Source organism: Felis catus, chromosome X, assembly GCF_018350175.1.
Source record: "Felis catus isolate Fca126 chromosome X, F.catus_Fca126_mat1.0, whole genome shotgun sequence".
NCBI classification, from domain to species: Eukaryota; Metazoa; Chordata; class Mammalia; order Carnivora; family Felidae; genus Felis; species Felis catus.
This window is the reverse complement of record NC_058386.1, coordinates 83,916,588-83,983,493: the sequence shown is the minus strand read 5'-3', so window position 1 is coordinate 83,983,493 and position 66,906 is coordinate 83,916,588. Positions and strand designations below refer to the sequence as shown.

The 66,906-nt window shown below is 37.8% G+C and overlaps 1 protein-coding gene across 2 annotated transcripts; it reads right to left on the bottom strand.

The window, feature by feature from the left end:
• Positions 1-29,246: 29,246 nt before the first annotated feature.
• On the bottom strand, positions 29,247-63,919 carry FAM199X (family with sequence similarity 199, X-linked). Of its 2 annotated transcripts, none has more exons than XM_045050615.1 (6): positions 63,396-63,919; positions 49,486-49,705; positions 39,847-39,996; positions 39,294-39,455; positions 36,848-36,985; positions 29,247-35,436 (listed from the first exon to the last, which is right to left on the bottom strand). In XM_045050615.1, the coding sequence occupies exons 1-6, from the start codon at positions 63,590-63,592 to the stop codon at positions 35,266-35,268; spliced, it is 1,038 nt and encodes a 345-aa protein (XP_044906550.1). In that variant the 5' UTR covers positions 63,593-63,919; the 3' UTR covers positions 29,247-35,265. The 2 variants fall into 2 exon arrangements, with proteins under 2 accessions (XP_044906550.1, XP_004000798.1); XM_004000749.6 differs by having other exon boundaries at positions 36,719-36,985; positions 63,396-63,918.
• Positions 63,920-66,906: the final 2,987 nt, after the last annotated feature.

Genomic DNA, 66,906 nt, shown 5'->3' with positions numbered 1-66,906 from the left:
TTACCTCTTGTGCCTCTGCCATGGCCAGGAGAACAGCCTGCCCTGGGTATCCAGTACACCCCGAATGAAAACACTTGGACCAGTTAAGAGTCAACCAGCAGCAATGAGCCAACCCCAGTCAGACCTATGGCTTGAGGCATAGCCTCCTAACCCATCTGCCCAGATTAGACAACCCCTAATTGACATATAAGAAATAAATACTTATTATTGTGCCCCACTGAAATTTTGGGCTTATTGTTACTCAGCAAATAGGTGACATTACTAATTACACTTAGTAACATCTTTCTTTACCTCCTACCTCCTTTCTGCCTCCAAAAATAAAACAGGTACATACCCTCTACCCTTAGAATATTTTCTGACAGCTCTCTAGGTACTTTTCAAATTATCTCACCCCACACTTATTACTACATTGCTACTACTTCCTTTTAAGAAGTTCCTGAAGAATAAAACTAATTCGATAATAGAAAATTTTAAGTCATATGAATATACAGTAGTATTCTATCTTCATGTAATACTGTTAGTACTTAATTATGTCTTCTTTATACCCACTCACCCTTGTGACTGAGCACTCCTACTCCACCAAAAAGAAAAACAAATTGTCCCAGCTGAGAACAATGTCACTTTTCTTCCTTTGCTCCTTACTACTAAGTGTTCCGTGATGTTTTCACCAATCCAGGAAACTACAAACAGTTAAAAATTTTGAATATGACTTTCATATCCAGTAATACTGGGTATTTATAGCAAGTCGTTGCCAAATATCCTCCCCTTGGAACATTCACTGAGTAAACAGGAGACCTGAGGAGAGGGATGGACAATAATAAGAGATGCAAGCCAGGTAAATTTAAAAAATAAGTTCACCAATGAAATCTTTTTCAGTGGAAGGAGCCACTCTAAAGCCATCTTTACTGCTAGCTTTACTTGTTAGCCTAAAATTGAGGCCCGACAAACTATGAAAAAGAGGAGCCATTAAATAGAGTGGGCAAACTGACATCAGCTACTATACAGCAGGACACCTACTACATAAAGTAAACTTTCTAAGAGCAGCCAATCTGACATGTCTATCACTTTGTCACCTCTTCAGCTAAGAGCTGGATGTTACCTACAAGCACAGGATAGAGCAAATAAATAAATTGCAATGTTATCTCCTTAGATACTCAGATGGTAAATGGAGATGGTACTTAGAATTTACTAGTGGATTAGTTTACTAAAATAATTTCCTTTGGTCCTAAGATCACCTGCCTCCTGTAGCAGACAAATAAAGCGACTAACACAAAACAGGCATGACAGTATCACTCTTGCAATAGAATTAACAAAATAGAAGTACAATAAACACACATTACAAGATATACGATAAACAGTTCCACAAAACACTTATGTTTTTATACTGCCCCAAATCCTGTTAGCTTTTCAGTCTATTAATACCAGGAATGCTACTCTTTAAAAATAATCACCACAGGGGTGCCTGGGTAGCTCAATCAGTTAAGCATCCAACTTGATTTCAGCCCAGGTCATGATCTCAAGGCTCATGGGATGGAGCCTCACATCGGGCTCTGTGCTGACAGTGAGGAGTCTGCTTGGGATTCTCCCTCTCCACCTCTCTCTGCTCCTTCCCTGCTTGTGTGAGTTCTCTCTCTCTCTCTCAAACTAAATAAACTTAAGAAAAAAACAATCACCACCAATAACAGAACAAACAAAAAAATCTGTAACTTTTGAGATGATCTCAGCAAATAAGTTAGGTCCAGAGCAAGGCCATTGTCTCTTTTGGAATCTTTCAAGAGTTTCTGAAACACAAAGTTTAAGCATTCAAAAATCAGTGTAATTACCATATTAACAGACTAAAGAAGAAAAATCATTCTATCATTTCAATAGATACAGCAAAAGCATTTGACAAAACTCAACCTCCATTTCTGAATTAAAAAAAAAACTCTTAGTAATCTAGGAATAGAAATTTAATTAATCTATGGAGCACCTGTGTGTTCAGCTTCAGCTCAGATCATGATTCTGTGGTCGGCTGTCCATGGGTTCAAGCCCTGTGTCTGACTCTGAGCTGACAGCTCAGAGCCTGGAGCTTGCTTCTCATTCTGTGTCTCCCTCTCTCTCTGCCACTCTCCTACTCATGCTCTGTCTATCTCTCTCTCTTAAAAATAAACATTAAAAAATTTTTCATTAATCTTTTAAAGAATAGCCATGAAAAATCTGCAGCTAATATCACAATGGTAATAAACTGAATGCCTTCCACTTAAGAATGGGAACAAGGTGGGGTGCCTGGCTGGCTCAATTGGTAAAGCAAGTGACGCTTGATCTTAGGGTTGTGAGTTCAAGCCCCATGTTGAGTGTAGAGATTAGTTAAAAATAAAAAAAAAAAAAGCTAAATGAAAAAAAAAAAAAGAATGGGAACAAGGCAAGAAGGAAGTTGAGGGAGTTGGACATATTGTCTCAGTTTTTTCTGTGAAGGAGGTAATGTTCTCTGCCTATGCCCAGTCTTCTCAGCCTATCACTCCGATATTGTTCAGGGATATTGAAGAATTAAAAAAGAAGGAAAAGAAAACCTGGATTTGGACCAGTAATGTAAAAGCCAATCACGTATTAGCATTGCTTAGTCTGTAATAATTCATTCAGCATCACTGTGCCAAGCACTACACATAACATGATATGTACCTTAAGGATTTTGCTGTAGTGAGGCAATAGTTTTGAAACTTTGGTATGCATGCAAGTCACCTGGGAGCTTATTAAAGTGCATCCTTAGGCCCCATCTCCAAAAATTCTAATTCAGTAGATATGGAGTGGAGCCTTCGAGTCAGAGAATCCATGTTTTGAAAAAAATTTTCCCCAACCTCTGATACTGACACCGGTGGTTCCTAGATTCCATTGGATAAATACTGCAGTAAGGGTTATAAGACATCATGAGTGTGGCAACCTAATTTTGCTGTAAGGTCATTGGATGACTATGCTGTCTCCTAGTGCTTCAGCTTCAGGGTCATTTGTTTATAACATCCTGGGCCACAAAGACACACTGTTCAAACTGTCTCTGCCCCCGCCTCAAAGACAACACTCTATTCTATGCTTCCTCCCCTTTATCTGGCTGCCCACTTGACAATTTTGATAAGGACTTGTTTTCTATTGAGACCTGTGAAATTCCCAGAGGAAAAGACATTTTGTGGATCACTCCCTGCTGAAATCTTTTTGCTTCTGCTTCACTTTCTTGGCCTGTACCTCCTCTCCTCAACTTCTGAAGGAGTCTGACAGAGTGGGACCTACTGTTGGGATCATCTTCTTTCTTTCTTTTTTTTTTTTTTCCAGCAGGGCAATCTGTGTAGAAAACCATAGACCACGTTATACATGTAATTAATATCATTTCAGTCAAAAGCAATTCTATGCAGTGAAAAGATACAATGGCAAATTGTCCTAAATTGCAATTGTTTCTATCCACATTGATTTGCTGTGTACACTGCAAAGTGCAGTTGACAGAGCAGCATGTCTGACAGGCCCTGAAAAGTGGCACTTGCTGGAAGTAATTTAAATTGAGCGTTATTGGGGCACCTGGGTGGTTCAGTTGGTTAAGCATCCGACCTCAGCTCGGGTCATGATCTCACGGTTCGTGAGTTCGAGCCCTGCATCGGGCTTTGTGCTGACAGCTCAGAGACTGGAGCCTGCTTTGGATTCTGTGTCTCCCCTTCTCCCTGCCTCTCCCTTGCTCTCTCGCTCTCTCGCTCTCTCGCTCTCTCTCTCTCAAAAATAAATGAACATTTAAAATATATTTAAGAAAATAAAAAATAGGGGCACCTGGGTGGCTCAGTTGGTTGAGCGTCTGACTTAGGCTCAGGTCACGGTCTCACAGCTCTGTGAGTTTGAGCCCCGCATCGGGCTCTGTGCTGATGGCTCAGAGCCTGGAGCCTGCTTCGGATTCTATGTCTCCCTCTCTCTCTGCTCCTACCCCACTCACACTCTGTCTCTGTCTCTCTCAAAAATAAATAAACATTTAAAAAATTTTTTAAAAATAAGTAAACATTAAAAAAGTTTAAAAAAATTAATTGGGCACTATTATCATTTATAGATTTATTCTGCTTGGAATCAATAAGAAGGAAAGGCCTCAAAGCTTTAAGCTGATGCTAACCACTTTTGGTTCATTAATTCCTTATAGTTAAGTTATATATTTTTCCCTTGTATGTTAGTCACTGTACCTTTTCAGGCAACTAAATATTTAAATGATCTTTAAATAGTCCACAAGTTCTCCCTTCCTTCCCCTCCCTTTCATCAAATTTAGAATCTATAAATTTATCATGATAGAAAACTTTGTAAAGAGTTGATCACAAGTTCAAGGGGGAGAAAAGCAGCTAATAGAAACAGATCTCAAGAACAAAATAGGACTGGTACCTAAGGTAATTTTATTATGTCCTATTGATGTAGAGCATACTATGTCTCTACTATAAACACAGACCTTAGAATGAATATTGACCTTGGAAGGACACTTAAGGATCATCTGGTTCAATCTCCCCTTTTCAGGTAGGAAAATTGAAGCCAAAAAGGCAAGTCGCTTCCCCAGGTGCCAAAGATTCAAGCCTTGCCTTTCTTCTTCCTTCTCTTCCTCTTCCCACTGGACTTCACTTGCCTCTGGGCCAGCCTGGACTCTAAGGTTAGCCATTTAAGTCATGTTATGTCTACAACCTCGAAACCCTGACCCATTTGACCTGCTTTATCAGTCCCTAAAACTGGGGAACTCCACTTGTTTGCATTCACTGAATCATACTTGACTCATTCTCCAGCACTTGCACCAACCTACGGCCAAATCTAGTAGTTCTACTTCAGCAGTATTTCCCAAACTGAACACATGCTTTCCTAATTCCTACTGCCACCAATCAAGCTCAGGTGCTCACTGCCTGTCACCTGAATTATTGACACAAGCCTCCCAAGTCTGGTAGTTTTTCTGTCTCCACCCTCATCCCCTCTCCAACCTCCACTCCATTCCATATAGCTGAAGGCTAACATTCCTAAAACCAAGTCATCTTATTACATCTTTGCTTGAAACCTGTCAATGGCTCCCTAGAATTAACAACATAGAGTCCCAACTCCTTGGCCCAGGACAAGGCCTATTAGAATTGGTCTTCACTTAATTATTCAGCCACTTCTACTCTCCTTGCTGTTATCATAGTCCCCAAACTAGACAACTAGCCTTCTTCCAAATGTACCCATGTTTTCCCTTTTTCTCACCTCACTACTAACCCTTCTCAGGACCAGTTTAAATGTTCCCCTTGCTACAGAACACACTAGAAAGTCTCCATTCTCTTTCATAGCAATTAATTACAATATACTTTTAGAAAGAAATATTTGATTCTTACATCCTTCTTACTCAAACTGCAAGCTTCTTGCCAGTGGTAAACATCGTCTTAATCTCTGGTTCAAGCAAAAGACATGGTTAAGAATGCAGCCACCAGAGCAGGTCTTTGCAATGAAAATACAATGTGAACCTCATGTATGATTTTTATTCTCTAAGAGCCATATTTAAAAAGTAAAAAACACAAGTAAAATTAATTATAATCATATAGTTTAATTCATATCAAAATATTAGCATTTCAACATGTAACAATATAGAAATATTGAGATATTTTATATTCTTCTTTCATGCTAACTCTTTGAAACCAGGTGTGTATTTTTTTTAATTTTATTTATTTACTTTTGAGAGAGAGAGAGAGAGACAGAGAATGATTGGGGAGGGGCAGAGACAGAATCTGAAGCAGGCTCCAGGCTCTGAGCTGTCAGCACAGAGCCCGACATGGGGCTCAAACCTATGAACCTTGAGATCATGACCTGAGCTGAAATCAAGAGTCAGATGCCTAACCGACTAAGCCACCCAGGCGCCCCAAGGTAAGTACTATTAATACCCCCTTTTAGAGATGAATAAATACAGTTTTGGAGAAGAGATTACATAATTAGCCCAAGTTGAAACTCAGATCTTGTCCAGAGTTCTATTAACCACCATCTGTAACATAGCGGTTTTAAGGATAAAAAAATTCCATGTGTATACTTATTGGGAAAAGAAACCCCCTTAAAAAAGCAGAATAATATTAGAATAAGACCTTTTTGGACACCAAACCCTGAAATGACAATGCTGTATTTATACTCTGCTCTGACAGGAGGTAATCTACATGGTTATGAAGTACTGTGTACTCTAAATGTATTATGAGGTACATCACAAATGTGATATAGTGTTAAAAGCAAGGGCTTTGAAACTTGGGGACACCTAAATTTGAATCACAGCTTGACTACTTCCGAAGGGTGTGATCCTGAACAGGTTACTGAGCCCCTCTGAGCCTCAGCTGCCTCATATATAAGATGGGGATGATACTAGTACTGAGGTCATGGGGATGTGGTAAAGATTAAGTAAGCTAACACAGGTGATCTGGCAGTGCAGAAAACAGAAGCACCAGCTTTAGAATAAGATAGATCTGGGTCCAAACCTAGTCCATCAATCTAGTAACTGTGTGATCTTGGGCAGAATACTTCACCTTTATGAGTACTGGTTTCCATGTGTGTACAATGAAAAAGATATTTACAACTCATTCTTCCAACAAATATGTATTAAATGCCTGTGGTACTAGGCGCTCTACTCAGTTTGGAGATAAAAAGATGAATAATCTTTGCCCTTAAGAGATTTACAACTTCATAATAGGAGACAACAAACACATAAGAATAATATATTATTACAAGCATTATGTTACAGTATGGACCCAAAGAAAAGAGTCTACAATTCTATGTGGAGGGGTTAGGAAACGCTTCATAGAGGAGCTAAGCAAGTACAGAGATCTGAATTGGATATGTTCTAGAGTGTCAAAAAGAATAGTGAGTGAAAGATTAGAAATGGAAAATGATGTATAGAGATTTAATTTCATTATAAAGTATAACACAGAAACACACACAGGGAGTAAATGTACAACTCAATGTAATTTCACAAAGTCACTATAAATGTATAACTACCACCGAAGTGAAGAAATAGCATTTCACCAGCACTCAGTTGCTCCTCTATGCCCACTCCCTATTATTATTTTCTTCTTCTCCAAAGGCTACCAACACTTTCACTTTAAAAAAAATTAATGTTTATTTTTTCTTGAGAGACAGAGAGACCCAGCGCGAACAGCAGAGAGGCAGAGAGAGAGGCAGACATAGAATCCGAAGCAGGCTCCAGACGCCGAGCTGTCAACACAGAGCCTGACACGGGGCTCAAACCCATGAACCCTGAGATCATGACCCGTGCCTAAGTCGGACAACCAACTGAGCCACCTAGGCGCCCCCACCACCTTCACTTTTAACACCAGAGATTAGTTTTGCCTGTTTTTGAACTTCATGTTAAGGGAACCATACAATAAAGTGCTCTTGTGTTTGATTCTTTTCTTCCACATCGTAAATGTGAGATTGATCCATGTAGCTGTGTACATACTGCATGGTATAGTATATTATTATTTGAAGAGAACACATTTTTAATTTTTCCATTATGCCATTAATGGAGATTTGGACTGTGTCCAATTGGGGATGTTGCAAATAATGTGGTTCTGAAGATTCTTGGTACACATATGCATACATATCTGTTGGTATATACCCACAGGTAAAGTTGTTGTGTCACAGGGCATGTATGTTTTCACCCTTAGTAGATAATGCCAAGCTCTTCTCTAAAATGGTTGCGCAAAATACAGTTTCACAAACAGCGTGTGGGAGTTCTTATTGCTCCACATCCTTCACCAATACTTGGTATTAGCAGTTTTTTACTTTATTATTTAATTTATTTATTTATTTATTTATTTATTTATTTAGATAAATTGGGGGAGGGACAGAGAGAGAGAGAGAATCCTGGGCAGGCTCCTCAATGTCAGCACAGAGCCCAAAACCTGAGATCATGACCTGAGCTGAAATCAAGAGTCAGACGCTTGGATAAATACCTAGTAGTGCAATTACTGGGTTGTAGGGTAGTTCTATTTTTAATTTTTTGAGGAACCTCCATATTGTTTTCCATACTGGCTGCGTCAGTTTGCATTCCCACCAGCAGTCCAAAAGAGATCCTCTTTCTCAGCATCCTTGCCAACATCTGTTGTTGCCTGAGTTGTTAATTTTAGCCATTGAGACAGGTGTGAGGTGGTATCTCATTGTAGTTCTGATTTGTATTTCCCTGATGATGAGTGATGTTGAGCATTTTTTTCATGTGTCGGTTGGCCATCTGGATGTCTTCTTTGGAGAAGTGTCTATTCATGTCTTTTGCCCATTTATTCACTGGATTATTTTTGTTTTTGGGTGTTGAGTTTGATAAGTTCTTTATACATTTTGGATACTAACCTTTTATCTGATATGTCCTTTGAAAATATCTTCTCCTATTCCATCAGTTGCCTTTTAGTTTTGCTGATTGTTTCCTTCACTGTGCAGAAGATTTTATTTTGATGAGGTCCCAGTAGTACATTTTTGCTTTTGTTTGCCTTGCCTCCAGAGACGTGTTGAGTAAGAAGTTGCTGTGGCCAAGATCAAAGATGTCGTTGCCTGTTTTCTCCTCCAGGATTTTGATGGCTTCCTGTCTTACATTGAGGTCTTTCATCCATTTTGAGTTTATTTTTGTGTATGGTGTAAGAAAGTGGTCCAGGTTCATTTTTCTGCATGTCACTGTCCAGTTTTCCCAGCACCACTTGCTAAAGAGACTGTCTTTATTCCACTGAATATTCTTTCCTGCTTTGTCAAAGATTAGTTGGCCATACGTTTGTGCATCCATTTCTGGGTTCTCTATTCTTTTCCATTGATCTGAGTGTCTGTTCTTGTGCCAGTACCATACTGTCTTGATGATTACAGCTTTGTAACACAGCTTGAAGTCTGCGATTGTGATACCTCCAGCTTTGGTTTTCTTTTTCAAGATTGCTTTGGCTATTCGGGGTCTTTTCCGGTTCCATACAAATTTTAGGATTGTTTGTTCTAGCTCTGTAAAGAATGCTGGTGTTATTTTGATAGAGATTGCATTGAATATGTAGATTGCTTTGGGTAGTACTGACATTTTAACAATATTTGTTCTTCCTATCCAAGAGAATGGAATCTTTTTCCATATTTTGTGTCTTCTTCAATTTCTTTCATAAGCTTTCTATAGTTTTCAGTGTATAGATTTTTCACCTCTTTGGTTAGGTTTATTCCTAGGTATTTTATGGTTTGTGATGCAATTGTAAATGAGATTGATTCCTTCATTTCTCTTTCTGTTGTTTCATTGTTGGCGTATAGGAATGCAACCGATTTCTGTGCATTGATTTTATATCCTGCAACTTTGCTGAATTCATGGATAAGTTCTAGTATTTTTTTGGTGGAGTTTTTTGGGTTTTCCATATAGAGTATCATGTCATTTGCGAAGAGTGAAAGTTTGACCTCCTCCCAGCTGATCTGGATGCCTTTTATTTCTTTGTGTTGTCTGATTGCTGAGGCTGAAACTTCCAATGCTATGTTGAATAACAGTGGCGGGAGTGGACATCCCTGTCTTGTTCCTGACCTTAGGGGGAAAGCTCTAAGTTTTTCCCCATTGAGGATGATATTAACATTGGGTCTTTCATATATGACTTTTATGATCTTGAGGTATGATCCTTCTATCCCTACTTTCTTGAGGGCTTTTTATCAAGAAAGGATGCTGTATTTTGTCAAATGCTTTCTCTGCATCTATTGACAGGATCATATGGTTCTTGTTCTTTCTTTTATTTCAACGTTTATTTATTTTTGGGACAGAGAGAGACAGAGCATCAACGGGGGAGGGGCAGAGAGAGAGGGAGACACAGAATCGGAAACAGGCTCCAGGCTCTGAGCCATCAGCCCAGAGCCCGACGCGGGGCTCGAACTCACGGACCACGAGATCGTGACCTGGCTGAAGTCGGACGCTTAACCGACTGCGCCACCCAGGCGCCCCATGTTCTTTCTTTTATTGATGTGATGAATCACATTGATTGTTTTGTGGATATTGAACCAGTCCTGCATCCCAGGTATAAATCCCACTTGTTTGTGGTGAATAATTTTTTTAATGTATTGTTGGATCCGGTTGTTGAGGATTTTTGCATCCATGTTCATCAGGGAAATTGGTCTATAGTTCTCCTTTTTAGTGGGGTCTTTGTATGGTTTTGGAATCAAAGTAATGCTGGCTTCATAGAAAGAGTTTGGAAGTTTTCCTTCCATTTCTATTTTTGGAACACCTTCAAAAGAATAGGTGTTAACTCTTCCTTAAATGTTTGGGAAAATTCCCCTGGAAAGCCATCTGGCCCTAGGTATTTATCCAAGGGATACAGGTATGCTCTCTTGAAGGGGCACATGCACCCCAACGTTTATAGCAGCACTATCAGCTTTCCAAAGTATGGTAAGAGCCCAAATGTCCATCAATGGATGAATGAATAAAGAAGATGTGGTACATATATACAATGGAGTATTAGTTGGCAATCAAAAAGAATGAAATCTTGCCATTTGCAACTATGTGGATGGAACTAGAGGGTGTTGTGCTAACTGAAATTAGTCGGAGAAACGCAAATATATGACTTCACTCATATGAGGACATATGGGGGGACAAAACACAAGAGACTCTTAAATATGGAGAACAAACTGAGGGTTACTGGAGGGGTTGTGGGAGGGGTGATGGGCTAAATGGGTAAATTCCATCAAGGAATCTACCCCTGAAATCATTCTTGAATGTTACATTCACTAACTTGAACGTAAATTTAAAAAATAAATAAATAAAAACTAAAAAAGAGTCAGATGCTTAAGCCACTGAGCCACCCAGGTGCCTCTGTCAGTCTTTTTAATTTTACCTATTTGGAAGAGTACATAGTAGTATCTCATCATTTTAATTTACATTTTCCTATTTACAAATGATGTAGAGCACCTTTTTATATGCTCACTGGCCATGTGGAGATCTTGTGAAGCACCTGTTCAAGAGTCTTGCTCAATTCCAAGTCTTTTTTCTAAATTCTGAATCTTGCCATGTATCTTCTTTAACATATTAAGGATAGTTATTTTTTAAAGATTTTATTTTTATGTAATCTTTATACCCAACATAGGGCTTGAACTTACAACTCCTAGATCAAGAGTCACATGCTCCACTGATTGAGCTAGCCAGGTGCCCCAAGGATAGTTATTGCAAAATCTTTGCTTGTTAACTCCATTATATGAAATATACATATATGGAATGTTTCTGTTTCTCTCCTCTGTTGTTTTCTTGGTTTTTGTTCACATTTCATTTTCTCTTATACATGGTTATTTTTGAATGAATGGTAAACACTGTACATGAACAAATACAAAAGATAATTTGAGGCCTAGAATGAAGTTGCTCAGCCAAGAGAGCCTTCTTGCAAGTGGCTAGAGTCCCTAGCCATCTAGTATTATCTTAATCCAACTTCAGAGACTGAGATTTTTGGAAGCTGGGCTTCAAATCTTGTAAACATCAGTCTATTTCCAGTTTTCCATTATTACTATGATGTAGCCTTTTTGAAGTGCCACCTAAGAGTTTTGGGTGGACTTTCCAGGCCCTCTTCTCCTTGGCGATCTGTAGTCTGCAGATTTTGTACTCCCTTGTCCCTTGAAGCTATTAAAGCACTGCTTGGCTTCTCAGTCATTCAGCAGTATATTCTGGAATCAACAAAAGCCTTATAGGAAAAGTTGCCTCCAAATGCCCTACTTACCTTTCTGAGTTTCTGCCTTTTCCTGGCTCTTTGGATCTTGACATCCAAAACTCTTGATTGCTTTGAAGCAATGAATAATTACACACACATACACACACACACACACACACACACACACATACACACACACACTTTTCATAATTTTCCTCAATGGGAAGATTGTTCTAATTCACCATTGCCAGAGTGGAAATCCTGCTTGAAACATTTTTTTTAATATTACCTCAAATATTCCTCACAATAATCCAGATGGCTTTCTCAGCATCACACAGCTAAAAATTAGGAGAGATAACAATGGTAGCCCAGCCTCTCTGATTCCAACCTATAAGTAACAAGACAAAGGGCAATATAGCAGCCTGCATGGCACGGGATTAGAGCTAATTATTTTTATTAATCATTCCATCTCTAAACATTTAGTGCTAATTCAAGTATTATAGGAAAAGACAAAAATCTCTTTGAGTTATACATTTCAGAAAGAAATATATCAAGATAAGGGTGGCTAATACATATAAACTTCTGAAGAAATAAGCTGAGGTAAAAATTCTACACAGTGAGGAATGCATTTGCCTCCCACTTTCCATTCTCATTACCATTACCTTAGTTGAGACTAATTGTCTCTCATCTGGATCTCTCCCTGTAATTTCTACTCTGCAGCGGAAGATAAGGAGGATCAGTCTTCCTAAAGCACTAATGGGGTCACTACCCTGCTTTAAAACCTTCAGAGAGGCTCTGGTATTTTTTTAGACCCCACAGCTCCTCCAACTAACCCCAGTTTCTCTGCTCCCTTTCACAGTAAAGTGTCTCAAAACAGTTACCTCTACCTTATCTTCATTTCCTTACTTCCATTCTCTCTTATACCCATTTCGCTCTAGCTTCTGCTCCTGAACATTAAAAAAAAATCCCGCTTATTTTTTAGGTCACCGGTATCTCCATGTTGCCAAATTCAATGGACCATTTTCCTACCTCATCTTCGTCTCAGCAGCATTCCACATTGTTGTCCACTGCCTGTTTGTGGAGACACTATACCAGACTCCTCTTCTGGCTTCTTTCCCCCTCCCCAATATCTGAATGTTGGCGTCTCAAATATTCATTGTAAGAAACACCTCTTTATCTATATTCTTTCTCTATATGATTCCATCTAGTCCTAGCTTGGAGTACCACTTATATACTATTTCCCAAATTTACATCATCAACCTGACCATTTCTTAACTTGAGCTTCATATATCTTAACATTTTATTTGATATTTCCACCTAAATACCTCAAATTCAACATGCCAAAAACAAAACTTTGATTGTCATACTACTCAATCCCTCTACAGTTTTCATCTCAGAAAATGTTCTTTCCCTTTCTTTCACCATCATCCTAACCCAAACTACTATTGTTTCTTGCCTAGACTAGACCAGTTGCTTCCTGACAGGTATCCCTGCTTTTATCTTTGTGTTTCTATAATACAGTCCACACAGAGCAGCCAGAATAAGCCTTTAAAAGCCTAAATAAGAACACAGAACTTCCTTTCTTAAATCCCTCCTTCTTTTATACACCCAAAGATTTTATATGTAGTATGAGGAATAGAAATTGTGAGACATCACAAGTATTTGTGCATGTCTTACTCTTCCTAAAAGATGGCCAACATATAAAATTTCAAAGACTCTCTCCTCTCTTTTTCCCTCCCCTGTGTGCACACTCTCTCTTGATGAAAATATATAAATAAATCAACATTAAAAAAAAAAAAACTTCAAAGACTCCATTGTGCCTTGCATCTTACTAAATATATACTAAGTCAGGGGTCTGCAAACTTTTTCTGTAAAGGGCTATTTGTTAGGCTTTATAAGCAATATAGTCTTATCATAACTACTCATCTCTGCCATTGTAGCCTAAAAGCAGCCATGAACAAGAAATAAATGTGTGTGGTTAAGGACCGATAAAACTTTATTTACAAAACCAGGTGGCAGGCTCAGTTTGGCCCCTGGGTCATAGTTTGCTGAGCCCTGTACTGTGTCCTAAATCTCATCCTGACAACATCAAAGAGAAATGGATACTGTGGTAGACATGAAAGGACACCATTCAGATCTCACTTCCAGAGATTCCAGATTCCACTTCCAGATTCCAGAGAATCTGCCTCAAGGAGTGCAATTATCTGACAGCTTCCAGCTGCAGGCTCCTATAGGGCCTGCTGTTTCTGAGTTGAGGCCATGTGCTTCCCAGGCAGCTTTCAGCCTATGACTGAGCATGTTACGGCCAGCACAGGATAATCTTTGCAGAACTGCACATCCAGCTGGTCAAGAGTTTTTCAAAGCTGCACTGCAATCTGAAACTCTTCCTCCCCAATCTTCCTTCCCTCCTTCCTTCCTTGCTTCCACAGGTGTCAGACCTGCATTATAGTTTAAAGACAAGTGATGTGATGGCAGTGTTGGCCTCAGTAGTAGTAATGGTGGTGGTGAGAAGTGGTCAGTTTCTGAAAATATTTTGCAGGTAGAGACAACAGGGTTCATGGATAGATTGAGTATAAGTTGTGAGCTAAAGAAAGGTTTCAGGTATGATACCGTAGATAATTCTGTCTAGTATATCTTTGTTTTCTAGTTCATCCATTTCTGCTATTTTTATTACTTGCCTTCTATTCTCTTTAGCTTTATTCTGTTGTTCTGGCTATGAATTCTTTTTTATTCTCTTTTTTTATTTAAGTAAAATATACAGTGTTATATTAGTTTCAGGTGTACAATATAATTATTCAACAATTCTGTACATTACTCAGTGCTCATTAAGGTAAGTGTACTCTTGATCCCCTTTATGTATTTCACCCATCCCCCCACTCACCTCCCTCAAAACTTTTACACAGTGATGGAAACCATCAGAAAAACAGAAAGGCAACTACTGAATGGGAGAAGATATTTGCAAATTATATATCCAATAAGGAGTTAATATCCAAAATATATAAAGAATTTATACAACTCAACACCAAAAACTAATGTAATTAAAATGGGCAGAGAAACTGAATAGATGTTTTTCCAATGAAAACATAACAGATGGCCTAAAGACACATAAAAGATGCTCAACATCACTAACCATCAAGTAAATGCAAATCTAAACCACAATGAGGTATCACCTTAACACCTGTCAGAATGGCTAAAATAAAAACAAGAAATAACAGGTGTTGGCAAGGATGTGGAGAAAAAGGAACTCTATGTGCTGTTGGTAGGATTGCAAATGGTACAGCCACTATGGAAAACAGTATGGAAGTTCCTTGAAAAATTAAAAATAGAATTACCATATGACCCAGTAATTCCACTACTGGGTATTTACCCAAAGGAAACAAATACACTAATTCAAAAAGATACACGTACCCCTATGTTTCTTGCAGTATTAATTACAATAGCCAACATACTGAAGCAACCCAAGTATATATTTATGGGTGAATGGGTGAATGGATATATATATACATACACACACACAATGGAATATTACTCCACCATAAGTAAGAATGAAATCTTGCCATTTGCAACAACATAGATGGACCTACAGGTTATAATGCTAAGTGAAATAAGTCAGAGAAAGGCAAATACCATATGATTTCACTCATATGTGGAATTTAAGAAACAAGACAGCGGAAAAAAAAGACAAAAAGTTATGTTTCGGAATTCTTAACTTATACCCTTAATGAATTAATTTTTAAGCATTTCTTCGTTTTTATTTTATTTACTTTTATTTTTTATTTTTTTAATATGAAATTTATTGTCAAATTGGTTTCCATACAACACCCAGTGCTCATCCCAGCAGGTGCCCTCCTCAATGCCCATCACTCACTTTCCCCTCCCTCCCAGCCCCATCAACCCTCAGTTTATTCTCAGTTTTTACGAGTCTCTTATGTTTTGCCTGCTTCCCTCTCTAACTTTTTTTTCCCCTTCCCCTCCCCTATGGTCTTCTGTTAACTTTCTCAGGATCCACATAAGAGTGAAAACATATGGTATCTGTCTTTCTCTGTATGATTTATTTCACTTAGCATAGCACTCTCCAGTTACATCCACGTGGCTACAAAAGGCCATATTTCATTCTTTCTCATTGCCACATAGTATTCCATTGTGTATATAAACCACAACTTCTTTATCCATTCATCAGCTGATGGACATTTAGGCTCTTTCCGTAATTTAGCTATTGTTGAAAGTGCTGCTATAAACATTGAGGTATAAGTGCCCCTATGCATCAGTACTCCTGTATCCCTTGGGTAAATTCCTAGCAGTGCTATTGCTGGGTCATAGGGTAGATCTATTTTTAATTTTTGGAGGAACCTCCACACTGTTTTCTAGAGCGTCTGTACCAGTTTGCATTCCCACCAACAGTGCAAGAGGGTTCCCATTTCTCCACATCCTCTCCAGCATCTATAGTCTCCTGATTTGTTCATTTTAGCCACTATGACTGGTGTGAGGTGATATCACAGTGTGGTTTTGATTTGTATTTCTCTGATGAGGAGTGACATTGGGTATCTTTTCATGTGCCTGTTGGTCATCTGGATGCCTTCTTTAGAAAACTGTCTATTCATGTTTTCTGCCCATTTCTTTACTGGATTATTTGTTTCTCGGGTGTGGAGTTTGGTGAGCTCTTTATAGATTTTGGATACTAGCCCTTTGTCCCATATGTCATTTGCAAATATCTTTTCCCATTCCGTTGGTTGTTCCTTGTCCCCTCTTTGTAGATAGCCATGGGTAATTATGTTCAGATAATTTTGACCTTGAAATGACTACATCTGTAATGATGCATATATATCTAGTAAGACATATAGGAAAAGTTTTAGTTTTGTTGATTGTTTCCTTTGCAGTGCACAAGGTTTTTATCTTCACGAGGTCCCAATAGTTCATTTTTGCTTTTAATTCCCTTGCCTTTGGAGATATGTCAAGTAAGAAATTTGCTGCGGCTGAGGTCAGAGAGGTTTTTTCCTGCTTTCTCCTCTAGGGTTTTGATGGTTTCCTGTCTCACATTCAGGTCTTGCATCCATTTGGAGTTTATTTTGGTGAATGGTGTAAGAAAGTGGTCTAGTTTCATTCTTCTGCATGTTGCTGTCCAGTTTTCCCAGCACCATTTGTTAAAGAGACTGTCTTTTTTCATTGGCTATTCCTTCCTGCTTTGTCAAAGATTATTTGGCCATACTTTTGTGGGTCCAATTCTGGAGTTTCTATTCTATTCCATTGGTCTCTGTGTCTGTTTTTGTGCCAATACCATGCTGTGTTGATGATTACAGCTTTGTAGTAGAGGCTAAAGTCTGGGATTGTGATGCCTCCCGCTTTGGTCTTCTTCTTCAGTATTACTTTGGCTATTCGAGGTCTTTTGTGGTTCCATACAAATTTTAGGATTGCTTGTTCTAGCTTCAAGGAGAATGCTGGTGCAATATTGATTGAGATTGCACTGAATGTGTAGGCTGTTATGGGTATTATTGATATTTTAACAATATTTATCCTTCCAATCCATGAGCATGGAATGTTTTTCCATTTCTTTGTATCTTCTTCAATTCTCTTCATAAGGTTTCTATAGTTTTCAGCGTACAGATCCTTTACATCTTTGGTTAGGTTTATGCCTAGGTATTTAATGCTTCTTGGTGCAATTGTGAATGGGACCCGTTTCTTTATTTGTCTTTTTGTTGCTTCATTATTAGTGTAGAAGAATGCAACTGATTTCTGTACATTAATTTTGTATCCTGCAACATGGCTGAGTTCATGTATCAGTTCTAGCAGACTTTTGGTGCATTCTATCAGGTTTTCCATGTATAGAATCATGTCATCCGCAAAAAGTGAAAGCTTGACTTCATCTTTGCCAATTTGGATGCCTTTGATTTCCTTTTGTTGTCTGATTGCTGATGCTAGAACTTCCAACACTATGTTAAACAATAGTGGTCAGAGTGGGCATCCCTGTCGTGTTCCTGATCTCAGGGGAAAGCTGTCAGTTTTTCCCCATTGAGGATGGTATTAGCTGTGGGCTTTTCATAAATGGCTTTTATGATGTTTAAGTATGTTCCTTCTATCCCGACTTTCTCGAGGGTTTTTATTAAGAAAGAATGCTGAATTTTGTCAAATGCTTTTTCTGCATCCATTTACAGGATCATATGGCTCTTTTCTTTTCTTTTATTAATGTGATGTATCACATTGATTGATTTGTGAATGTTGAACCAGCCCTGCAGCCCAGGAATGAATCCCACTTGATCTTGTTGACGAATTCTTTTTATATGCTGCCAAGTTAGATTTGCTAGTATCTTGTTGAGAATTTTTGCATCCATATTCATCAGGGATATTGGCCTGTAGTTCTCTCTCTCTCTCTCTCTCTCTCTCTCTCTCTCTCTCTCTTTTCTGCGTCTCTGTCTGGTTTGGGAATCAAAGTAATGCTGGCTTCATAGAATAAGTCTGGAAGTTTTCCTTCCCTTTCTATTTTTTTGGAAAAGCTTGAGAACGTTAGGTATTATCTCGCTTTAAATGTCTGGTGGAATTTCCCAGGGAAGCCATCTGGTCCTGGACTCTTATTTGTTGGGAGATTGTTGATAACTGGTTCAATTTCTTCGCTGGTTATGGGTCTGTTCAAATTTTCTATTTCTACCTGTTTGAGTTTTGGAAGTTTGTGAGTGTTTAGGAATTTGTCCATTTCTTCCAGGTTGTCCAGTTTGTTGGCACATAATTTTTCATAGCATTCCCTGATAACTGCTTGTATTTCTGAGGGATTGGTTGTAATAATTCCAATTTCATTCATGATTTTATATATTTGGGTCATCTCCTTTTTCCGTTTGAGAAGCCTGGCTAGAGGTTTATCAAGTTTGTTTATTTTTTTCAAAAAAACAACTCTTGGTTTCATTGATCTGCTCTACAGTTTTTTTTTTTTTAGATTCTATATTGTTTATTTCTGCTCTGATCTTTATTATTTCTCTTATTCTTCTGGGTTTGGGGTGTCTTTGCTGTTCTGTTTCTATTTCCTTTACGTGTGCTGTTAGATTTTGTATTTGGGATTTTTCTTGTTTCTTGACATAGGCCTGGATCGCAATGTATTTTCCTCTCAAGACTGCCTTTGCTGCATTCCAAAGCATTTGGATTCTGGCATTTCATTTTCACTTGTTTCCATATATTTCTTAATTTCTTCTCTAATTGCCTGGTTGACCCATTCATTCTTTAGTTGGGTGTTCTTTAACCTCCATGCTTTTGGAGGTTTTCTAGACTTTTTCCTGTGGTTGATTTCAAGTTTCATAGCATTGTGGCCTGAAAGTGTGCATGGTATGAACTAAATTCCTTTATACTTATGAAGGGTTGTTTGGTGACCCAGTATGTGATCTGTCTTGGAGAATGTTCCGTGTGCACTTGAGAAGAACGTATACTCTGTCACTTTGGGATGCAGAGTTCTAAATATATCTGTCAAGTCCATCTGATCCAATGTATCATTCAGGGCCCCTGTTTCTTTTTTTTTTTTTAATTTTTTTTCAACATTTATTTATTTTTGGGACAGAGAGAGACAGAGCGTGAACAGGGGAGGGGCAGAGAGAGAGGGAGACACAAAATCGGAAACAGGCTCCAGGCTCTGAGCCATCAGCCCAGAGCCCAACGCGGGGCTCGAACTCATGGACCACGAGATCGTGACCTGGCTGAAGTCGGACACTTAACCGACTGCGCCACCCAGGCGCCCCGGGCCCCTGTTTCTTTATTGATACTGTGTCTAGATGATCTATTCATCACTGTAAGTGGGGTGTTAAAGTCCCCTGCAGTTACCAAATTCTTATCAATAAGGTAAAGTCTAGTTTGTCTGATATAAGTATGGCTACTCCAGCTTTCTTGTGACTTCCAATAGCATGATAGATAGTTCTCCATCCCCTCACTTTCAGTCTGAAGGTGTTCTCAGGTCTAAGATGAGTCTTTTGTAGACAGCAAATAGATGGGTCTTGTTTTTTTATCCATTCTGATACCTTACGTTTTTTGGTTGGAGCATTTAGTCCATTTACATTCAGTGTTATTATGGAAAGATATGGGTTTAGAGTCATTGTGATGTCTGTAGGTTTCATGCTTGTAGTGATGTCTCTGGTACTTGTGGTCCTTGCAACATTTCACTCACAGAGCCCCCCTTAGGATCTCTTGTAGGACTGGTTTAGTGGTGATGAATTCCTCTAGTTTTTGTTTGGGAAAACCTTTATCTCTCCTTCTATTCTGAATGACAGACTTGCTGGATAAAGGATTCTCAGCTGCATATTTTTTCTGTTCATCACATTGAAGATTTCCTGCCATTCCTTTCTGGCCTGCCAACTTTCGTGGTCCCTGTCTGGGCTACTTGCACACTGCCAGGCTTGTGGTGCTGCTTTGACGGGATCTGGTATATTAGCTGGGGTGGATCCACAAGGTGCACAGGGGCGGGAGGGGCAGGCTTAGCTGGCTTTACAGTGGGTGGTCCCCTGTTGGAGGGGCCAGGCAGCACCAGGAGGGAGGCAGGCCCCTTGGAGGGATGGATCCACAGAAACACAGCATTGGGCATTTCCACGGTGCAAGTTTGGTGAGGGGAACTGGTTCCCTTTGGAATTTCAGCTGGGGGATGGGAGAGGGAAATGGCACTTGCCTGCGCCTTTGTTTCCCCCACCGAGCTCTGTCATTCCTGGACTCAACAACTCTCCCTCCCGGCATCTTCTGGCCCTCCCCGCTATCCAAGAGCAGAGCTGTTGACTTTTAACATTCCAGATGTTAAGGCCCACTGGCTGTCAGAACTTTCACAGTCCAGCTTTTTCAAGCCAGACTTCGAGGGCTCTGCCTTGCCTGGCGGGCTGCCCATCCACCACCCCGGCTCCCTCCCACCAGTCCGCCTGTCCGTGTAGCTCACACTGCCTCCCCACCATTCCTACCCTCTTCCGTGGGCTTCTTGTTTATGTTTGGCTCCAGAGTCCATTCTGCCAGTCTTCTGGCAGTTTTCTGGGTTACTTAGGCTGATGTGGGTGGAATCTAAACAATCAGCAGGACAAGGTGAGCCCAGTGTTCTGCGCCACCATCTTTGCCCCTCTTCCTTAATATAAGCTTGTAAAGATATAAATTTCCAGTGAGCAATATTTAGCTGCATGCCATAGTTTCGATACATAGAATTTTCATTATCTTTGTTTTTGTAATTTTTTTAATGTCTATTTTTGAGAGAGAGATACAGAATGTGAGCAGAGGAGGGGCAGAGAGACACACACAGAATCTGAAGCAGGCCTCAGGCTTGAGCTGTCAGCACAGAGCCCAACATAGGGCTGGAACTCATGAACCGTGAGAAAATGATGTGAGCTGAAGTTGGATGCTTAACCAACTGAGCCACCCAGGCGCCGCTGCCTTATACACTTTGAAGCTATGTTGTTAGACATATTCAAGTTTAGAATTGTATTATTCTTCTGGTAGCTTGAAACTTGTATCATTTACATAGTGACAACATTCTTTATTTGTAATAATGACATTTGTCCTCCATTATATTTTGTTTAATATTAATACATCTATGCCATCTTTCTTTTGGTTAGTGTTGGGTCTTCATGTCATAGAGGTGTTTTTGGTACAGAGCATTTGGCTCAAAAAAAGACCCAAAATCTAAAACACCTAGTCATACATTTGTTCATCTTTTAACCATAGTTGTTTTACATGTGTTGTAATTTTTAAAAATATATTTAGATTTCTTTCAGTCATTCTGTGCTTTCCAATTGTCCTTTCTGTTTCTTTTTCCTTGCCTTGTTTTGAATGAAAGATTCTTTGTTCTTACACCATTTCTCCCTTTACAGACTTGTAAGTTGCAGCCTCTATGTCTTTAGGATTTATCCTTGAAGTTCAAATTTATATTCTATAAAGCTTTCTTAGAATATTTTGACTCCAGTCATCTCCTGATGGCTTAAGTGCTAATTTTAAAGCATTTTGTTGAAATTTAACATACCTAAAACATTGCAGATTAGTGAACAGCTCACTGAATTTCTATAAACTGAACACATTATTTAACCAACCACTAGCCATGTCAAGAAATAGAATATTACCAGTGCCTCAGATGGCCCCCTCAAATACCTTTCTAGTCATTACAGGCACCCCAGACTATCCTAATCCTAGTAACATAGATTAGTTTTCCCTGTATTTTTTGAAGTACATACTCCTTTGTATTTGGTTTATTTTGCTTAGCATTATGTTTGTGAGATTCATCCATATTCATCCAATATTCAACCATATTCATGATTAAGATTGCATAGTATTTCATTGCGTGAATATACCTCATTTTATTTATGCACTCACCTATTGGTCATTTGGGTAGTTTCCAGTTTGGGGTATTATAGTGTTGCTGTAAATATTCCAGTACATCTTTTGGCAAATATACATCTTCCATAGAATACATATCTGAGGGTTAAATTGCTGAGGATTAAGGAATGTATACCTTCAGCTGTATTAGACACTACCAAACAGTTTTACAGAGTTCTGGTTCTTCCACTGTCTTACCCACCATTGCATATATGCTATTTTTAATCTATTTGAGTTTTTGCTATTTTTAACCCCAAAGTAGACTATATCATTCTAATCTTATACTGTTAATATTTTAGATTTACCAATATGTTTTGCTTTTGGAAAAAGCCAACAAAATTTAAACAAAAGATCAGATATCAGATAAAACTGGTAGATAATTCTAAAAGTGAGGATAACATCAAATTTTTAAACAAACATGTGCATTAACATGGGGAAGGATAGAAGGAGAATTTGAAATTTTTAACTGAAAAACGTATTTCTTTCAAAAATTTGGGAAAAATTAAGTGTCAAACTCTTTTGCTACAAATGATGATATATTTGTGCTTTCAATAAATACTCTCTTAAAACAGGAGAAAATGAGAGGCGCCTGGGTGGCTCAGTTGGTTAAGCATCCAACTTTGGCTCAGGTCATGATCTCACAGTTTGTGAGTTCAAGCCCTACATCAGGCTCTGTGCTGACAGCTCAGAGCCTGGAGCCTGCTTTGGATTCTGTGTCTCCCTCTCTCTCTGCCCCTGCCCCATTTGTGCTCTGTCTCTCTCAAAAATAAACAAACATTTTTTTTAAAAAGAAGAAAATGAAGAAAAATTGCACTTGGAATTTTAAAATAACTGTTTGAATTGAAAGCTCCATGAATCTCAGGTTAACAAAGCTATTATTAATATTAAATTAACAAAGCTCTTTGCACATGTGCAAACAACCATGGAGATGTACAATTGAAAATGAGGACTAGTAGAGAAAACAAATAAACCTAATTGTAAGGCAGAATAGCATACAAGCAAAATAAGGGTACAATAAATATTTAATGGTGCTTAGAAAAAGTAATACACCCAACTTGGGAGGAATTAGGGTTGACTTAAAATGCACTAGAACCAGGACTTCGCGTAAATGCAGCCCATACTATTCCATAATGAAGTGTTAACTGTTCCATAGCAAAATGACAAAAATGACACTGTAGGAAAGTTTTTCCTTAGGTTATTTCCTTCCTACTTTCTTGGCATTAAAAATAGCGTTGCTTCAACAAATGTATCTTGGTTTCCTCTTTTGTGAGACTCCAAAAATCAATACAAAAGAATACAAGCGATGTAAGGGCAGACACTGTGTCTGCTTATTTACCACTTATCCCCTAGTGCTTAACACAGTGCCTAGCATATAATAGCATCCGGCAAATATTGTTGAATAAATGGAGGCAGGAGCATCTGAGGATAAGAAGGGTGCAACAGGAAGTCATTTCATTCCATATTATATACATAATGTATGAGTTATCTATTGCTGCTCAACAAATTATCCCCAAAATTATCAGCTTAAAACAACACGTCTATTATTTCACAGTTTCTGTGGGCAGGAACCTGGACATGACTTAGATGGATACTTGAGCTCAGCCTTGGGTCTGTCACAAGGTTGCAGTCATCTCAAGGCTCCACTGGGAAAGATACACTTCCCAACTAACTCACAATTGCTGGCAGAATTCAGTTCCTCATGGGCTGTTATATACTAAGGACTCAGTCCCTCTGTTCCTTGCCATGTGGGCCTCTTCACAGAGCATGTCACAGCCTGGCAGCTTGCTTCACCAGAGTAAGCAACCAACAAGAGTACAAGTGAGACAGAAGTCACAATCTTTTGTAACCTGAGCACAGAAGTGATGTCCCATCAGTTTTGCTGTATGCTATCAGAACTAAGTCACTAGGTCCAGCCTACACCCAAGGAAAAGGAATTAAACAAAGAAATGAATCGCCACAATCTTTGGGGCCATGTCAGAAGGTGAATACTACAAATACTGAGTAGACTGGTTGGTTTGAGTGTAAAAATTCATGGAAGATCAAGCTGAAAAGCACACTGGGGTCAGGCAAACCATGGAGGCTCTCGAAATGTTCTAAGTTATCTGGATTTTGTTCTGATATTCACTACTCAAAATGTAGTTCATGGATGAGAAGGATTTATATCACCTACATACCTACTAGAAATACAAAAATTCGAGCCTCTACCCCAGACCAATTGAATCAGAATCTGCATTAAAATGTTTTTTAATGTTTATTTTTGAGAGAGACAGAGAGACAGAGCACAAGTGGGGGAGGGGCAGAGAGAGATGGAGACACAGAATCTGAAGTAGGCTCCAGGCTCTCAGAGCCTGAAACAGGGCTCGAACTCCTGAACCATGAGAGCATGACCTGAGCCAAAGTCGGATGCTTTACCAACTGAACTACCCAAGCGCCCCCAAGAATCTGCATTTTAACAAGATCTTATATAAAGTTTAAATAGTGCTGTTCTGGTTGCTGAGGAGAAAACAGCTTTAGTGAACAGTGAACATGAAAAGAAAAGGAGGAGGAATGAATCAAAGATGACTATGCTTTATGAGGATGGAAGATAGGATCTGGTCTGATCATAGCATTAGATTTACAGAAGAATGTGGTTCACCCTCAATATCAGTGGTTCCCACACTTATTTTGCACTAGAATCACCTGAAGAGTTTTTAAGACGTTTATTCATTTTTGAGAGAGAGCGTGAGTGGGGGAGGGGCAAAGAGAGGGTGGGGACAGAGGATCCCAGTCAGCCAGAAAGCTGGGCTTGAACTTATGACCATGAGATTATGATCTGAGCCAAAGTTGGATGCTCAACCGAATGAGCCACCCAGGTGCCCCACACCTGAGAAGCTTTTAAAAAAGAAGTGTCCAAAACACTTCCAAAAATTACACTGTAATTTAAATTAAAATTTGAAGGAAAAAAAGGTGTCCAGTTCCTTGATTAAATGCTGATTCTAGTGCTGGAGCATTGTATAGTGCCAGAAAATAAAGCACTCAAAATACAAAAGGATATGGGTAGGTTGAAGGGGCACTAGAAGCAACCTTTAAGAGTTCCCAATGTCCAAATCTGGAAATTTTTGAGCTATAAAATAACTTACTATTAGGTTATAGGCCAATGTATAAAATAAATATCTATGAATCCATACTGATATCAGTGATCAAGTAGATAAATACAGAGAAGAGGCAAATCTCCCAAAGAGAAATCCCCAAAACATATGTACAGATCCTTCTCTCTCCAGGAGGCAGAGCCTATTTTGTCTCCCCTCCTTGAGTGTGAGCTGGACTGCATGACTTACTTGCAAAAAACAGAGTATTGAAAGGGAAAAAGAGTAGCTTTGCAGTGAAGAGCCTGGTGAACACTAGCCAGGTGATCAAAGTTAATGTAACTAGGGTTGAGTCATGTTGATCTTGAGTCATCCCAAAACCCCAGTCTAACTGTGAGAAAAACATTGGGCAAGCCCAAATTGAGGATGACATTCCACAAAATAACGGACCGATTCTCCTTATATTTGTCAAGATCATGAAAAACAAGGAGAGACTGAGAAATTGTCACAAACCAGAGGAGGCTAAGGACACATGATGATTAAACACAATGAGGAATCCTGGATTGGATTTTGGAATAGAAAAAGAACATTAATGGTAAAATTAGTGAAATCTGAATTAAGAATAAATAAGGAAATCTGAATAAACCTGTAGTTAACAGTAATGTGCCAATGTTAATTTCTTAGTTTTTAAAACTAATTTTAACAGTAGAGGATTGAGCAACAGGTACACAGGAACTCTCTATACTGTCTTCACAATTTTTCTATAAACATAAAATTATTCCAAAATATAATGTTTATTACAAAACAATAGATGCCCAGGTGTCACCTCTGAGATTGATTTGCCTGGGTGAGTAGGGAAGGTGGTATGGTATTTTTTTAAGTTTCCCACAGACAATTCTGATGTTTGGCCAGAGTAGAGAATCATTACTCTATACTAGTGGTTCTCAAACTTGAGTGTGCATCAGAATCCTCTGGGAGGCTTGCTAAAACACAGATTACTGGGATTTACCCTCCCTCCCCTCAGTTTCTGATTCCCTAGTTCTGGGGTGGGGCCTAAAGATTTGCACCTCTTACAAGTTCTCAGGTGATACTTATTTTGCTGGTGTCCAGCAAAGTGGGGTCCACACTTTAACCACTGCTCTATACCAAAATCCTAAGGTGTTTTCCCCAAAACACTGCGAAAAGTAGTAGCATGATATAAAGCAGTGTGATATAGTGGGAAAAGCACTCAAGAGCCTTGGATTCTAGTCCTTAATATGTCATCATATAGGACCTGAATGAATCAATTCATTTTTCTCACTTGAAAAATAGACTGTTTTAATGACCATTATATCAGAAAGTCTGTATCTGTTTCAAGTTTTCAGATTACCATCTAGTTCTGTTATCTCAGATCTGATGAACAAATCTATGAAGTCTAACCCAACATTTCTAAAACATTACTGGAGAATTTTGCTCTAGAATAAAAGTTATGATTATAAAGAAATGACTATTTTAATCAACAAGCCAGAGCTAATACATCCAAATTAGTAACATCCCCATTCCAAGTCATCACCATACACCTAATCGAGTAATCCTGTCACTGCCCAAAATATTTCTAGAACTCTTTTCTTTAATATACATTAAAGCCAGTTTTTACCACATGAGAAAACCAGTCTTATTACTTTTAAAATCATACTTTATTGACCAAATGTAGCAATTTCCAGGTTTCTCATGCACATTAACCACCAGACAGCTTCCCAAATGACCCTTGGTTATTGCCAAAAACCAAAATTGCCCTAAAAGGACAGAATCTTAGCCATTAAGGGGAAGAAAAGTCATCTGAGAACTTAATAAAAGATATGGAGCCCTCCTCAGAAAAATACATTGGCATGTAAAAAAGAATCACCAGCAATTTTATATTTTTTTAAATGTTTACTTGTTTTTGAGAGAGACAGAGACAGAATGCAAGTGGGTTAGGGGCAGAGAGACAGGGAGACACAGAATCAGAAGCAGGCTCCAGGCTCCGAGCTGTCAGCAAAGAGCTCGACGTGGGGCTCAAACTCACAAACTGGGAGATCATGACCTGAGCTGAAGTTGGATGCTTAACCGACTGAGCCACCCAGGCGCCCCAGAATTGCCAGCAATTTTAATCCTGAATCCAATTTAGGAACTCCCAATCTAGGGAGATAAAGATTGACCAGTATAAAGAAAATCCAAATGTTAAGAAAAAACTTGGAAGGAATCATTTGGAGGCAAATACTATAAAGAAAACAAATGCACAATAGGAAAAGCACTCCACTTTTCCAGTGTGAATAAGGCACCTCAAGGTATGGATTCTGATTTGGCCATGCCACTAACCAGTTTGGGCAAAGAAGTCATGTTCCATTTAGTGTAAATTTTATTTGCAAAAATACAGGCAAGAGAAAAAGGGATTGAGCTGCATCGCAATGGTTCTCCATGGGTTCATAAAACCAGCAGCATCAGCATCACTTAGGGACTTATTAAAAATGCAAATCCTCAGGCCCCACCCTGTACCTACTGAATCAGAAACTGAGGAGTGGGGGCTGGCCACCTGTGTTTAAAACAAGTCCTGCAGGGGATTCTGATGCCCAATCAAGTTTAAGAACCACCAAGCTAAATAAATGATCTCCAAAGTCCCTTCAAGCTCTGAAATTCTACAATTTGGGAAGTCTAAGTTTCAGTAAGTTAAAATGCAAAACCAAAATCAATAGCCTCAGTCACAGCTATTAAAAAGGTTTCCTGAAATGAACTTTGAGGGGGTCAAATAATCTCTATTTTTTCTTATGTCTCCTTGAGTACCCTTGCAAAACTCTTTATAAATAAATAATAGGTATTCAGATCTTTACCATGTGTGCCAATTTGGGCTAAAAAAGATCATTCTTGACCTCAAAGTTAGGTGAGACAGAAAATATCTGGTCAACTCATCTTGAACAATTAATTCCCTCCTTCTTTCCTGCTACCCAAATTATTTCATGCCTTCATTAACAAAGTAGTAAGGAAAACAGCTGGATTTTGTTTTTATCTAAAAGCAACAGATATCTCATCTTAAAATGCGCTCAAGACATACTGTCAACACTGACTCAAGCCATAATAAAAGTAATTCTTCCTTAGTGCTAACAAAATGTAGAATGATTTTTAAATGAAAAAGACTAATAGTTATGGTTTTTATTTCAAGCAAGTAAACTACACATTTGATATCAAGGAATTTTTATTTATGAAGGTATATGGTCATATTTATGTATAAAGTAGGAGTGTCCTTATCTTTTAAACATCTGATACTGAAACATTTAAAAATGAAATTATCACCTGGGGTTAACTTTAGTATCATTGGGAGTTGAGGTAAGGGGAGTTTCTGGGGGTGGAGGTCAAAAGAAACAAGATTGGCATAAGGCAAGAGTGGAAGTAAATATGGGTATGTGGGGATTCATTTTGCTGTCTTGACAATTTTTATAAGACAAATCTGAAAAAAAGGAATATAATGGGATCCTGGTGACCAAATGCATAAACTGGAATGTTAAAAATGTTACTTACCCATTACGAAGGGAAATAACATTGTACCTAAATCTAATATCCATCAATCTATTACTAAGAAACACAGATAATGTAATATAAAAATACCACTTAACCATAAGATTCAGAATGATGGGGAGAGGGTAGAGGATTGTCAGTCCCAAATAACAGTGGCTCCATTACTCTATTAAGACTCTTACATCACAAGAATAAAGAAACCCTCTAAGCAATTTTTTAAAATGGAGTCTTTAAGAAATCTTATTCAGAGTTCAAGTGAAATGCTCGATATTTGAGAAATTTCTCCACTAAATCACCGAAGTCTCAACTTTGGTAGTAGATTTAATGAAGTAGAAAAGTGAAACACAGCTTACTCTCCCTCCCACACCAATCACCTACAACAGTTAACTGTGTGAAGCAGTTTTGAATCACTGAGTATGGTTCAGTGGTAAAATGATGACAGTGGTTGCTACATAAACCATCAAATCTCTAGACTGTACTGTCCAGCAGAACTTCCCATGATAGTGAAGATGTTCTGTACACTGGAGTTACCAACACAGTAGTCTTTTGCCATACGTGGTTACTGGACACTTGAAGTGTTGCTAATGGGACCAAGGAACTAAATTTTATTTATTTAAATAGCCACACATGGATAGTGGTTATAATGGACAGTATAGCTCTAAAGTATCTAAGAAACACACACACACACACACACACACACACACGTCTCACTTAATATCTAACTCACATTGATTAAAAATTGAAGATTACAGAAAAGCGTTAGATTTGCTTTATTAAACAAGCTCAATTAACTAACCTTTCACTAACAAATGAAAGTAATATCACAAAAGGGATTTTGAAAATGAGGTGGATTCCAACCTCTGAAATTAAAAACAAAAGAAAAGCAGCTAAGAGATTTTCGAAAGGAAAGCAAACACAGACCTCCCTCTAGTGGCAAGAGATAAAGTTGCTGCTGAAAGTTGAATTGCTTCTGAAACCATGTAAAACTGCTCAGACATTTCTTTCATATAATTATAACCTAAAATTTTTCTAGATTAATATATAAGGAAAATAAATCTGATTTTCTATAAACAAAATTTAGACCTAATTTTCAACTTACTATGAATGCTAATCTCCCTAGAAATCTTATCTCCCCAGAAAAAAAAAATGATTTGTCAATGACATTTGGGAAATTGGGGCTTTCACAAAACAAGTTTATGGAATCTTAACCGAACTGTAAGCAAAAGAGAGGAGACCTAATTTTCTCTGTTGATAAATGTTCTGGGATGGAATATGTAAAGGAGTAGATTCAGAAGTATAAAGTAGTAAGTAAGCAGCAGTGGGTTTTGTAGAAACCCATGGTACATCAAAAGAAACAATTAAAATACTACAAGAGTTTTCAATAGCCAAAACAACACTGTTCAGTCTGATATTCAGCTTCAAAAGACAGGTCTGCCACATTGCCAGTTTTAATTACAACCATACATACACATTTAGAATTAACTACAGAACCACTACTTTCAAGTACAAGAAGGAACTCAAAATAGAAACAACTTGTGTTACAGCTATTGTTTTTCCCCTACAGCTTCAGGAAAAACAGCTTTTATATACACTGCAGTAAGTACAGAATGTACAGAGACAGTTATATATACAAAAGTGCATTAATATAGTAATACATTTAGCAGAAATACAGGACAAAAATCCTGGTTAACAATCTGAAGTGTTACAGTATTGAAGACTACTTGAAGAATCTCCAAACCAGTCAACTTCCTACTTGCTTTGGTTATGATATTGATGCTACATAACTAACCTTTGAAACTAAAAAAAAGTGAAAATTTTAAACATTTGTGAAGTGTTTTACATATATTTGTGTTTAGCTTTTTTAATAGCTTTTGACAACAGTCCAATTAAACTCCCAACACAAAGATTTAGAATGGATAATACTTATACCCAAATTAGAGTACTCAAAGTGGAAATTAAATTGATTCACTACAGGAACATAGTCTGCTTCATTCCTAAAAGCCTCAGCTAGATAACCTAACTCCAAAGTCTAAACTTAAATCCAATTGGTCAGCTACTGTTGAAGAGCAAGCAGCTCCAGAAAACAAGCCATGGCTTCAGGCCACTGTTCCTTAGAACAATCCAGAGTAGGTAAGTGTTAACATGTCATTTATACAAATTAATTCTACAACTACCTTTAAAATGCGTACGTATGATTAGAGCAATTCTCTTTTCTACCCATATCCCTCACCACAAAAAAAAAGAACACAGATTTCCACAGGTTCCATTGACCACAAAGATGTAACAAACTTGACGATAAAGGAAAAATACTGTATTCTGAAATAAGACAAGAACAAACCAGTTTTTCAGAGTTCAGTATGAATGTCAAATTAAAAATTAACTTAGCATCATGTGATCTAGGTTAAAATACTAATAACCTGAATTGAAAATATAAACTGTGAGAGGGACTCAAAATAATTTTAATATTAGAGAAAATGTGAAAATAAAATTTTAGTGAGTCAACTGAGATCTGCAGCTAGAGCATGCAACTTCTGTACTCTATTAATTGCCAGTTAATTAGAGAAATTTTTAGAGTTCCTTCTAAGCCTTTGGAAAAAGTAAATTATTTTCCAAAGAAATGAGAATTAAGCTAAAATTCTAAGGAGCTATGTTCTAGATACTATGCTGACAGAAATGTCTAGGTCTAAATATTTCTCTCTCACTCACTTAGCATAATTTCTTTGTAAAGATAGAATTTATCTTACTTTGTCAGACTTAAAACGAATCCAAAGTTACCACAGTACATGTGTATACAGATACTTATTTTCTAACTAATAGTCCTTTTAAGGATTAGATTTATCACTAAGTTTAGACATGTTCAATGTCAGTGTGCTCAATATCAATACTATATTTGAATGCAACTGGGAATTTTCCTATCAACTGTCTCAAACTATATACTGACTTTAAGTAACTCCTCCCATTCTAAGCAAACATTTTCTTGAGCTAAAAAGTAATTTGTTAAAGGGGAGGGGAGTGTTCCAGCTATTACAGAAATGAATGCAAAGAATGCGTAAAGTTGTAATGAGAGAATCAAGTTGTTCTATAATCTATGTTCTTGAACTACTTTTGCCTTTAAAATGATCTTCCCAGATACTAAGAATTATCTGGTTTTAAAAAAGCATTCTGGCTTATGACCTTTTTCATGGGAAAAAATGAGAAAATACATTAAGCTATACTTCAGATAACTTTCAGTGTCCTTCAATGACCTAGCTGGGCCAAAAATAATGTTATATAAATGAAATTTAAGACCTGAAAGGTTCTTGTTTTATTACACACTCTATCACCATTGATTAATCAGATTCAATTGAATGTTTTTGCTTACTGATATCCAATAGTATGGACATTTTATAAAACAAATTATAATTTTTAGATTACTTTTGAGATTGAAAAAGCCTGATATTGAGAAAAAGTACAGAGTTAACCTTTAAGGCACATGAGGCTATAAAGTAAGCCATGAACAAAAATCTCTGCTAAAGAATCTGGAAACAAGACTTCTACATTTGTCATATACTAACATTTTTGGCTTAAATATGAAGACATTTCATTAATTTCACAATTTTTAAAGCTCACCAGAATCTGGATACCTTTATACAGAAGTTTCTTGGAATTTCTCCTTTAAGTGGCAATTAGCACTTTTAAGGAGCTAAATAAATGAGATGTCTGTTCAATCTGTAGAGTCATTAAATTACAAGTCAGTTTCTGGGATTAATTCAGCAATATCTGGTCAACCCAAAGGGCTGAGGAAATGGACAAAACTGCCACAGCCTAACAAAAAAGTGAGACAAGTCTCATGAAAAAAAAGTGCTATTTTATTGTAAGTTCTTGTTAGGGCAGAATGAATTAGCCCTTTAAATTCCACTAAACGTTATACTACATTGCCTTACTTTGATTCAGTTGCAAAACTATAGAAAAAGATATGCCATTTTGTTTAATTCAAGGTCCATACTTTGAAAAGCTGTGCTGGGGTCTCATAGACTTCTACAAAAACTCTTTTTTTTCTTCCAGTTTTATTGAGGTACAATTAACATACATACAAGGTCTCTAATAAAATATTTTTGAAAAACTTGAGGGTACTTTATCATGCCCTAAGTTAACAAAGGTTATGTTTAAAGGGGAGACACTTATTTACTCTAGTGTCAATTCTCTACAGATAACACTGACACTAGAGCAAATAAGTCTCACATTTTTATTAATTTGTTAGTTTGGATTTATAAACAGGAAAAATACTGAGTTGGATTTGTCTTAAACTCAGAGATATGTCAGACTGAATAAATTATGACTTATTCCAGGAAAGAAATAATTCAAACTTGAATTATCTACATGAGACATTAAAACAGGAAAAAAGTACAGTACAGCACATTAACAAAAACAAGAACTTTTTTATCTTTTTATGCTGTTTTTTTGGGGGGGAGGAGATGGAGAGAGATTTTGTAATCTCCCTCTTCCATAACACAAGCAAGCCAAGTTGTTTTATTTTTTTTCCCTTTAATCAGAAGAATTATTTTCAGTCTCCTTCAAACCAACTTTATAGGCAATCTCTAGTTTATAGTAAAGACGTGACATCCAAATTTACGCAAAATCTCATGGCATACTTTACTATAAACATTCAAATCTTTATAAACTTTTAAAACTGGCTTTGTGGTGCTTTGGTAAACTTGTTTAATAGTGACTTAAGTTAAATCTAAGGTAATAAGACTATGTAATTGTTGGGAGAGTGAAAAAAATGGTCGTATTATATCATGACCCTGTTAGGATTTTCTTTTACTGGTCATTGTCAATTGTTTCCAAGTATTTAACAGATAAATGTTGCTCTATGGTCTCCAGAAGTGGCCTACTTTCCTGGGAAGAATAGGTAGAGAACAGACAAGTCATTCTCTGGAATTTTGCTTTTGCTAAGAGCAGGCAGAGAATTCAGCTGCATTTGCTCTTCTCTCCATTTGCTCTTCCTAGACTTGGAAGGAAGACACAATGAGTTGACCCTTTCCACCTTCCTCAAAGTATTCTGGGGTCTATCCCTAAGCTCTTTTTGGGCCCTCTAAACAAGTTAGGAGCATCAAAGAAAGGGTAAGAGGAAAGTCAAAGGGAGTACTCCAACTGAAAACCATATACATATACTTTTATATTTTAGTAAAATTTAAAGTATGAACTTAGTAGTCTTCAAAATCTTAAAACCATACTACAGACCTCAGCAAAGCTGCAATACATCAATTTTTATCCTCAGTTTCAATTCTTCAACCTTCAAGGAACTAGAGTAAAATCAAAATTTCAAAACACAGGATTGTAAGCAAAGGTTAAAAGCCTTTATATCAACTGAGAATTAAAAATTTAAGTCACTAATCTTTTTCATAATGAGCCACTTGATATGATAGTTTAAAAAAGTAAAGATCCTATCACATAACCTCTGACTCTAGAGTTAAAAAAATATTGATTACAGTTCCTCCTACAGAATCATGATTACCTCCCAAAAGTTATCCATAATAAAAATTATGAAAGTCAGAAAGCAGCTTGTCAGTAGTATCAGTTTCCATCTTCTTTAACCCATGTGAATGTTTAGACATGTGGTAGAAGAAAAGAAATAATACTACTTCTAATGTTCATGATAACAAACTCTCCATGAAAACATTTAAAGAAAACCCATGATTTCACATCTAAAATTAGACTTCTAACAATAGCCAACAAGCGAAGGTTTTTTTTCTATATCTCACTGCTCCGTGTATTTCTAGCGATTTATAGAGAAGTTTAGAACTGTAAGGGTTTTCTTTAGTTAACTTTGAACATTAGCCTGTTCACATGCCAGAAGCTGTTATACCAAATATTTAAAAATTAGAGCAGTGCTGGAAAAAAAAAGTGACTTTCAAAAAGAACTTAAGAGAGACAGTTTCACAGACTAAAATTTCAGAAAGCCATGGAAAAGCAGAATTGGCTGTTTTGCTTAATTGCCTTCTCTATTTGAATATTAATCGATATAGCATCAAGTCTGAAGTTCAGCTACTACTAACATTATTTCCTCAGTAGTCATCACTTACAGAAAGGATTCTGAATTTACATAAAGTGAAAAACAGAAACAAACCTAACAGGAAAGACATTAGGGCCTATTTTTACACCTTTGAGTTAATAATAAATGAAAATAAAACTAAACCTAATGAAGGCACTATTGTAAACAGCAATCTACACCCCACACCCACAACCTCAAAACAAGATTTCCACTAGGAATTGAGACTTATGCTATGGCCCTTATAAAAAGCAAACTAAAAAATTGTAACATTAGGAAGGAAAACTGAATTATGATCCGGACATATGTACCTATACTGACATAATAAGCTACTTGTCAGCAGTACCTTGAAATCTTCTAAACTGTAAAAGTACTAGTTCTTGAAAAAGCCTACTTAGCCACCCTAAAGTCTAAATAGTGAAAACATTTACTAAATTAGTGATTCTTAAAAGTAGAGCGTGCAGCAGAAGAACCTGGTGCTTGTTAAAACACAATGCTGGGCCCCTCACCCAGAGTTTATGATTCACTGCATCTGGGATGGAGCCTGGTAGTATGCCTTTCTAACAACTTCTCAGGTGATGCTGAGGCTGCTGGTCTAGGGACCACCTGCTGAGAACCACTGGCCTAAATTATTAATGGTATATCAGCACAGCCCTAACCAAAAGTTTGGTAAAGATGCATGTAAACAAATAAAAGAAGAATACTTTAATGCTTAGAAAGAATGCTGACAAATTCACCCTTATTACATCAAAACATCTACATCTGCTTCATGGTCTTCCTCAGTCACTTTCAAGGACAGCACTTCTTCATTGAGGAAGAGCCCACTGAGCCTCTCCTTCCGAGCCTGCCTCTGCTCTTTCAGCTGCCTCTTGCGTAAGGCCTTCTGCTGTAACTTCCGCTGCTTGGATCGCTTCTGCCAAAATAAAAATTTCTCAATCAGTAAGGTTCAGTTTTGCCATATCCACCCCAGAGTATTTTATGGATCAAATTCTGTATTTTCAGAATTCTTAGAGATGTTCAAATTCCTCTGCAGTATGATCCTGGTTCCAGTAAGTGAGCCACTGGCTTAGACTTGAAAATGATTCTTCAAGATTCTATTTTTATGGTATTTGACCAGTGAATCTTAGGAAGGGTGGACATCTGATCATTTTATCTAGTTACAGATAATCAATCATTTCAAAGCCTTTTTTTTTTTTTACCAAATTAAGGTACATTGGTGTCACTGCGGAGTGAATACACAGTGAACAATACTAAATATAAATGTAGAGAACAATGCCAAAATCTCTAATGCTTATGCTTTTAAGGTGTCTTTCATCTGAAAGCACTAGCAATTTTACAACAGCTGGGAAAGAATCATGTCTTTTCCATTTTAGGCAAATACCATCTTAAAAACCCATTAGAAACCCAGTGGGTACTCTATTCCTTGTCACTGGTGAAGTGATGCAAAAAAGGAATGACCACATATCCAGAGGAATCCCCTGGCAACCAACAAAGCTGGCTATGTTTCTGCTACTTTCGTAAAAGCCAGGGAAGGAATCACTGTGTATCTTCTAGTCACCACTGAGTTCCCAAAGAGTTACAGAGATACTCTTATTATTGTTAAGTTGGCTCCAAACTGTACCCACTGCAAGGAACTGAACTCCCCTCAGTATCACAAAACCATTCTATATGCACTAATACTTCCCTATTTTTTACATGCCCAATAATATTACCAAGAATTTCTCAACTGTGAATAGGCAGAAGTTAGAGAAGGTGTTATTACATTTTTAAAAGATCTAAGAACAAACACTCAAGGTTAACAGAACATTTCACACACACACAAAAGACATGCAAAACTTTCTTAGGAGCTAATAGACAGCAACATCAGCAACATAGTGAGATCTGCTCAGTAGTGACTTGCAGTCAATGTTGCAATCTTGAGACTCACTCACTATTTCCACCAATTTATCTTACTTAAAAACAGACACAAAAATCAGATGAAATTGAATGTGATATGGTTGTGGGTCAAAACGGTATTTCAAAGTACTCAGCCTAAAGGGCTTTACTCAACAGCAGAGTAGCCTGCTTGTTCAATTAAAGCCAAAATCCACCGGCATCCAGAGAGCAAGATAATTTTAACTCTTCAAGAAATTTATATGAAGGAGTACTAATATTAATATTGAAAGGTAAAGTTTTGTATTGATTAGACATTTTACTTTTGAATCCCGAATCCGCTCTGCTGCACTTGCAGACAAGTTGCTGTCACTGTGTGCTCGACTCATGTTGGCACTGGAGTTTGAAGCAGAGTTTCCAACACTGGACCCACTGCTGCTTGCAGAACTGACCATGCTGGCACTGCTGCTGCTGGCGCTGGCGCTGGCACCGCTCACTCCACTGGTGCTCGCACAACTAAAGTTGCTTCTCTTCCAGGCCTCTCTTGCAGGCCGTTGGCGAGGGCTATGCTCCTTGATATAGTTTCTGACCTTGGAACACAGACAAAATCTGGTTAGTGTTCCTTGACATTCTCCCTCAAAATACTGGAGAAAAGAATATTGTACATAAAGTAAAAGATTATCCAAAGTGCTACAGATGTACTCCTCATCAAGGAAATGCAAGTCAAAACTACAAGGAGATGTCACCTCACCCCTGTCAAAACAGCTAAAATCAACAACATAAGAAACAACAAGTGTTGGTGAGGATGTGGAGAAAGGTAAACCCTCCTGTACTCTTTATGGGATTGCAAACTGGTGCAGCCACTATGGAAAACAGTATGGAGGGTCCCCCCAAAATTAAAAATAGAACTGTCCTATGATCCAGCAATTGCAGTACTACGTACTTACCCAAAGAATACAAAACTACTAATTCAAAGGGATACAATGCACCCCAATGTTTACTGCAGCATTGTCTACAACAGCCAAATTATGGAAACAGCCCTAATGTCCACTGACTGATGAATGGATAAAGATGATATGGTATGTGTACACACACACACACACACACACACACACACACACACACACAGGAATATTACTGGGCCATAAAAAAGAATGAAATCTTGCTATGTGCAACATGGATGGAGCTAGAGAGTATTATGCTAAGCAAAACAAGTCAGTCAGAGAAAGACAAATACCATATGATTTTACTCATATGTGGAACTTAAAAAACAAAAATGGGCTAAGGGAAAAAAGAGGCAAACCAAGAAACAGACTCTTTACCATAGAGAACAACCAGATGGCTACCAGAGGGGAGTGGGGTGGGGGGATGGGTTAAACAGGTGATGGGGATTAAGGAGTGCACTTGTTATGATGAGCACTGGGTGTTGTATGTAAGTGATGAATTACTAAATTGTACACCTGAAATTAGTATTTCACCTGAAGTTAATATGTTAGCTAGAATTTAAATAAAAACTTTATAAAAAAAGATTGGATTGGATCCTGGGATAAAACAAGATATTAGTAGAAAAACTGGTGTAACCTGAATACAGTCTGTAGATTATTTAATAATACTGTAACTATGTTCATTTCTTGCTTTTGATGAGTATACCAAAAAAAAAAAACTTGGAACTAGATGCTTAACAAATAGAAAGTGATAGTAATTATGAAGAAATAAAATAAACATTTATTGAATAATGATTTATGAACTTGGATTGTAATCCAGGTTGATTTGTTTGACTCTTTCTTGAGTTGTAGGCTCTATAAAGACAACGATCATTTGTTAAAGTGTTTTTTATCCTACAGCTTAATACATGATAGACACTTAATATTGTTAGATAAGTAAATCAAATAAAAAAGTGCTACAGATGTACATAAGTAGACTATAAGGACAAAAGAAATTTCTCAATGTAGAAACAAGTACCAGAAAAACTGACAATGTCAAAATTCTAGAATATTGATCATGGAGTTATATTTTAAAAACATATAATATAATCAGTCAATGGAAGGCTACTGGCCTCCAGAATTTAGGATTATAAGAAAATAACAGAGAAATTAACAATAAAATAGATCAGATTAGGCATGTTTTAAAGATCTCCACTTAATATGATTTAAGTTGCTGAATATATTGAAGATTAGGGTGTTTCCTAAATCTTGGCTAGGGGCCCATGGTACCTGTCTTCAAATGCAAGGCATCAATTTCAACACTAATGAAAAATGAGCTGGAATATAGAAAATAATAATATGTCTGTTGAGAGAAATGAAATAAAAAAATTTTTGTAAGTAATGATAAATGCAAAAAAATTCTTTAAAAAATGAAAGTAGAACGTAAGTATTCATTCAGCTATGTACCAGAGAAAAATAGAGCAGTAAAGACTATATTTAGAAGATGCCAGAAATGCATATTTCAGAATAGCAGAAGGAAATTTACGTTTTACCCTAGCCAGGATCAATTACTTCACAGGACTACTCAAATCCCTCAACTCAGATGTTCACTGAAGTATAGACAGCCCTCAATAATCAGCATTCTGATTTTGTCAATCGTTCTTTTTTAAGGTGAGTTAGAAGAAGCAAATAGCATAACCACCCCTTAAGTGGTAAAATCAAGTTTCAAAGCCTACACAACTAAACAGCAGTTTCTAGATCCACATGAACCCAGAAAGGTACTGCCAGGTGAGATGTACCTAAAACCTTACAACCATGTGCTCTCAAATACTGCCATCATTTTTTCTAATATTACATTTCACAGCAGTGATCTGGACCTTAATTATTTGTGTATTTTAACATGATTATTCCAGTCTACATGTTATAAAATAACAGTTTTCTTAATACTTGTATAATCTGTATTTTCTTTACATACCTGCTTCAGTTTTTCATCTGTGAGACAGTTAAGTTCAATAATAAATTCACTGTCTGTAGGGGAGATTTGAGCAGAAGGATCAATTATTTTAATAATATCAAGTTGCTCCCGAAGACCCATCTCCGTACTGACTTTACGACTCAAATACTCAATATATTCCACCTATGTGATAAAAAATTATAATAAACAAGATCAATGCCAAAACCTGATATTTTAGTGTGTCATTTATAATGGGTTTCAAATATCAAAAGCACTTAAATATTACATTTGTTCCCTGAAAACAGTTAAAACTCAAATTCAGATTTTACTAAGCAATCCACATTTACCCAGTAACTTTAAATAGGCAATACATTGAATTTCACATATTCTCTATATATATGCTTTCAATTAAGAATGTTAAGATCCTGGGATGCCTGGGTGGTGCAGTCAGCTAAGCATCTGCTCTTGATCTCAGCTCAGGTCTTGATCCTGGGGTCGTTGAGTTCAAGCCCCACACTGGGCTCTGTGCTGGGTGTGAAGCCTACTTTATATAAAGAAATGGCAAGATCCCTACCTGCTCATCATTTGTCATTGCACTCCAAGGAAGTTCGTCTAAATTCTGGTGCTTGTTTTTCTTTTTAGGAAGCAGGCAAGGTGAACTCGGAATACTGGGTATGACATCAGAAAGTACATCACTCCCACTGGCAATGTCACTGCCCGGTAACTATAAAAATAAGAAGGAGGTAGGAAAAGCAAAATTTTTCAAAAATACATTTTAAATATTACAACGCACTTCATACTGATTAAAAAATATTTTTTAAAGACAAATACAGAATGAGAAGACATTATTTCTGATCCCTCCAATATTACACAAAGCAGCAATATCAACATATTCTTTGTAGATAGTAACTTATTCAATGAAAGATATTTTCCAAAAGTTTAAAATCATAATCAAGACTTGTTAATAATTGCTAATTTAAGAGTCAAGCATCATTAGGGTTTTTAGTTCACGATGTGAATGTAGGCTAGGGCACACACAGCATGATGAATAAGTAACACTGGTCTCCATCTCAGGAGACTTGAGTGACCTGCTACTACCTGGCTCTTTGCCCAACACTATGCTAGACATACTGCCAATATGAAGACAGATAAGCCATGGTCCTTGTGCTCAAGTTAGTATTAATAATCTCAAGGCAATTAAAAGTATTTAAAAAATGCTGTTAATATGTAACAAAACATTTTAAAGATCAGAAGTATTATAAAAATCAGAAAAAATGTTGAGAAAATGTGTAGACAAAGGAGAAAAGCAAGCAAGCCTAATACACAGAAAATTACTTTGAAGTGAGATGAACACCAGAATTATGTGCTATAATTTTATACTGCCTGTTAAAAGCCAGTTAGAATGGATTTAATTTTTTACCAGCTTTATTGAATTATAAGTGATACAAAGAACTGTACATAACTAATATAGACAATTTGAGGACTTTGGACATATGCATATACCCATGAAACCATCACCACAATCAAGGTAGTAGATCTATCACCTTCAAAAGTCAAAATGGATTTAATTTTAAATAAATGTGTTTAGGGGCACCTGGCTGGCTCAGTCAGAGGAGCATGTGACTCTTGATCTTGGGGTCACAAGTTTGAGCCCCATGTTGCGTGTAAAGATTACTTAAATAAATAAACTTCTAAAAATAAATAAATAAAGGGATGTCTGGGTGGCTTAGTAGGTTGAGCATCTGACTCTGATTTTGGCTCAGGTCATGATCTCAGGATTGTGGGATCAAGCCCCCACACTGGGCTCCATGCTGAGCATGGAGCCTGCTTAAAATTCTTTCTCTCTCTCCCTCTGCCCTTCTCCCAAGCTCACACTTATGTGCTCTCTCTCTCTCTCTCTCTCTCTCTCTCTCTCTCTCTCTTGCTCTCTCTAATATAAGTAAGTTTAAGTCATTCATCAAAAAGATAATTTCTTCTACAAGGAATACGTAGCTTTCAAAGACAATGCTTTCATTTTTACAAGGTACAAAATAACACCTTTTGGTTGTTGTTGTCCTTTGCAATGATATATGAACTCTGGATGATAACTAGGCTTTTGAAGTTACCAAAAGGGAAAAGCTAGTTTAGCCATGAAGATTACTGCAATCACACACATTTGGCCTCCTACTCACCCATAGCACTCTGTTAAGTACAGAGGACTCAAAGAATTTTTTTGTCATGGTCCTTACACTAAAACTTTATTCTCCACTGGGGAAGAGAATATAATAACACAAACATACAATTATACAAAATATCAAATGACAAATGCTAGGTATGAAATGACAGATCATCAGTGGAAATATATAGCAGTGAGTTAAAGCTACAAGATTAAAGCTTAGGAGAGCTACAAGAGGGCAGGCATGGGGAGTGAGATGCATAGAATAACCTAATGAAGACACAAATATGGGGTTGAGATCAGTATGCAAAGTGACCATAAAGCTTAGAATGAAATTATCTAAGCTACTACTGTCAAAAAAACACATTTTCATTTTAACAGTCTCTGATGAATCCAAGTGCATAAATGACTACCAACAATTTGTATGACTTCCATTAAAAACTCATTAATTGGGATGCTTGGGTGGCTTAGTCAGTTGAACATTCAACTTCGGTTCAGGTCATGATCTCAGTTTGTGAGTTCAAGCCCCATATCAGGCTCTGCACTGACACCGCAGAGCCTGCTTCGGATCCTCTGTCTCCCTCTCTCTCTGCCCCTCCCACCCTCAGGCACGCATGCTCTCTTTCTCTGAAAAATAAACATTAAAAGCCCTCATTAATTAACACTGCTTGACTTGTTCATTCACTTTTAGCCCTGATGTTATCTAGTCAATGTCATGAAAGAATAACTGCTGAATGCACACATGACGGCCATCTTTCAGCCTTTAATGTCAAAAAAGAAAATGTTTTGGGGCTTCTGGGTGGCCCATCAGTTAAGTGTCCAACTCTTGATTTTGGCTCAGGTCACGATCCCACAGTTAATTGAGATTGAGTCCCGCGTCAGGCTCTGTGCTGACAGCATAAAGGGGTATTCTCTCTCTCTCTCTCTCTCTCTCTCTCTCTCTCTCTCTCTCTCTCTGTCCCTTCCCCACTGGTAAATGCTGTCTTTCCCTAAATAAGCAAACATTTAAAAAAGAAAATATCTTGCTATTTTCCCTTTGAAAGAGTTCAAATCACAACACTACTACATTAAAGATCTCCCTGGGGTTTCTAAAACAAAAAGAGACAGTCCTTATCATATGAAAGCCTTCCCTTACTTCAAGCTCCTTTGATAAACTATGTAAAGGAACTAACAAAATATGTATACCCTCAAAATTTAAGAAGAATTTTCATCTAAATCTTTAGCGAACTTCTGCTAGGTAGCAGACTATGTTAAACACTTAAATTTGTGCCTTTAGTACTGTTTATGTGTTTGTTTGCAGGGGGGCTGTAAAAAAAGACAACTAATGGTTCTTTGGCATTTTTTTTTTGTCAGGGAGAAGTAAACAGATGCCAGAGTTCAAATCCCGGCTATAACTGCTCACTAGCCATGTGATCTTGTAGAGGTTAGTTCGCTTCTTAGAGCCCCAGAGTTATGATTAAGGCCACCCATCTCAAAAGACTGCTAAGAAATTCAAATGAGGTAATAAGCCTGGCACACGGCAATACTCCATACACAGATGTGTTTTCCTTTTTCCATTTCTTGCCATGGTTTTGTACCCTTAGAAAAGGACAAGAAGCCATCACAGAATGACACCTGTTGCTAAAGTGGGTGAAGTTTCACAAGGTAGTCTCAGAATGGCAGAATGGGGAAAAGGAGAAGGCATTCAGGTAAGGAGAATAACCTGGTAAATACACAAATTTAAAAAAAAAAAAAGGATGAGATTAATGAGACCAATATAATTAAAACAGAAAATCAGTGCTAGGGATTTGAAAGCTCAATGGATGAACAAGCTGTTATATGATACAGAGAAGTAGGCCAGTAACATTTTCTACATAGAAGTAACTTGATGTAACTGGTCTTGAGGGAAGATGAGCTAAAAAGCAGTATGGGGATAAATTAGAATGATGAAAGAATGGAATTACACAGGAAGTTCTTATTTGATCTACACTTGGACTAAGATTAACAAAAATGCAAAGAAAATGGGAATAAATAGGGAAAATACAAAACAATTTACAGGACTGTTTTTTTTTTAAGATTTTATTTTTAAGTAATCTCTACACCCAATGTGGGGCTCCAACTTACAACCCTGAGATCAATTGTCGCATGCTCTAACGACTGAGCCAGCCAGGTGCCCCTACAAGGCTCTTTGATAACTGAATGGATAAGAGATGACCATTTGTTGAAACCAGAAGAAAACTGGCCACATTTCAGTCATACAACCAACCCATCCAGGGTATGCACTTGATGACTTCCAACTTTTACAGCAAGAGACCTGAAGCAATGTTACAGATCTTCCACTACAACACCGTCATTTTACAAATAAGGAAAAATGATGTCTAAGGAGGGTCATACGGCTAGTGGCAGTATCCAAAGTAGGACAAAAGTCCAGTGCTTTCAACTATGCCCAACCGTCCTGCCTTGCAGGGAGTTTGGAATGAGAGAAGAATGCAATTTCGGATATGGAGAGTTTGTACTGATAATGAAAGAAGCAAGTACAAATGTCCTTCGAAATGATAATAGTTTTTATTCACTACACCATAAGACATGTCACAGAGTGGAGTCTATTTTTTTCCCATGGAAACACTGTAATTGGAAGTTACATTACTGACCAAGGAATCAGCATCAAATAACAGGTACATTAAATAATAAGGTCATCCAAGTGGAAATGTCAAGTAGTCAATTGGAGATATGGGATTAGAGCTGCAGATGTACATCAGAATTAACTGTGTGGGCTCCTGTATATTTATCAGACCATTCTTTTTCCATTTTATAACTGATAATATATTTCAAGCTAAAAATGTTTAATAATTCTTATTCCATATTTTTCATGGACAACAGTATTTAATATATTTATATTATAATCAGTAATTGTGGCAAGGAGACAGAATTAAATCAAATCTCTGCCAAATTTTCTGCAGTATGCAGCAAAATTTTATGAGTAAGCTCATTTCTGTAACAGTCTATGTGTAATTTCAAATTGTACCTTTAGGTTTCAAGTGTGACAGCTGAATTACTCACTCTAAATTTTCTATGGTTCCCTGCTCAACAGTAAAATAATTTTTCAAGCTCTAAGACTAGTCAAATATATCTTTAATAACAAAAGGACTGCAAGCAAAGAAAACTGTCAGCAAAGCAAAATGCTTTGATTCTACTTGATTCTAAGCTTAAAATCCTGCCTTATCAAGTAGTTAGTATTTCTCGTCCCAAAGAATCTATGAATCCTTTATATTTACTTTGGTAGTAATTGAAACATCTGTTAAAAAGAAAGATTTAAACATATACGGTTTTTAATCACAACAAAGGTAATATGAATTTTTAAATTACAGTCAACAATTTCTAGTCTATATTAATCCTAACATATAATTTGTAATCGTCTTCTTGGATAAATTATTGCAATCATCTTCTTGGATAATGTACTACTAATCATTACGTGGTCCCACAAAGAGCACTTTTTTTTAAAACTGAAGGTTAAATTGGCTTTATTAACCCATTCATGAATCAGGCAGTATCTCATATAGCAAATAAAGAGATTATTCACAAAACTAAACAAACAAAAAGTTTTTTAACTGCAGAGAGAGGGCCTTAAAAAAAGGAATTTATTAACAAGGAATGCATTGTTTGGCAAGGTTGCTGTCCTCCTAAGGAGAGCAAAAGAATTCTATCGGTAAATTTCCTAGTATTGACCAAGACATCCCATATTGACTACTTAAAGGTTACATTCCCAGGACGTTGAAACTGCAGTTAGGTTAATAAGTCTTGGTTTGCCAGACTTGGCCTAAGTGACACCATATTGGGCCTGTAGTTTTCTTTTTAACAGATTTCAACTGATATTTATTGAGTCTGTCTTATGAGTTTGGTGCATTGTATGCCCTGGCAGGCAGCCACAGAGAGCATTTTAAGCCTTTCAGAATAATACTTAAAAACAAATACCCATGGTGACAGAGTACCCGCACTCCAGTTTCAGAAGTCCAGTTCAGAAAACACATTACTAAGGCAAGCTTTATTTTTGCTCCAATGTTAGAGTCAGTCATGTACGTTAACAGTGAGTGGCTGGGGATAGTTTTCCACTCTACTCATGAAATGAATGAAGAAGTCAGCAATTAAAATTAAAAAACGACTACTGTGTTGCAACATTATGGATGGTAAGAACTTTATTTTTTTAATGTTTATTTATTTTAGACACAGAGAGACAGAGTACAAGCAGGGGAGGGGCAAAGAGAGCCAGAGACAGTCTGAAGCAGGCTCCAGGTTCTGAGCTGTCAGCACAGAGCCCGAGGCGGGGCTCAAACCCACGAACTGTGAGATCATGATATTATCTGAAGTGGGACACTTAATCAACCAAGCCACCCAGGAGCCCCTGGATAGTAAGAACTTTAATTCAAATAAAATAATCAGAAAAAATAATTCTCAGAATTATCAGGACTCCATCTGACTATATTTTAAAGAATCCTTGTAGTCTGCTATGTATGTATGTATGTAATTTTTAAAAATATAATTTATTGTCAAATTGGCTTCCATATAACACCCAGTGCTCATCCCAACAAGTGCCCTCCTCAATGCCCATCACCCACTTTCCCCTCTCCCCCACCCCCCCCTCAGCCCTCAGTTTGTTCTCTATATTTAAGAGTCTCTTGTGGTTTGCCCCCTCCGTCTCTGTTTGTAACTATTTTTTCCCCTTCCCTTCCCCCATGGTCTTCTGTTAAGTTTCTCAAGATCCACATATGAGTGAAAACATGTATCTGTCTTTCTCCGACTGACTTATTTCACTTAGCATAATACCCTCCAGTTCCATCCACGTTGCTGCAAATGGCATGATTTTATTCTTTCTCATTGCCAAGTAGTAGTTTGATTTTAAATACAAAGTGTGCACTTAAAACTGAGGCATAAAACAAAAAGGTACCGACACAAAGATGCTCACTGCTGTGCTATCTAAAACAGAAAAAATTCTGAAATGGATATAAATAGGGGAATGGTTTCACAAACTCTGGCATATCTAGCACCAGGAATATTATAAAGTCATTAAAAGAGTTATAATGAAGATCATGAAAAAGTTTATATGCTAAATGAAAAAAAATTATTACAATATTTTATCTAGAAGAGAATACTTCCTAACTCATTCCATGAGGCCAAAGCAACACGAAGGTATCACAAAAAAACTACAGACCCATACCCCTTACGAATGCAGACATAAAAATCCTAAACAAAATACTAACAAAGAAATACAGCAGCATATTAAAAGGAATATATACCATGACCAATTAGGATTTTTTTCCAGGAATGCAAAGGTGGGTCGACATACAAAAATCAATGTAGTACATCCTACTAATAGAATGAAGGGAAGAAATTGCATGGTCATCTCAATAAATGCAGTAAAAGCATTTTGACAAAATCTAAATACTCTTCCAGATAAAAACACTCAACAAACTAGGAATAGAAGAGAAATTCCTCAATATGATAAAGGGCATATATGAAAAACCTACAGCTACCATTATGCTCCATGGTGAAAGACTGAAAGCTTCTCTAAGATCAGAAAAGACAAGGATGCCAATTCTTGCCACTTCTATTCAACACTGCACTGGTGATCTAGCCAGAGCAATTAGGCAAGAGGAAAAAAAAGCTATCCAGATTGGAAATGAAGAAGAAAAACTATCTCTATTTATAGATGATAAATAAGATCTTAAACATAAAAACTCTAAAGAATCCACACAGAGAAGAATAATCATTTAAGCTAAAAAAATTAGTTCAGCAAAGTGGTAGGATACACAATCAATATAAACAGTTTTATTTCTATACACCAGCAATGAACACAAAAATGAAATTAAAAAAACAATTCCATTTACAACAGTATCAAAGGAATAAAATATGTAGGAATAAATTGAACCAAAGAAGTACAAGGCTTAGACCTAAAAACTACAACAGATTCGATACAATCCTTATCAAAACTCCAACTGCCCTTTTTGTAGAAATGGATCACTTAATCCTAGAATTCATACGGAATTTCAGAAGGGATCGCCAATAGCCAAAACAGGCTTAATAAAGAAGAACAAAGTAGGAGAACTCATACTTCCTGATTTCAAACCTCATTACAAAGCTAGAGCAATTAAAACTGTGGCACCGGCATAAGGATAGACATATATATATTAATGGAATATAACTGACAGTCCAGAACTAAACCCACATCTATGACCAATTCATTTCCACAAGGGTACAAAAACCATTCAATAAGAAAAGAATATAGTCTTTTCAACAAATGGTGTTGGGACAACTGAATATCTACATGCAAAAGAATGAATTTGGATCCCTATCTTACATCAAAGACCTAAATGTAAAAACTGAAACTCTAAGAAGGAAACAGGTGAAAATCTGCATGACCTTAAACAATGGTTTTTTATTTTTTTTTTAAAAATTTTTTTTCGATGTTTTTTTTTTTATTTATTATTTTTGGGACAGAGAGAGACAGAGCATGAACGGGGGAGGGCAGAGAGAGAGAGAGACACAGAATCAGAAACAGGCTCCAGGCTCCGAGCCATCAGCCCAGAGCCTGACGCGGGGCTCGAACTCACGGACTGCGAGATCGTGACCTGGCTGAAGTCGGACGCTTAACCGACTGCGCCACCCAGGTGCCCCTAAACAATGGTTTTTTAAATATAACATCATAAGCACAGAATTTGAAGAAAAAATAAATTGAACTTCTTTAAAATTAAAAAAAATTTGTGTGTCAAAGGACAGCATCAAGTAAAAAGATAACCCACAGGGGCACCTGAGTGGTTCAGTCAGTTGAGCATGGGACTTTCACTTGGGTCATGGTTGGGGAGTTCAGGCCCCACGTTGGGCTCTGCGCTGACAGCATGGAGCCTGCTTGGGATTCTGTCTCCCTCTCTCTATCTCTCTCTCTGCCCCTCCCCGACTTGTCCTTATGTTCTCTCTCTCAAAAATAAATAAACTTTAAAAAATGAAATAAAAATTTAACTTTCAGTGTAGCATTTTTATAACAAGAAAAAACTGAAACCAATCTAAATATCCATTATTAGGGAACAGGTTAAATAAATTATGATATAGGTATCGAAAAGAATGAGATATTAGTTGAAAAAAATCAAAGGGCCAAACAGTGGCCAACATATGATCCCATTTGTGTGTTTTTAACACTGTGCAAACATAATTGGATCTGCACAAACTCTTAACAGTGGTAACCACAGCAGAGTGGGACTTGGAGACTTATTTTTAACTTCATGCCAGCCTGTTTTCATATTTTAATAAGAAAACGTTTAAAATAAAATAATATTTGATTCTTCTTTTAGAACACAACTTCAAAGTTTTGGATGGCTTTCAAACATAGTAGGCATTCAAATATCTGTTGAACATAACATTTGCTATATGCAAGGAAAGCTTCTTCAAATGTTACTGTTTTTTACAATCAGACAATGGATGTTGCAATAACATGATTTACATTTTCTGATAGACTGCATTCATTATATGGCAGAATTTCCAAGCAATTTGTACAAAGCCATTTTACATGGTATATATGCCATAAGAAAAAAAAAACTGTAGGACAAAAAACATCTCTACATATGAAGAGAATACAAAATGAGTAATTGTATTGTGCTGCTGATAACAGAGCCAAAAATTGTTTTTATGATAATAATGGTTTCAGAGCCCAGATATATAGAACATAACCCTGATGCAAAGATATTGTGCCTATAAGGACACGAAGGCTTTTTACTATAGCAGGAAGAATACATTTGCTTGGATTCATGCATAGAAAAGTACTGATTATATATAATAATGGGAACATTATACAAGTATTAAATTACACGAAAATCTAAATAAGGATATCTGCAGCATCAGATACCTAAATGGTACATTAGCAAAAATAAAGGATACATATTCCATCTAATTCTTAATGTTGTCAGAGAATTTCCAGGACTGGATAAACACTGAAGAAAATTTACTTTGAGGTAGAGATGAAAATATCAAAATAGAAATTCATTCTTCTATTTATGTCATAATGATGGTAATACAAAGACAAACAAAACCTACCTGCCATTCAAACTCGCTATCTGACCAATCCCAGTATGTGCTAATAGAAGAAGAGACATCACTGCAGACACTTCCTTCGGGGAATAAATCAAAAGAAGTGAAGTCTTGATCATCTAACAGGGAAAAGCAGTCATCTTGATCTCCAACAGAAACTGATGAAAATAGCTCCTCACTGCATTCTGAGCTGGCAACGCTTGTTCCACAAGAAGTTAAGTTCCACCTTAAAAACACAACACAAAAGAAATTACAATAGGAACTACAAAATCCACACAATTTTAAGATATTAATAGGATACATTTATGACATTTATGATGACTGTACTGAAAAGAGCCCAAATGTCCATCGATGGATGAATGGATAAAGAAGATGTGGTGTATATATACAATGGAGTATTACTTGGCAATCAAAAAGAATGAAATCTTGCCATTTGCAACTACGTGAATGGAACTGGCGGGTATTATGCTAAGTGAAATTAGTCAGAGAAAGACAAAAATCATATGACTTCACTCATATGAGGACTTTAAGACACAGAACAGATGAACATAAGAGAAGGGTAGCAAAAATAATATAAAAACAAGGAGGGGGACAAAACATAAGAGACTCTTAAACATGGAGAACAAACAGGGTTACTGGAGGGATTGTGGAAGGGATGGGCTAAATGGGTAAGGGGCACTAAGGAATCTACTCCTGAAATCATTGTTGCACTATATGCTAATTTGGATGTAAATTTAAAGCATAAAAAATAAAATTTAAAAAAAATTAAGAAACCATCCTAAAGAAAAAGACTGTATGTAAATTTTTAGGTATGACAATGTTATTGTGATTATTTTCAAAAGAGCCCTTCTCTTTTAAGGATGTACACTAAAACATTTATGAATGAAATATATCTGGAATTTGTCTCGAAATTATAAGAAGGGTTTGAGGAATGAGTAGTGGTATGAAGCACACTGTCATAGCAAATAATTGTTGAAGCTGGGTATGAGGTTCATTACACTAGTCCCTTTAATTTTTGTATTTGAAAATTTTTATAATAAAACATTTTAAAAGAAAATTGTATTAAGGGGAGCCTGGGTGGTTCAGTCGGTTAAGAGTTTCACTCTTGATTTTGGCTCAGGTCATGACCCCAGGGTCCTAGGATCAAGCCCTACATCGGGCTCCACACTGAGCTTGGAGTCTACTTAAGATTCTCTCTCTTCCTCTGCCACTCTCCCTCACTTTCATGCTCTCTCTAAAATAAATAAATATATGTAGTTATATTAAAGATTGTATTTAAATTAAGAATATAGTAAAACCTTCATCTAGAATCAAAACTTCTAGCATAGTAGTTATGAATACACTTTGAAGTCAGACTGAGTTCAAATTCTTGCTTTATCATTTGATTACTACTACTACTACTACTACTTGATCTTAAGCAAAATATACCCTCCTCAAGTCTGTGTTCTCATCTTTAAGAAACAGTTATTAGGAACATTATATAAGAATGCATATGGAACACTTAGCAGACATAAAAAGTGCTCAATACATGGTAGCTACTATTATTTTTTAATTAATTTATTTTGGGAGAGAGAGCACACGCACATCAGTGGGTAGGGCAAGAGAGAGAGAGAGAGAGAGAGAGAGAGAGAGAGAATCATATATATGTTAAGTATAGAAAGCAGGATACTATTATATATAACTTGAAAACATTTTTTTTATTTTTTGAATGTTTATTTATTTTTGAGAGGCAGAGCATGAGCAGGGAATAGAGAGAGAGGGAGACACAGAACCCAAAACAGGCTCCAGGCTCTGAGCTGTCAGCGCAGAGCCCAATGCAGGGCTTAAACTCACAAACTATGAGACCATGACCTGAGTCGAAGTCGGAGGCTTAAACGATTGAGCCACCCAGGCTCCCCTATCTTGAAAACATTTTAATGCCTATATAATATTCCACTGATTATAAAGTATCATAATTTATTTAATCTTATTCCTTCAGTAATACTTAGGCTGTTTCCATTTGGGGGGTTAACTCTTTTTTGGTTATAACTTTTTATCAAAATATTTAATCTCTAAAGATAGATTACTTGAAAGTACTGAGTCAAAGAATATGAACATTTCTGAAGGTCATATCATACTTAGCCAAAGACCTTTCTGAAAAGCTGCACCAATTTACAATCCCCAAAGCAGTATACAAAAAGTGCTCATTTCACCACAAACTTAACAGCAGTGGAATTTTCAAAATTTTTACCTATATGATAGAAAAAAAACACATTTTTATATCAATTTTTATTTCTTTAATTACTGGCAAGATCAAATTCTAAAACATTTATTAACTATTTTGCTCTAGTGTTTTTGTATGTGTTAATGTTTTCCTTATTGATTTTATGAGTTCTTAATACATTAGCAACATTAACATTTTGTCTGTGGTATTTATTGCAGGGTTACTTTTTTTTGTCTCAAAATCTACAAGTCTGCTTTCTTTTGTAAATTTCCACTAGCTTTATACTATTAAGGAGGTAATCTTCATTGCTTTGGCAGTAGCCTAGGGAATTAATCCTTAAGATAATGATTTAGTACATCCGATACCAATAAGATACTGAAATAATCACCTCCTGAAGAAAAGCTTGTTACTTACTTAAGATTGTTTCTCATCCCTCATTAAATCCATTATTTCTTGAATTGTGTTTTTCATTTTTTACCTCCCCACTTTGTACGACTAATCTTAATTTCAAAGTTCTTGATTTACAAAATTTGGGCAATCTGACAATTTTATAGCATCAAAGCAGACACAGACACACAGTCTCTAAACTGTTATAGTTCAGTAAATATAAACACAGATGTCATCAAGCTTTTATAAATAGGCAAAAATCTAATTCATCTAACAATCTTAGAATACCCTGTAATATTACATAGATTCATCACACGCCTCCTAGGCAAGCAGTATCCTCATTTTTCAAAAAATCAACAAACCTAGCAGAATTAACCAAGTTAATATAGTTTATAAGGCAATATAAAAGCTATAAAATGGCAATCACAAGATTTGTCCTAGACCTAGTAAACCAGTACCTATACTGTATTCTGGGCAAATTATTTTTTCTTTTGTGTCTTCAAATTGCATGTGACTTTTTAAAACATTCATTCACCCACTCAACAAATATTTAGCTAGCATCTTCTATGTGCCACGTACTGTGTTATGTGGTAGGAAAAGCTGTTAGGTAATTGTTTTTAATGAGAATTCCTTTTGAGCTTGCAAAAATTCTGCAGAAATGTGTTTCCTTCCATGAGTAATAATGGCTTTCCTTTTTAAAAAAACTATGCTAGATTTAATAATCTAATGTTTGGATCACTGACAAGGCAGTCAGGAATTTGCTTGGTTTTGTGTTCTAACCGTAGGGCAAAATCAGTATATGTTTCTCAATTTTCCAAGTCCATGACTTTATAACAGATTTAACAGGATTCTGGGTATTCTTAGAAGCCTTTTCTCTTTTTTCTTGTAATTAACAGTGGCAATAAAAGTGGGTTCATACATGAAACCAATCATTTACAAAACAGAAAATTAGTATTTTTACTACTAGAGATTTTTTAAAAATTCTATTATCTTCTAATTTCCAAATATTATCTTTATTATTACTTTAAGGCAATGTGAACAAAAACAAACTAGATAGTACTTTTTTATCCACTGCTGGTGGGAGGTTAAATTGGCATAATCTTCCTAAAACGCAATTTGGTACTGTACATATATCAAGAGCTTCAAAGAAGTTCATTCCTTTGGACTCAGTAATTGCCCCTCTAGGAATCTATCACTTCCTCAAATAGAAATTTGGAAAAAAATGTATGCACAAACATGTCCAAACAATATCATTTATAATAGCCAATAAAGGGAAAAGACATGGTCCCCAAATATGGGGAATAATTAAATAACATATCTAAATAATGGTGTTTTATAATCAATAAATTTATATTTCAGACTATTTTTTAAAAAGGAGAACACTCACAATGTAAGTGCAAAAACCCGGTCACAAATTTTATATAACCTGATCCTGATTTTTAAAAATTACATATGAACATAAAAAGAATATTAAAAGTAACAACATGAAAATGTTGATAGTTGTTTTCTTTACTGAAAGGGATCATAGGTGATCCCTACAGTTTTGCATATGCCAATTTTCTAAAATGAGATTTTATAATAAAAATTTAAGTGTGATTTCAAATATGTAATGAATGACCACTGTGTGCATGTGCTCAGTCAGCACTGAACTATTCAAACCTGCAAAGCCCCTACATCTTATTCCACTAAGAGAAAGCTACCTAATACTAAGATCCTAGCTATAATCATAAAATTATTCACAAAGGAGACTTTCTATCTTAAAAGAAAAATGTTGAAAAGAATCCCAATGAAGTTTATTGGGAGTTTATTAATCCCAATGGATTAATAACAAGGCTTGCTGTCCAAATTTTAATTAAAAAAAAGTAAAGCCAAGTACATTTATCTGCAAGACTTATCTGCCAAAAACCCCATACAGCCACTCCTGACCTCTGCTACACCTTTGGAGCAGCACAGGCCATTAAGTTCCCAAGTAAGAGCAGGTGATACAACCCTGCTAGCTACTCTACTCACTCAAATTCCTAACTCTCCTCCTAGCAATCTCAACTGTCTTGGTACGCTCTCCACAGCCTCGGAAGCAAAAAACATTCCATGTCATGTTTAAGGTTAATTATTCCATTTGGGCTTCTGAGTTCAACCCATCCATCTCTTGTCATCCCACACTCTCTTGCATTTTCAATTTCTCCCTTTCCTGTGGGCTGCTCCTAAAGAGCTAAAAGCTCTATTCTTGGGAAAGAAAAACTAAACAAAGCAAACAACAACAATGAAGAAACCTTCACCTTTCTTTCAAATTATTGTATCTCCTCTCTTTCCCTTCCCTGCTAAATTAATTGAAAAGTTCCTTCTTCTTTCAACCTTTGTAACCCACAGTTCTACTCCTAAGACGCTACTGGAATTTCTGTTCTGAATGCTCCCAAATCCACACTTCTAGCCTGGATAGTTCTCCCAAGCCTGATCCCCATTCTCAACTTGTCTCAAGAAGTCCCCAAACTAAATTCCTCCTGCCTCTATAATCTGTTACTTCACGGAGTGTGGTTCTCCCACCTGCAACTTACAGCTGTTTTGCAACTGTTAATTCTATATTGAGATAGGGAAACTGTGGGGAGTACAAAAGGTACACAATAGTATTGGGGTTCTTCTGGGTAATCACATAACCAAATAATTGCTTTATACGATAGTTCATTTCCTGTTCTGCCAATAGGGTGTACAAAAGTGGGGCACCGTCCTCCCACATGCTTTTCAAAACTGTGCAATGTCTAAGTACTGATGTACTACTAAAAGATGAAGAGAATAACACATCGAGTAGTTCATATTAATCTCCCTCAATTTAATTCCAGGACCAACCAATATCATCTTAATTTTTTCAGTTTTGTAAATGACATCCTTTTTTGATAATGGTGGAGAGTGCCATGGACAAATGCCAACAATTACATCAGAAAAATCCTGTCTCAAAACCAAGGAAAAATGTCATAAACACCACATATATTCTGTATTAACATTTAAACTAAAAAAAATAATTAAGTTTCTTAAAATTTATTTTATTCTAAGCAAAATTCCAGACAAACCCAACTCGGTCATAAAATCCTAAAAGATACTCCCAGGAAAGTGTGATTTCTTAGGAAAGTGGCTGTGTTCATGTAATTTTCCACTGAATGTAGAATAGTGACATGCCATTTGAAGTCTCAGGTGACTCTAATATGAACACTACAAACATTCAAACTTAGGGATAATAAATAATAGTGCCTTGAATCCCTTGGCTAACAAAGATTTCAAATATAGCCCAGAGTCAGGTAAATGAGCAGGCACAAAACTGTCATCATCAGATACTATCAACGATATCAAACAATCTCCACAGTTTTCTCATCAGGTAACAAGGAAGAAGCAAAATAAACGTAAATCAAGTATCTGCCAACTGACAAGCTTTTTATTTCCAATAAAATGTGTTTTATAATGACTAAACCCAAAGCAGAACATCAGTACTCAACTATTCATATCTGTTTTGAATTGTTGCTTGAACTGGTGATGTGAAGAAAAAAAGGGACACATGCAAATTCAAAATAAAAGAATTCGGTAAACTAAACTTTGCCTACATACATGACTTAGCTGTTTGCTTCTCTCTGAGAAGAACTGACTGGAAGCATATGGTCCTCTCAAATGCCATCTTGAGGAGGGGTAGGAAGGCAGAGGAGTCCAAAATGAGAAAAGATTTAAAAGGCAGCCTAGGGGGGAGTGTGGGGAAGATGGTGGCTTAGGAGGACGCTGGGTTCACCGCGCATCCTGCTGATTACTTAGATTCCACCTACACCTGCCTAACTAACCCAGAATACCACCAGAAACTAGCAGAACGGAGTTCCCAGAGCCAAGCGCAGACGAGAGGCCCACGGAAGAGGGGCCCCTACTGACGGGAACACCTAAGGAGAAGCGAGCTAAGCCTGCCCCTCCTGCCCCCTTGCACCTTGCCTACCCACCCCAGCTAATACTCCAGATCCCCAGCTCCACAAGCCTGGCAGTGTGCAAGTAGCCCAGACGGGCCACACCACCCCACAGTGAATCCCGCCCCTAGGAGAGGGTAAGAGAAGGCACACACCAGTCTGACTGTGGCCCCAGCGGTGGGCCTGGGGCAGACATCAGGTCTGATTGCGGCCCCGCCACCAACACAAGTTATTCAAGACAGCACAGGGGAAGTGCCCTGCAGGTCCGCACCACTCCAGGGACTATCCAAAATGACCAAACGGAAGAATTCCCCTCAGAAGAATCTCCAGGAAATAACAACAGCTAATGAACTGATCAACAAAGATTTAAATAATATAACAGAAAGTGAATTTAGAATAATAGTCATAAAATGAATCACTGGGCTTGAAAACAGTATAGAGGACAGCAGAGAATCTCTTGCTACAGAGATCAAGGGACTAAGGAACACTCACGAGGAGCTGAAAAACACTTTAAACGAAATGCAAAACAAAATGGAAACCACGACGGCTCGGATTGAAGAGGCAGAGGAGAGAATAGGTGAACTAGAAGATAAAGTTATGGAAAAAGAGGAAGCTGAGAAAAAGAGAGATAAAAAAATCCAGGAGTATGAGGGGAAAATTAGAGAACTAAGTGACACACTAAAAAGAAATAATATACGCATAATTGGTATCCCAGAGGAGGAAGAGAGAGGGAAAGGTACTGAAGGTGTACTTGAAGAAATCATAGCTGAGAACTTCCCAGATCTGGGGAAGGAAAAAGGCATTGAAATCCAAGAGGCACAGAGAACTCCCTTCAGACGTAACTTGAATTGATCTTCTGCACGACATATCATAGTCAAACTGGCAAAATACAAGGATAAAGAGAAAATTCTGAAAGCAGCAAGGGATAAACATGCCCTAACTTATAAAGGGAGACCTATAAGACTCGTGACTGATCTCTCTTTTGAAACTTGGCAGGCCAGAAAGGATTGGCACGAGATCTTCAATGTATTGAACAGAAAAAATATGCAGCCGAGAATCCTTTATCCAGCAAGTCTGTCATTTAGAATAGAAGGAGAGATAAAGGTCTTCCCAAACAAACAAAAACTGAAGGAATTTGTCACCACTAAACCAGCCCTACAAGAGATCCTAAGGGGGATCCTGTGAGACAAAGTACCAGAGACATCGCTACAAGCATAAAACATACAGACATCACAATGACTCTAAACCCGTATCTTTCTATAACACTGAATGTAAATGGATTAAATGCGCCAACCAAAAGACACAGGGTATCAGAATGGATAAAAAAACAAGACCCATCTATTTGCTGTCTACAAGAGACTCATTTTAGATATGAGGACACCTTTAGATTGAGAGTGAGGGGATGGAGTACTATTTATCATGCTACTGGAAGCCAAAAGAAAGCTGGAGTAGCCATACTTATATCAGACAAACTAGACTTTAAATTAAAGGCTGTAACAAGAGATGAAGAAGGGCATTATATAATAATTACAGGGTCTATCCATCAGGAAGAGCTAACAATTATACATGTCTATGCGCCAAATACCGGAGCCCCCAAATATATAAAACAATTACTCATAAACATAAGCAACCTTATTGATAAGAATGTGGTAATTGCAGGGGACGTTAACACTCCACTTACAGAAATGGATAGATCATCTAGACACACAGTCAATAAAGAAACAAGGGCCCTGAATGACACATTGGATCAGATGGACTTGACAGATATATTTAGAACTCTGCACCCCAAGGCAACAGAATATACTTTCTTCCCGAGTGCACATGGAACATTCTCCAAGACAGATCATATACTGGGTCACAAAACAGCCCTTCATAAGTATACAAGAATTGAAATTATACCATGCATACTCTCAGACCACAATGCTATGAAGCTTGAAATCAACCACAGGAAAAAGTCTGGAAAACCTCCAAAAGCATGGAGGTTAAAGAACACCCTACTAAAGAATGAGTGGGTCAACCAGGCAATTAGAGAAGAAATTAAAAAATATATGGAAACAAACGAAAATGAAAATACAACAATCCAAACGCTTTGGGATGCAGCGAAGGCAGTCCTGAGAGGAAAATACATTGCAATCCAGGCCTATCTCAAGAAACAAGAAACATCCCAAATACAAAATCTAACAGCACACCTAAAGGAAATAGAAGCAGAACAGCAAAGGCAGCCTAAACCCAGCAGAAGAAGAGAAATAATAAAGATCAGAGCAGAAATAAACAATATAGAATCTAAAAAAACTGTAGAGCAGATCAACGAAACCAAGAGTTGTTTTTTGGAAAAAACTAACAAAATTGACAAACCTCTAGCCAGGCTTCTCAAAAAGAAAAGGGAGATGACCCAAATAGATAAAATCATGAATGAAAATGGAATTATGACAACCAATCCCTCAGAGATACAAACAATTATCAGGGAATACTATGAAAAATTATATGCCAACAAACTGGACAACCTGGAAGAAATGGACAAATTCCTAAACACCCACACTCTTCCAAAACTCAATCAGGAGGAAATAGAAAGCTTGAACAGACCCATAACCAGCGAAGAAATTGAATCGGTTATCAAAAATCTCCCAACAAATAAGAGTTCAGGACCAGGTGGCTTCCCAGGGGAGTTTTACCAGACGTTTAAAGCAGAGATAATACCTATCCTTCTCAAGCTATTCCAAGAAATAGAAAGGGAAGGAAAACTTCCAGACTCATTCTATGAAGCCAGGATTACTTTGATTCCTAAACCAGACAGAGACCCAGTAACAAAAGAGAACTACAGGCCAATATCCCTGATGAATATGGATGCAAAAATTCTCAATAAGATACTAGCAAATCGAATTCAACAGCATATAAAAAGAATTATTCACCATGATCAAGTGGGATTCATTCCTGGGATGCAGGGCTGGTTCAACATTTGCAAATCAATTAACGTGATACATCACATTAATTAAAGAAAAGAGAAGAACCATAGGATCCTGTCAATCGATGCAGAAAAGGCCTTTGACAAAATCCAGCACCCTTTCTTAATAAAAACCCTTGAGAAACTGGGGATAGAAGGAACATACTTAAACATCATAAAAGCCATTTATGAAAAGCCCACAGCTAACATCATCCTCAATGGGGAAAAACTGAGAGCTTTTTCCCTGAGGTCAGGAACACGACAGGGATACCCACTCTCACTGCTGTTGTTTAACATAGTGTTGGAAGTTCTAGCATCAGCAATCAGACAACAAAAGGAAATCAAAGGCATCCAAATTGGCAAAGATGAAGTCAAGCTTTCGCTTTTTGCAGATGACATGATATTATACATGGAAAATCCGATAGACTCCACCAAAAGTCTGCTAGAACTGATACAGGAATTCAGCAAAGTTGCAGGATACAAAATCAATGTACAGAAATCAGTTGCATTCTTATACACTAACAATGAAGCAACAGAAAGAGAAATAAAGAAACTGATCCCATTCACAATTGCACCAAGAAGCATAAAATACCTAGGAATAAATCTAACCAAAGATGTAAAAGATCTGTATGCTGAAAACTACAGAAAGTTTATGAAGGTAATTGAAGAAGGTATAAAGAAATGGAAAGACATTCCCTGCTCATGGATTGGAAGAATAAATATTGTTAAAATGTCAATACTACCCAAAGCTATCTACACATTCAATGCAATCCCAATCAAAATTGCACCAGCATTCTTCTCGAAACTAGAACAAGCCATTCTAAAATTCATATGGAAACACAAAAGGCCCCGAATAACCAAAGTAATTTTGAAGAAGAAGACCAAAGCGGGAGGCATCACAATCCCAGACTTTAGCCTCTACTACAAAGCTGTAATCATCAACACAGCATGGTATTGGCACAAAAACAGACACATAGATCAATGCAATAGAATAGAAACCCCAGAACTAGACCCACAAACGTATGGCCAACTCATCTTTGACAAAGCAGGAAAGAACATCCAATGGAAAAAAGACAGTCTCTTTAACAAATGGTGCTGGGAGACCTGGACAGCAACATGCAGAAGGTTGAAACTAGACCACTTTCTCACACCATTCACAAAAATAAACTCAAAATGGATAAAGGACCTGAATGTGAGACAGGAAACCATCAAAACCCTAGAGGAGAAAGCAGGAAAAGACCTCTCTGACCTCACCCGTAGCAATTTCTTACTTGACACATCCCCAAAGGCAAGGGAATTAACAGCAAAAATGAACTATTGGGACCTTATGAAGATAAAAAGCTTCTGCACAACAAAGGAAACAACCAACAAAACTATAAGGCAACCGATGGAATGGGAAAAGATATTTGCAAATGACATATCAGACAAAGGGCTAGTATCCAAAATCTATAAAGAGCTCACCAAACTCCACACCCGAAAAACAAATAACCCAGTGAAGAAATGGGCAGAAAACATGAATAGACACTTCTCTAAAGAAGACATCCGGATGGCCAACAGGCACATGAAAAGATGCTCAACGTCGCTCCTCATCAGGGAAATACAAATCAAAACCACACTCAGATATAACCTCACGCCAGTCAGAGTGGCCAAAATGAACAAATAGGAGACTATAGATGCTGGAGAGGATGTGGAGAAACGGGAACCCTTTTGCACTGTTGGTGGCAATGCAAACTGGTGCAGCCACTATGGAAAGCAGTGTGGAGGTTCCTCAGAAAATTAAAAATAGACCTACCCTAAGACCCAGCAATAGCACTGCTAGGAATTTACCCAAGGGATACAGGAGTACTGATGCATAGGGGCACTTGTACCCCAATGTTTATAGCAGCACTCTCAACAATAGCCAAATTATGGAAAGAGCCTAAATGTCCAACAACTGATGAATGGATAAAGAAATTGTGGTTTATATACACAATGGAGTACTACGTGGCAATGAGAAAGCATGAAATACGGCCCTTTGTAGCAGCGTGGATGGAACTGGAGAGTGTGATGCTAAGTGAAATAAGCCATACAGAGAAAGACAGATACCATATGTTTTCACTCTTATGTGGATCCTGAGAAACTTAACAGAAACCCATGGGGGAGGGGAAGGAAAAAAAAAAAGAGGTTAGAGTGGGAAAGAGCCAAAGCATAAGAGACTCTTAAAAACTGAGAACAAACTGAGGGTTGATGGGGGGTGGGAGGGAGGGGAGGGTGGGTGATGGGTATTGAGGAGGGTACCTTTTGGGATGAGCACTGGGTGTTGTGTGGAAACCAATATGACAATAAATTTCATATATTGAAAAAATAAAAAATAAAAAATAAAACATAATGCTTTGGCAGTTTTGTTGAGGCTAAATGGAGAGAAGGCTTTCTGAAGACAGATTTAAGAAATAAATAAATAAATAAATAAATAAATAAATAAATAAATAAATAAATGGTAGCCTAGGGCAGAAACATCATCGGATGTAAACATTGCTAATTCTGCTTGCCCTAATCTTTGTTGGAAAGGGTACAGAGCAAAATACATTAGACCAGTACTGCCATTCCAAGCCTTCGGAAAAGTAGGGTATGAGATGGAGATTTCTGAAAAGTAGGCAGTAACTAGGAAAAATGTCTGACTTAGAAAAACTGGGGCTGAACAATAACCTCCCCCTCTATCATAACTGCCCCATTCTGGAAAACAACCTTGACCTTACTTCCGTCTCTAAGAAAAGGAATAGAAAAACACAAGAACAAAAATGGGGAGGAAGCGAAAGAACAGAACAAGCTGTAAGAAATATATTATTCTCCTGGTTTCACTCCTCATCACCCCACCCGTTTTGGCAGTGCTTACCCTCAGCCTCTTTCTCCACTCCCTTTCCCTCATCATCAGAGCAGGCCAATTCTGAAATCATTTCACTTCCTGTGTATATGACTTGCTCCAATGCTAGAAAAACTTAAATACCAAATATGTGCAAAAGTATTCTTTTATATCATTTTCCAGTGCAAACAATCCTAAGACACTTGATTTCATAAACAGATTACATTCATGTTATAATCACATCTTGGCTTAAATAGGCTTCTGTGAGTTAGTCTAAGAAACTGTAACAACCATTTATAACATTTGAGCCATTAGTTCTGTTCCAAGTTTCATCACTGACTTCAAAGAAATAATCTTGGCTTTGCCTAACTCAGTTTTATGACCTTGAACTCAGTCTTTCCTCCTGGGCCTCAGTTTCCTCAGTTTTGTAATGAGGATTTGGAAAAGACGTAGCAAATTTACTACCACTTCATTTTCAAATGTGTTATACTGATGATACTCTTTAAATGTAACACGTTTCCAGACTATACATTTCTTTCAGGTAAGAATCATGTTTTATACACTCTTTGTACTCAGTAAATCTGCAGACTGATTTAAGAAGCATGGGGTATGCAAAAGACATCAAAATGTGGAAGGATGTTCATGCTCATGTTGTGGGTCAGAAATCGGAGCTAGACTTCTTAAGTCAGCTCCAATATTTTCCATAGCTGAACGCTTCTCCATCTCCCTTGTTCCCCACACACCCTCCCAGGCTTTGGTATGTATCTCCCAATATCCACCTTTATTAAAGGTTGGACCCCTGTGTACAACATCTTTAAATCCCCACATTTGGTATAATACTTAAACGCCTGTGTGATGGAATTCTCCAGAACAATCTTCCTTCCAATAAAATCAGTTAGGAGATGCACCCTCTAAATAAATTTGTAAAAGCAAGCCCATCCTAAGCGTAGCTCCATCCCTCCACTGGGGGAGCAAACCAAGGGATAGGCTACATGAAGGAACCTTCCAGATCTAAGCTTATACATTTTGGCAGGTCCTAAAGTGGTAAAGCAAAAGTTCATAAGGACAGGAAAAAAAGAACGGCCTGGTTTTCTAGAGCTTCACCAAAAAAATGGGGGGGGGGGGGAACTGGGCTGTGAGACAGGCTAAAAATCGGGAAAGGGAAGATTCTAGTTTTAAAAGTGCCATTTTTCAAAAGATCCATAGATTGACTTTGAGTCATCCGAAATCTACTCTAGAGTGTATGGGAGATGGAAGGGGTTAAACTTTTTCAGGTGGATGGAAACAGGGATGCATCTTAAAATCGTGGGTGGGGATTTGGAATTCTCAGGGTACAGATGAGGCAAGAAGGGAAAGGGAGGAGTCGCTGTGGTCAGAAGAATCGGAAAAGAGAGCGAGTAAAATGCCAGCAGAAAGGAAAATCGGAGGGCAGGGGTGAACATAGGGAGGGGGAGAGGGAAGGAGCCAGGGAATAAGCGCTGGTCGGAGGAAGGTGGGGGAGGGGACGAAAGGAAGCGCAGACCAGAGGTGGACATCCAGGCACGGGAGGGACCTGGCGTTCTCCAGCTTAAGGCAGGGTGTGAGCAGTTCGCCCCTGCCCTCAGCGGCAGTTCGTACCTGTTGGTGTGAAAGCGGTGGAGCGGATCGGTGCGATGACAAGAGGACAGCTGGCAGCCAAAGTCGCTGATGTCCAGGCAACCTGGCTCCTCGCTCGGGCAGGTGCCCACCCCGCGAGGGGGTCCCAGAAGGGGGAAGGGTTCCTCGGGGGTTAGAAACTTCTCATACGAAGTGGTGGCCGACGTCTCGTCGGACATGGCTGGAGACTGCCTGGCTTCGGGCTCCCTCTCTAGCCCCAAGCGGCTCCCGCGCCTGCCCCTTCCCCCACTCTAACCTGTCTGCCGCCGCCGCGCCAGGGTGTGCCCACCGCAGCTCACTAGCAGGCTGAGCGCCACGGCCAGACGCCGCCCGGGGAATGCTGGCCGCGCGAAGAGGCTGCTAGAGACCACAGCAGGCGGCTGACGACCCGGTCAGCGCCTCGGCCTCTGCAGCCGTCTCCGTCACCACCGTTGCCCGGCCCAGCCCAGTAAGCGCAGCGCAGCACACAGCCACCGCCGTCCGTCCCGCCCACTGCGCTCGCAGCTCGCTACTCCTGCTATCCGCCTGGCGCCCGCCGGCGGCGGGAAGTCGCTTCCTGCGCCCCCTGCTGGAGCGGAGGAGGAACTGAACCTCCGCCCGCCCCGCCCTCGACGCGTGGAATCAGGGATTCCAGGCGCTGGAAAGGCCCGGCACTTCAGGCCAACCACCTCCGTTTTCTCACCCAGGGCTGATTACTAAGCAGCAAGCAGCGGCCCTGAGAAAACGGACTTGGCCAAGGTCACACTGAGAGTGCGTGAGAAAGAATCCAGATGTCCTGGTTCCCAGCGTACTTGACCACCCTGTCCCAATTCAATAAGTATTTATATTGAGTCCCTGCAGTGTGTGCCCAGCACTGTGCAATGAGCTATAGGGAAAATGGGCCAAGAAGGAAAAAATAGTCCCTGCCTCACCCCTGATCTTCTAACCCTGAGAACTCTACACAACAGTCACCAGGCTACTCAGAGCTGCTGGACACGTAGTGCTCTTTTGTGCTCTGTGCTCTTGCTTGCATTATGCATTCTGCTTGGAATGCCCTGCCTTTTCTCCCCCTGCTAATCCTTAAAGCCCCAGCTCAAATGTTACCTCCTCTGTGAAGCCTTCCCTGACTCCCAAATGAGTCTTACATATTCCTGCTCCAGTAGAAAGTATATTATGGTGCTTAATTTGTTCAACTTAAGTCAACTTATTAGATATCACATATCATTCTTTCTCCCTGTCTCTTTTCTCTGTTTTCCAGACAAGTGGGTGCTGATCTTGGACATGTTAACATTTTTTTTTTAATATTCAGTGGAAAACACAAGATTGCCAATTTCTTATTTTGCCAAATGAAGACATTTTTTCTTTATTTTATTTTATTTTATTTTATTTTATTTTATTTTATTTATGTGTATTCATTTTTGAAAGACAGAGAGAGACAGCAAGCAGGGGTGGGGCAGAGAGAAGGAGCCATAGAATCTGAAGCAGTCTCCAGGCTCTGAGCTGTTAGCTCAGACACAGCCCAATGCTCACGAACTCACTCACGAACCGGGAGATCATGACCCCAGCCGAAGTCAGATGCTCAACCGACTGAGCCACCCAAGCGTCCCTAAACTCTATTTTATAAAAGGAAGCACATTTTCATATAAAAATGATAAAGGCATAATCTCTTAATAAAAAAAACACTGAGGGTTGATGGGGGATAGGAGGGAGGGGAGGGTGGGTGATGGGTATTGAGGAGGGCACCTTTTGGGATGAGCACTGGGTGTTGTATGGAAACCAATTAGACAATAAATTTCATATATTGAAAAAAACATTAAATATATTTAGCTTTATGGAAAAACTCATTACATTGAACTCTGGGGGAAAAGTAAAACTAAAGTAGGTGGAAGAAAGAGGAAAGGTGAAAGAACCCAAAAAGAAGGAAAGGAGAAAAGAAGTTGGGGAAATAGGTAGTTGTCACACACAAGCCCCAAACAGTCTTTCTTGTGCCACGTCCACCAATGCAACTTAAAATGAAAACAACTGAACCACTCCTTTAAAATTTTATATTGTCTTGCTTCAGTTATTTGGTTACCTGACTGTTGAGTGTGCCTGTCTTCTTTCATTTAATATAAAAATCATGCATGTGAGGGTGATAATGGGATGACTTGTGGTCTCCAAAGCACCATTCCCAGTGAGCCTGAATGGGCCATGGCTTAGTCCCCACAAACAAGAGACTTAATTGTCCAAATGAAACAGGAGTCAAGAGCTGCATAATAATGTAGGTACTCAAGGGGCAACTGGGTGGCTCAGTCCATTGAGCATCCAACTCTTGATTTCAGCTCAGGTCATAACCTCAGGGATGTTGAGTTTGAGCCCTGAGTTGGGCTCTGTGCTGACAGTGTGGAGCCTGCCTGGGATTCTTTCTTTCTTTCTCTGTCTCTCTGTCTCTCTCTCTCTCTCTGCCCCTCCCCCACTCTCTCGTTCTCAAAAATAAATAAACTTAAAAAAATAATGTAGGTACTCAGGTAATAGCACCAGAAGCTATTAATAAGAAGCTAGCAAAATAGTCTAAACATATATATTTTTTACACATACTGTAATAATAGCACAGTGTTTTTCAAACTGGAGTCTAATGACAGAGCTGTGAAGTTTTTACAAATATGTTTTACTTTTACATTTAATTTTAAGCATTTCCTGGAGTCTGGATGACGAATGGTAACTAACAGCTGCCACATAATTAGGACATGTATTTGAGCCTGTTTTCAAAATCAAGTTGGCAACAATACTACTTTAATTGTCATGGCCTAGTGAGAAAATAAATTAGGTGTACCTCTTACTTCATGGCTGACTATACAGATGAAGATTTTCTGGTAGTTTGGAAAAGGAAAGTGATGGGAAAGCTGAGTCCTCACAAGACTCACATACAAGCCTGTTAAAGGCCAAGAACGCACGCTGGCCACTCAGTAGTATGTTCAGGTTTCTAAGAGCAGTTTTGTCTCAGTAAATATCATGTACCACAGTCAATTAATATTTTTTATTTGTGCACAATTTTTAAATTTCCTTTGGTGTTAAATTTGTATAAGAGCTTTATGAACAGCAGAGTCTCTATTTAGTTTTATATTTGTTTACATTTAAGAAATATTATTAAAAGAATTTATATAAATGCTTGAGTCTAAGAGAATGTTTTTCCTTTAAAAGAAGTCCCTCCAGTATATTTCTCAGTAGAGAAATACTAATTAGATATTGAGAGCAGTAAACAGAGTATGTGCACTTGTGTATATAACTTTTACTTAAATATATGGTAATAATGTATTAATACATCTTTACCAAGCTCTTAACCATTAAGAGCTCATGACTGTTGTGCATCCTCCCTCCTTGCCCCACTTTAATTTATTTGTATTGTCCTTTGGGTGTGTCTAGTCTGAACGAATTTACCCAGTTCATCTCTCCCTTCCTTTCTCCACCAATATCTTTCCTAATTCCTGTTTCTCTGAAAACATAGATATAGTAGTTCCCTACCTTCTGTGAGGGT

Coding starts and splice junctions, on each gene's coding strand:
- FAM199X (XM_004000749.6), bottom strand. CDS start 63,592: ATGTCCGACGAGACGTCGGCCACCACTTCGTATGAGAAGTTTCTAACC. Junction 49,706..63,395: donor CACCGCTTTCACACCAACAG/GTACGAACTGCC, acceptor TGTGTTTTTAAG/GTGGAACTTAACTTCTTGTG. Junction 35,437..36,718: donor AGCGGATTCGGGATTCAAAA/GTAAAATGTCTA, acceptor TTATTTTGGCAG/AAGCGATCCAAGCAGCGGAA.